Below are 72,089 nucleotides of genomic sequence, written 5' to 3'. Positions count from 1 at the left end.
ACCTCTAGTGTCTACCATTTCTTTAACCAGACCAGAGATCTCAAAATTTTGTCGCTTCAATTTCCTCCAACATTAATATTTGTAACCCTCTCAGCCATTGTTATTTGTAATCCCCAATATGTTGGGAAGGGAATCTGGCTGAGATAGATTTTCATCCAACCTTGTATTTGTTTTTGGAGGTTCTTCTATCATAAATCCTCCCCTTGTATAAAAGGAGGTATGCCTTCTTAAAGACCCTTATAAAGGGCATCTGTAATGTATATAGGACTCCAGTCCTGGGCTATACTAGGGGTTTTCTTTGCCCTGTTCTTTTTCCCTCGGTGCCTACAATTGAATAGGGAAAAACTTTTGTAAAATCTTCTAATAATATAATATAAAGTCTTGATTACTATTGCATATTAATGAATTTTATATCATATTAATTAATGTTATGTGATTGTATTGATTGAATGTTATAGTTCATAAATGGATGAATGAAATGAATGAAGTATGTAATTAGATGTTAATGGGGAATTTAGATTGATGTTAGGGGGAGGGAGGTGAGGCCAGATGAGTTTCCAACTTCATGTGGTTGGCCTTATTAAGTAGAGAATATTATAGTATTCTTGAAACCAAGTGAAGCTCAAACTAACATACCAAGGAGTCGCAAAACCCAAATCCATCTACCTCTCATCTTCTCATCCTAATAAGTCATCTTTTCTGCCACTTTTATTTGGAAAGGTCTAAAGCCTGATCAATTTATCATCTGCATATCCTAAAACCATAATGCTCCAAAGAAAAGAATGATGTTCTTGAATAATGCACGCTATTTCTTTCACCCACTTTATTTGGATGCCAATTTCTTGCATCACCAAGTTGAGGTAGTGTAACTTGTAAGCTACCCAAAATATGTGCTCATATCTCACCTCAACTGATGTAGATTCTATAGCCTTAATCCACCAAAATCTTCTTAAGTGCCTAGTAGCACCCAACCCACTACAAGATGCCAAGCAAGGTTACCAGCCTTTACCCAATGTTGACCTCTGTCTCTCCAAGTGGACTCCACTTCTCTAAGGTCTTACCCCCTTTCTAGGGCTCTTAGAAAACTTGGGTCAAATTAAGGCTTTAGGGACAATAGCCCTCAATTAGGCCAAATATGGAAAATTAGGCAAAATGCTTTCAAGGCTTCAAACAAAGACTAGTTTTGTCATTCCTAGTCCTATATACCTTAGTTTTTATTAAATACAAATACAAGAACTCCACCACTTAACCTTTGATTCAAATATGACCCCATTTTCCAACAAGATTATCTAATATGAATCCTAAAATCTCTTCCCATGATAGTGGTTGGCTTTGACATGATTTCTGCTAAGTTCATTTTTGTGTATACAGGTTGGAATGGAGCATTAGGCTCGTTGGGTTCACCAAAAATTCTGGCATGGTTCTCTCTGGAATATCCACGAGGTATGAAATTAATGCTATTGTAGTTTGAGCTAAAGTGGACTCGTATTTTGCTGTTATGTATGACACTAGTAAATAGAGTGGAAAGTGATAGTATCTTACAAGACAGATTGAAAATGTTAAAAAGGTTTGGTAGACTGTGGAGACCATAAGGAAACTTCTTTGTAACTTACTATACTTTTGTTTCCAATTTAAATCTATATGCAACGTAATATGATCTATGAAGCAACATCATTATTGTTGGATGTTTTGAAGCCTAATTTGCCAGAACATGTGCATCTTCAAACTAAGGCAAGTTGTTAATATGATCATGAATCAACTAGCTTTTAAACCTAGTTTAAAAGAACACTAATGTGCAAAGTCTAGAAAGAGTGAAAATGTAACTATTTATACATTCTTGATTGTAGAAATTACTGTGGTTTTGTCTTTTCTAATTTTATTCCTTGTAGGTTCTTGAGATTAATTTGGTCACTTTCCCTAATGTTGCTGATGCTATCTTGGAATATGGAATTTGAAGTCACTATAATCGTCCTCATATAGCACAGTTGTGTGAGAAAGTTAGTTTATATATGTGCAAACTTCAGGTAGGGGATTCATTGGGAGTACACTTGAGCTTTAATATAGATTGAATATTTTGTATGAAATATTGTCTATATGAATTTTTGTGGAAATCTTGTTTAGGTTTACTCCATTTTTCCTTATGTCAAATAGTTTCTTAGGAAATATTTATGCATCACTAATATTGTAAGTTTGGTTATAGCACTATACGGAGTTGTCTGATATCATACGTATCATTGTCAACACCCACACTATTGAGCTACAGGTCTGTGAAACATCTTGTGCTCTTGAAATTGAATAGAAACTATCAATTCCCTTACTGATTCCAGAACTTTTCAGGCCCTTGTCAAGTTCTTTGGGACCCTTTCTAGAGAGTGGGCATTGGAGTGCATGAAATATCTCCTCCTTGGTGAAGTGGTGGATAGTGGCCCCAATGACCACATTTTCATCTATTACCATGGAGGACTTGGAGTACTTGGTGAGTAACTATATTTTTTTAAAATTCTAATTATTGTCTTTAATTATCTCTAGTGGAATTTCCAAATTTACAATGAATACTCAAACTGAAGAGAATCTAAACGCTGAACATTTTTGCATTATTTTTCAGAATAGATTTCCTGACTGCTATAGGTTGTATAACCCTCCATATACTAAATTGGATTTTTATTTAAAGAAGTTTCGATTGACATTGCCCCATTTATGATAGAGACATATCCCATTGTTTCTAAAATTGTCACAGTAGTGAATTTTAACCTCACTTTTTACAGATTCTCTACTGGACTGATTAGATTTATTGGGCTTGTTTCTAGAAAAATAGTATTCCTACCCTAAAAGAATCTATGCATATTCTTGAATTTTAACTTAATATATGTAATCATTTAGGCTTTGATCTGTGGTCCATTAGACTGATTAGTCTCATGGATGTCATTAAAAATCTTCATTCATTTATCATTTTCTGTCTACAGTTGTAGCTTGGAGAATCACTAGATGAGGTAGCTTTTGTTGTGGCTGCTAAGATGCTAGGTTTTTTTCTTTACAAATGATCAGCATCTTCATTGTTTATTTGATTTTATCAATCAACTGGGAGGTACCATGAGTTTGAATATGCGGTGCTGAACACGATTGATTTTAGTAGTAAAAGGTAACACGGTTCGTTGATATAAATTACGTGTCATAGTTCATTTGTTTACAATATACATGTAATAGGTTTTGAGTGAAATCTACTCAAAAATTAATAGCATATACTTATTTTTCTCAATTGGGTTTCAGGAAGCGTATGTTTGTGATTGTTCGTGATCCACATGGTGAGATTTTACTTTTATGCAAAGGTGCTGATAATGTCATTTTCGAGAGACTTTCTTTAGAAGTAGAGGAGTGGAGATACAAAACACTGGAGCATTTGAAGGAGTATGGAGAAGCAGGCCTTAGAACGTTGGCTTTGGCATATTCAAAACATAATGAAGAATCCTACTTGGATTGGGAAGCAAGTGCATTTAGATGCAGGTCTTGTTGTATGTTGGCATATTCTTGCACACTGAATTCAAGTAATAGAGATGAAAACGTGAATTCATTCATTGAGATCTATTTCTATTTCATTTAATCATAATCATTTTTAACATGTACAAAAGAGATGGATCAAAGAAAAATAGGATATTATTAATTCTGATGAACAGAGTCAAAATTTGGAACAGTTAGCTAAAGAAATTGAAAGAAATTTGACTCTTAGTGGAGCCACTGCCATTGAGAACAAGCTACAGGTGCAAAACATTGAGAAATTTTGAGTTTTCAATTAATTAGAAACTTTTACAGATTACACTCAGGGAGTTTTCATTTACTCATTATAGTATGATTCCTTTGGATTATTGCTGCAAGTTTAACAAAGATAAGTAGGAATTATTGAGTCAATGAGTTTGACTTAAAAACTACACTATTGAATCCTGATAGCAATATCACAATTTAACTCAAAAACTACACTATTGAACCCTGATAGTAATATCACAATTTAGCAGAGATGTGCGTGTTTTATTCTGCTAAGATTTCCAACACCATAAGTCTCACAAATTCTTCTTAAATAGTGTTTTTCCTTGTATTCAAGTCTCAAATAATATCTTTAGAACACTTATATAAATGTTGCATGCATACAAATATATAGATGTATAGAACTTGGTATAAATCCCTTACTTGGTTTTAATGGGGATATTATCACGCATTTCTATGTATGCATCGCACATACAAAGCATTGGCTCCATAAAGTGAGGCTCACACCTTATTAAAATGTTATTTATCCATCTAAAAAGTAGTATTGTTTATGTGTACAAGTTTCTCTCGTATATATGCATATGTATGTAGTATGTACCATACATGTATATACATGTGTGTGCGCACACACATATGTATATTATTGCACATATATGTGCATCTATCACTCTCTTTTTTTATAGATATTTGTCTAGCCAAAATTTTACAACTCGTTAGCTACCGTATCTTTGTTCTCACCACTCCTATTTTTTTTGTCCCAAATAACAACATCAAACACCACCAAATTGCTATGCCACAAACTAGCCAATTGTCCATTCAAATTGCAGTTCCACTTAGGATTTAATGGCCTTCTAGCAAAGTTTTACACCACAAACCACAGGCCAAATTTTCATATATCTCATATTGAAAAATGCATTATAAGTTTGTAAAGAAGAAACATAAATTCTTTGCAAAAGCATGGCAAGAACTTCAATTCGCAGGTATATAATAGGTTTTCCTGGACCCAAAATTGACTACAGCTTTAAGTGTACTGCCAGTTATTGCAATCTCAGAAATAAAATCTAGTTACTCATGTGACAATTTTGAAGACTTAGACAAAATCTCAAATGGTGATTCATGTAGTGTTCAGCTTACTAAATAGCTCCTTGACATAAACTAGAACTCTCTTAGGTGGCTAGGCTGCTCCCAAAATTAGTCTCAAATCCTTAAGAATGTCCTCAACCCCCAACAATGTAAAGGAACTATCCAATGCAAGGTACTTAACTCTCCACAAACTGACTGCTAATTTATGGTTGCACAAATCTTCAAACAACTTGATCACCGATGTACATCACTAGGAACTTTGTGGGTTGTGGCTTAGAATATAAATTTCCATGCATTTCTTTTCTAGGTCCTTTTTGTTAAGTTTAGAACAAGAATAGCATAAAATGAACAACAAATATCTAAAAGAAAATGAACACTAGAGATGCCCTAGGAAAACCCTCCTCATGGGAAATATCCAACCAGACCAAGAAAAGTCACTTTACTGAATAATGGATGAATCTAAATACAAATCTCACAAATGCTAAGCCTACAAGCTTTAATGAACACTGTATTGATTTCCTTTTACAATAATGCGGACTTGGATATATCCTTTTCTCAAACATTACTTACAAAATGCATGCCAATACTCATCTACAGATGACTCTTAATAAAACAACACATACAGAAAACCAGTAGAATACTTCTCACAATTTATAACTAATAAAAATAGGAGACCTGCAATGATCACATCTCCAACATGATACACGGTAGATAGAATTAATAATGACATTGTCCTCAATCCTTCCCCCAACCTCAATGCTAGCAAAATAATCTCAAAACCATGACTAAAGAAATGTTCAACGATAAAGTGCAAATACCCAAACTAAGTAGAACACCCATCAGTTGCACAAATGCTAACATAAACGTGAATTTATGGTATTATTGTTCATTTGAATATTACATTGGAGATCTACAGTTGCTATTCTTGTCAAAGTTTTTAAGATGTCTTTAGTTATTGGCTATCAACTTACAGAGGTTCAAATGGTTATTTGAATGAGTTTTGGTTACTGGTGCTATAGTGTTCTTGAGTCTAGAGGATGTGTATTTGGTTTAGTATGAATTAGTTTTGATGATTTAGAGGTTGTGATGCAGGAATTACTCTCATATCTTATCTTTATGTTAGTAGTTATTCATGATTCAGAGTACTGCAATCTATCTTTTGATTTTTTTTAGTTCAATAGTTTTAGTATTCTTGTGTTTGGTGCTGAAGATGAGTCAACTTTTGTGTTGGAGATGTTCTAAAGGTTCTTGATAGTATTCATGCAACTTGGTAGTGTTATTTGATTGCGTGACGACTATGTTGGTGGTTCGCATTGATTAAGAAGGATCAGACTTGCTTGATTTCTAGTGTCCCTCTGGATACTCCAACTCAGCCTTAGCCAAAGCCATGCTAGGTGAAGGACTCCAATGAATCAATTTCCAACCTCTATAAATGTGGTTCTGAAAAAACATTTGCCCAAATACTTCAATCTGTGCAGCTTCATACTCTGGAGCAAGTGTCAGATAGGGATTGTCCCACTCTCCCCATATTCTATATCTCGTAAATGATTTTCTTTTAGCATATAACTTGTTGTGCATAGTTGCCGAGTTTGCTTATTATATCGGGTATATTAATGAAGAAGCATATTAGTTACTGTCAGTGTTTAAGACAGTTTGATTAGTTATTGTTGGTGTTTTTCAAGCATTCTATAAAACAGTTCACATGCCTTGCATATGATTTGACATTTTGCATGCATCCTGCACTCTCTCATTCGGTTTATGATGGATTACAGAGAGTGATTTGAAACGATGATGCCTAAAAACACACACAATCAAATCCAAAAAGAACTTGCATTACAAATGGATTGTGAAAATCTGATATTGTTAATTTTGCATGCATGTCTACCAAGACAATTACAACTTAATATATATAATTTTAAGTTGTGATTGTCCTGGTAGACATGCATGTAAAATTAACAATATCAGATTTCCACAATCCATTTGTAATGCAAGTTTGTTTTGGATTTGATTGTGTGTGTTTTTAGGCATCATCGTTTCAGATCACTCTCTGTAATCCATCATTAGCAAGATGAGAGAGTGCAGGATGCATGAAAAATGTCAAATCATACGCAAGGCATGTTAACTGTTTCATACAATGCTTGAAAAAAAAAAAAACACCCAAGCGTTGGTCAAAATTTTGACCAATGCCTAGAAGTTTTCGACAAAGCATTGGTCAAAATCTTGACCAATGACTGGAAGTTTTCAACCAAGCATTGGTCAAAATTTCAACCAATGCCTAAAAGTTTTCCACCAAGCATTGGTCAAAATTTTGACCAATACCTAATAGTTTTCGACCAATGCCTGATAGAAATTGCACCAGGGCTCTGGAAAGTTTTCGACGAACAGATTGGTCAAAATTTTGACCAACCAGTAAGTTGGTCAAAATTTTGATGAGAAAAACTTTGACCAATTGGTTGGTCCAAATTTTGACAAACCTAGGTCAAAATTTTGACCAATATTGGTCGAAAAATGAGGTCAAATGTACTAGTGTAGTCGAACTCTTTGCCCTTGATCAACCTCATATTGTGATCAGTCATGCGAGGTGTGTGCAGAAATAATGTTTGTGGGAGGTATGGTTCCAAATATGCTCAAGCTTGATAGGCATATGGAGGAACCTTACCACATGGATGATTGAAGCATGCAGGGTTCGAGTCCAAGACAAATAAATGGAGGAGTTTGTGGATCGGTTAGAACAAGGTGTATAAGTACCCTTCTTTGGCTTGAGACAATACTTGTGCCCATATTTTCAAGCATAATTCTACACTAGAGGTTATATCGGTGACACCCATGCCTGATGGAAAGTATTTGCAATGCAAAATACATCTAGTCTCAAGTGATATGTTATCCTCGTCAACAAACTTTGAGGTGCTATAGATAGGTGGAGACCAAGCCCTATTATGAATGTTAATGGGGTAGGATATTGTTGATCTTAGCATCAATTCGATTATCTGTGATAAACTCTTCCACTCATGAAATTGTGTCCAACTTTAGATCTCATGTATTACATAGACTAAAATAGATTATTTTGATCTTTCCCCTCACACTGTTGATTGTGAATGTTTGACCGAGAACCTTTGAGTTTTAGTTTGCATTTACTCATTTGTAAATTCTCTCATCTATCCCATACCTATGGATAGATGGTGGCTCACCTTGGTGCCTTCCAATCAAAGGCATATCATTAATCTCATTCCTTGAATATCATTCGAGGGAGTTGTATCTCTATAAAATTCAGAGGGAAGTCACCGATAAACACTTAAAACAACTATTGGTCGTAGATCTCGTCTTATGTTTTGGGCACTCTAGGGTCATTTGGTTGAATTTATGGAAAGATGAATCCATTCACTAACAAATAGATAATTGTGTTTCTTTTCAACCTCCAGAGATCTAAAAGCTAATAAAACTTAGAGCCCAAAGTTGAATGTTAAGTTGTATAAGATGTAAAACCAGGCTTTAAAAGCCAATCTGAGAAAGTATTGAGATTTGTTAATGTTATAATTCTGTCAAATAAATTATATTATATATATGAGATATATAGTATATGACCAATATTATATATAATTAACTTATATTAAGAGTGATATATATATATATATATTCATTCAATAGTAACTTGAAAAACACATAAAAATCTACAAATGCTATTACAAGTTACAAATCCTATTTCACTAACATGGTATCAAAGCAAGCGACTCCCAAGCCTGTTAGCAATAAAGGAAATGATTTGATATGAGAAATCTTTGAAGCTATGATCCTGCCCTCCATCCAGAGTTGCAATCGATAACCTCTACAAATATAGTTGCATGAATCGAGATTACTACATATTGTTTATACGAGATTCAAAGGAAAATTCAATTTCCCTCTCTTTGTGGATTCCCCTTAAGACATGCATCTAAAATGTACATCTAGTAAATATTTGTGGAGGCACTGCTCGATCCCAATAAATAAATAAAAGATGGAAGCAACCATCAGATGGATATATTCCTAGCAACATGTCTACAAATATTTGTTTACAAAGATGGTTTCTCCAGTATTAAAATGTTTCAGCGATTAGTTTACTTATTTCCCTAAATAAAATGAAAGAATCTAATTTGATTATTATAAGGAGATGAGGAAAATTACCTGAAAAGGAAAGCAAAGTGTCTATCAAAGAGTTTTTGATTAAGGAAAACAGGTTTTGAAGGGTGCCTGAAACCCTGTACAAAGCTTGAGATTTTCAATAAGCACTATAACAAAGAAACAACAGACTAAGAAGGATCTGATTACCCCCCAAGAAGAGAGGTAACCAAGGTGACAGAAGAGCCTATCACCAACAAAAACAAAACGTCCAACTAGGAGCCAAAGGACCCAACAGTGGGCTCCAACTCCAAAAACTAGGCACTATAGGGGGGCTCATGATTTGCCCTTTGATATAGAGCCTCCCAAGGCCAACCTGAGAATCATATCTATTGGATGAATAGAGGGCTTAGATTTCTTTCTTTTTACAGCAATCCATCCACCCTCCACCCTTGTTGCCTCACCAAGCCAAGCCCCAGAAGAGTCAGAGAGGAGGCCAGGAGCAGAAGCACCCAACAAATCATTCTCCCTAGGAGGAACCGAAGAAGATAGGCCCCCTCCAGAACTAGGAATAGAAGCCAAATCAGAGATAGAAGATGGGACAGGATCCAAACTCGAAGGCTAGATATCCTTAGTGACCAAAGGCCCCGAAGAAGCCCCAGCCGAGAGAGAGCCAGCCGTAGGGGGAGAGCCATCCACAGGATCCAGGGACACATCCAAGGATGGAACTCAAAGAGTTACCTCAAAAGAGATGGAACATTCATTGTTGATACAATCTATGTAGGTGACAACTATAAGTCCTCTGTTGTTCTGCACAAACCATTACCAATCTACAGTTTGACCTCATCTTTGGTGGAGGCTCGCAGGTGAGGCTCATGTGTGGTGTCCACTTCACTATGTGGGAGTCTTCTGAAGGAGTTGGACTATGACAACAATCATGCACTCCTGTGTGTCTATTTTGATCAAACACTACTTGTGTAGTGACATCGGCAAAATCATCTGCAACTTTGTAAGGATTTAGATGGCTTGAGGATTCATCAGAGTCATACCTTAAATCTGTGTTTTAGACATCTAGCCATTGCCATGGTTGAGGAATGAGGTTTTTGAGGTAACATATATATACTGGTGCCATGATTCCTTCCAAGCGTCCACACATATCTGAGAAGACTCACTACTTGGCAACGTGACTACTTTGTGGGATTGTGGTTATATCCAAAGGGGTAGACAATTGGAAGTAAAAAGCAGCGAATACCAAATGCTGATATGGCTTCTGGTGAAATATCAATGCCAAATCAAACGATGTGACCATTCAAGAAATGATGTTCCATAGTGACACCATAGAAAGTATAGGAGGAAATGTATTCGAAGTATAGGGCAACCCCTATGATTCGACCCATTGTGACATAGAGGACAATATATTGGCAAAGAAAAGAGGAAGCATCTGCACTTTATCTGTTTTACATCGCAATCATCTATTGTAATTTGCTCATCATTTTAGAAGGCAACATCTAGCATGAAGAGTAGTAACTAAAATTTGAGAGTTCGATCACCATTGATTGTGGATCTTGGGGCCACAGATTGAGTTATAAATATATGATGCAGATGGGATCCTTTTAGAGTACTGAGGAGTATTGGTTTGGCCTTCGTGAAGAAGCACATGGCAGATTGTATATTATCGAGAGACTAAGGAACATTCTGATTATCCTTGCAGAACTTTCTACCTCTTTATGTTTCATGTTGTAGGTACTGCAAGGTAAAGAGATAATGTATCACTACTACAACATCAATTAAAATGAAAGTTTTCAAAACAAATTGATGGCATGAAATAAAAGCAGTGACTACTATACAGATTGAATTATTCATGATGTTGGTTGACACATATGTGCAATCAAAAGTTTATGGAACATACACTTCAAGCCTTGGTAAATAGTGACTAGCAACAACTACTCTTCATATCAACAATGACAAGGGTAAATGAAATATAAAAGAAATTAAGTAGATGGTGATGATAACTATGTTCTTGGATGAGGTGATTATTGAACCATGGAAGTTTTTATTCAACATTTTCTGCTTAAGATCATTATAGAACAGTGGGTCTTCACATATAGCCAAGATTTTTCTCGTGTGTTGCATATAGGCTATGTAAGGAAACTTGGCAATAAAGAATATAACTGTTTCCACATAACCCATAATAGATCTGAAATAAACACGGAATTAAAATCCACATGCAAGAGAATAGACAACATACCCACAAAATTGTGACACAAGATATACCCTGGGAAACCCTCATTGAGGGAAAAACTCAGCCTCCAAAAGCATCCATCATCATGTATTATTTAGCAAAAAATACCATTGCAATACAACCATGGAATCCTTCATGGCCATAGCCACAACCGAGCAAACTATGTGAACAAGCATGAATCCACACATCACATGCCATGCTTTCAACCTTCACAAATGCTCCCTTGGCTAACCTGTCAAGTCTTGTCCCACTCGACTCTTGCCTTTTGTCTTCTCCTTGTCACTCTTTTTTTTTTTTCTCTATAACAACTACCCTTGTGGCTGCTTATATAGTAGCAAGTCCCACAAAACCACTAAGTGGTATTACATAAACCATGTGCTAAAACCATGTGCTACCTAACCCACTGACCCCACATTTAATATTGGGCATTTAATTCTTTTCCCCAATATTAAATAATTACATAAAATATTTTTACAATGTTACAATACAACTCATCAAGAATTTTCCATGAGAATCTTTACATGTTGCACGTCCATCTAGACACAACATTACATAATAAAACAAAATAATAAAATAACAATATTATGCAATGTGTGCAACACCCATTATCTCAACAGGCTACATGTATATCTTCATGTATAGACATGCTTTTCTCCTTTTTGAAATGGGTACTCCCCTTCTAGTTGTTAAAGGACAATGAGGAATTCTTTAAAAATACATTACAAAAGGGAAGGAAGAAAGATACAAATTGCATTAGGAAGGATGTTAATGAGCATCTTGAGGGATGATTCCTTGTAAACAAAACAAAAAAAAAACAGAAAGGAGCCTATTATATTTAATGTGAAAATAAAAAATAAAATTGTTCAATGGCATAAGAGTGATAATTTTACATTAGGGGGGAAATATAATAAACAATGTTTCATTCCCACTTGAACCATCCTTAGTGAGGAGCTAATTCAAAAGAGGATCTAAGAAGACATTTTCAAATATGGACCTTCGTGTATCAAGGATGCGTAGATATGTATTTATTATCCTTTAGTATTACACTTATCTACTCATTGTAGTCTCTCTCTTATTTGTACTTCTATATGTGCTATAGAGAGTCATTTTTCTTAATCTTTTCCTTTGTCTTTGAGGATGCCCTTCCAAGAAAGAAGATTGGAACATTAGGCATGCTACCAAATATTGTGCAAACTCAATCTTATGATATTAGCTCCAAAGAAGCTATGATTTAGGATTCACAAATCATCTGATGATTAGGTTGGACAAAGTGAGTTTCTTGAAGCAAATATCCTTGATGATTGAAATTATGAGAGGGAGTCTGACGGTTCATTAGAGGCAACCTTGGAGAAAGAGAGGGAGCAAAAAATAATAAATGCTTCAATCAAACTTTTGATGATCTTGGTTCAGAAGGAGTAGACCTTGTTGATGGATTCTCCACTAGTTAGAAACTATAACAACTAAAGGACTATGATTCACGAGATAAAGTCTCATGTATGTAGGCTGGAAGGCCTTATGCTATCAGGATAACCATTGAACTAAGGAAGCATGACATGACTTGCTACCAAGAGGTTAGAAGGATGATAATAGATTCAGAGGAAGTTTGATACTTCATCGGAGAGAACCTTGTGCTAAGAGGTCAGAAAAGTTGATATCAAACTAAGAGGGAGAAACCTTATATGTTTTATGGTGAATGTTGTGACAACACCACATGACAATATTCGTTGAGACCTCATGCAAACTTTTGATGTCATACATGTATGAGCCTGTCCCCTGTGTACATCATGAAGAAGTGACGACTTCTAAATGATTATCACTAGGAGAAGTTGTTGTAAAATGACGTCCTTACAATAACTTGTAGCATGATTCATTTTCCGAAATTGTTTCATGTAAAGGCTTTATCTTATAAATCAACAACTAGGTGTTTGATATCATTAATTTGATTATCTGCAAGTTGCTTGTATAGATATATTTTCGATACTTTGCTTGATTATTTGTGAATATCTTGCCCTAATATTCTGATAGGCCAATACCACACTGAGTACTTGGTGATCATCATTCAATTTATGTTTCTAATAGGCCATTACTCTTGAGAGCTTGGTGAATATCATATTGTTGATATTCTGATAGGCCAATGCTCATGTTACCTAATATGATATCAAATAGTCATTGGTGAATATCATATGTTGATATTCAAATAAGCCAATACTTATATGATATCATATACTAAAAATCTCCTGATGAAATATTTCCTATATGTATTATTAGTGAAATATTACCTATGGTGTAATATCTATGTGTTTTATTCTTCTTCATTAAGAGGGAGTGTTAATGTTATAATTCTGTTGGATAAATTATATTATATATATGAGATATATAGTGTATGACCAACATTATATATAATTAACTTATATTAAGAGTGATATATATATATATATATATATAGTGACGGTATATTAATTGTGTTATAACTATAACTAATGTAAGTTAATATATTAAAAAGCCATGTCTCTTCGAGACACATGCCTCTTTATATCATATATATATATATAAAACACACACACACACACATATATATATATATATATTCAATAGTAACTTGGAAAACACATAAAAATCCACAAGTGCTATTACAAGTTACAAATCCTATTTCACTAACAAGATCTAACATCAGCTAGGTATTTCATATTTAAAATATGATCAATGAGTTATGGCATTATTAATTTTAATTAATATGTATTCATGAAAACTTACTATGACCAAGCTGATGAAAGCTTGGGGTTTGGGCCCAATTTTGGACTCAATGGAAAATATGACCTTTACAATTCCATGAGATATGACATTGTTATTTGTTTTACATGTGTATTCATGAAGGCTTTTCATGACTGAGCTGAACACAATTTGGTGATCAGGCTCAAGTTGAAATTGGATTAATTTCAATTTGTGGTCACGAAGAGTTCAAATGTATATTAAGATTAAGCTATTCACAGAAGGGTTCAGAATTCCATTAAGATTAAGCTATTCATTGAACAGTTCAAAATTATTAACATTAAGCTAGATACCAGAAGCAAATATGCTGGTTGAAAAACATATTTGAATTGCCATTGCTGAAGTAGACTGTAGCAATACAGCTTGGAAATGTTCTTGTGGTGAATTATCCCCTAGGTGGTGGAAATCGTCGACTGGGTTGTTCTTTTAACTCTAAAGTTTTTTCATGCCAACAGATTGTATGTCATTGAGCTCAATCCTGCACATGAGACTCAGCAAGGCATGGGCATGGATAAGTGATTAATGGCAATACACCATTCAATGAAAAACCAGTCAAATCAGAAGAAATGAGAGAGCAAATTGCAACACAAGGGATCTTGTAAACTACTATTGTTCAACGTTCCAGTTTCAAAGTTCAAAGATTCCTCAATCTTTATTCATTACATCTTAAATGCTTAAATTATGTCTGCACTTGTTTGTAGTCTGAATAGCCAATACCATGGTACAAGAGAGGCATGCAGCATTCTTGTCCCTATATACAATTTCTTCCATTAGTTACTAATTTTCCATATCTTTTGCATTTAGTAAAATAAATCATCTACTTTGCAGCACTGAAAAGGCCATCACAAGCCACAAGCCCTCTAGATCGCCCACACATTGTATGTTACAGAGTTCAATCCTATACATCAGACTCAGCAAGGCATGGGCATGCATAAGTGATTGATGTCAATACATCATTCAATGAAAGACCAGTCAAATGAGAAGAAATGTGAAAGCAATTTGCAACATAAGGGATCTTGTAAACTACTATTGTTTAACATTCAATTACAAAGTTCAAAGATTCCTCAATCTTTATTCATTACATCCTAAATGCTTGAATTATGTCTGGCAATTGTTTGCACTCTGAATTGGTAATACCATGGTAAAAGAGAGGCATGCAGCATTCTTGTCCCTATATACAATTTATTCCATTAGTTACTAATTCTCCATATCTTTTGCAATTAGTAAAATATATAATCTACTTTGCAGCACTGAAAAGGCCATCACAGCCACAAGCCCTCTAGATCACCTACCCTATGTTCGATATCAAAATGAAAAAGTTTACTATTTATATTTATTATATATCATTTGCTATGATTGTGTTTTCTATTGAGACTTTTGCACACTGAACAGATCAATTCTACCATAGGATGGAGGCATACAATAATGTCCCCATGGATGCATTTCCTTCCATTATTTTGCGTTTCTTGCTTCTTTTTGTAAAACTATGCACTGTATTCGAAGTAAAGGAAAAAGGATGAACTAAGAATGGTCAAACTCAAGACGATGGAAGATAGCTATCAAAACTAAGTTTTGAAAATAGACATATCTTATACCATATTTATTCTCATTATTGTTTAGGAGCTCAATTTTATTATGTTGATTCAGACATTCAGCTGAAAAATGGCATCCATACTTGGACCAATAGAAGGTTACGATTTATTAACATTGCAGAAAAACTGGATAGATTTATATGTATTGGGTAGGATGTTGTTTCTCCTAATATAGAATTGTAGGAAGAATCAACCCTTCTTCAAGAGGTCAACAATGCATTCATCGCTTTAATTCTCAAGAAAGAAATTTCAATATTGCTGTATTGAGTTTGCTGGATGAATTTCAGCTAGTCTCTCTTTGCAACACGCTATATAAGATCATGGCTAAAGCAATGGCCAACTGGGTTCTGACATCCATTATTCCAGAGGAACAAACTAGATTTGTTCCCGACAAGCTAATCCTAGATGCAGTAAAATCATTGCTCAAGAGGCCATCTGTTAATCTTTTATAGCTGCAGGAAAAATCATTTCTACTGCAATGGACATGCTGTCTTTCATTAGTCTAATGCAGAGCCTAGCTTGCTCATCACTGGCAGCTCAATGCCTTCGTGATTCATCTCTTGGTCAATATGCGTAAGCCTTTGAATGTTGTGAAGATGAATCAACTTCGCCTCCTCAACCGTCACCACCCAGACTTAGTATGTAAGTAATATCAATGTACTCAGTTGTAATTGTTAATCCGTGTGGACCTCATGGCTTTGTGATCGTGTGCCACCATGACTGCATAGCATCGTGACCACATCGATGATTCATTGTGTCTGTCAGCCTAAACTGTCATCGGTTCATTAAGTAACTTTAGTTGCCTCCATGTATTCTTGGAAAAAGGCTATTAGTTCATTTTTGTCAGTATTCACATGCTGGTATTAAGACTCATGGGTATTGGAATTTGCAAGAATACGTGTTTGGTTATTCTGATGTGGTTAGTCAAAAAATTATTCTATTTCAAACACCGTATGACTCTTCATTTTGAGATGGAATTGAAAATGACAACGTTAACTGATGTCAATTTTGGTCATTCATCAGGCCTTTGTTTCAGCTAATGAAATATTCATGCAAGTTATGATGAAAGTAATTTTAGATATGTATCATGGGTCACGCAGCTGAACTTCTGAAGATATTCTGAGTGCATGTGCCTATTCTCCAATCATAGATGTGACCTGTATCATTATTCTTAAGATAATTTGGGTGTCTCTTCAGCTAAGGTGAAACATCGTAGATTCTGTGACTGTTAAAGTATAGCATGTCTACAATAACAAACTTATGTCTGCAACAGATTTATTCTGCATGTGATCTGTGTATGATCATTTCAGTGTGAGGATAATTTTATGTTCGATCAATGAATTATTGATTTTTGTTTGTAGGACATTATCTCTACTAAAAATATCTGTGAGATTCTTGTAGTTTACATATCCTGCAATTGCATACAAAAAGTGATCAAGGCTTATTGATTGATTTGTAAAAGTTAACAATCTTAAGCATCAGAATATTGTGTACGATTTGAGCACTCAATAAAGGATCTATTTTCGTAAGGCTGGGTTTTTTTCACCCTCAGATCGAGGGTTTCCAGGGTAATCTCTGGTATATTTGTGTTCTTAATTTATCTGTGATCTGCTATGTTATTCTGGTTCTTTAAATTTAGCATGATATCAGAGCGGGCCTAAGGAAATGATCCAAAACCAAATTTTTGAGCTTTGATTTATTCTTTGCTCTAATTTCAGTTGTTTGCTTTCAGGTTCCAAGAATGGTGAATGGACTCAAAGCCAGGCTGGATGGTGCATCCAATTTTACTTCATGGCAATTTAGGGTCTTTGTTGCTCTTGAAGAAAATGACTTTCTGTATTATATGTCTACTAATGTACCTAAGCCAACAGATGACAGTAAAAAAGCTCAATGGAGGAAGAACAACATCATGGCAATAAAGTTTTGATTGCTTCTATTAAGAATCATCTGGTATCTATCATATCAAAGTTAAATTCTACTAAAGAAATGTTTGAGACTGAAGAACTTGTATGAATTCAACAACACTAGCAGAGCTCTAGCTTTGAGACGTCAACTTCTACATGCTAAGATGGCTAAAGGAGAACCTGGTGTATCTTACTATATGAAGAATATAGAATTGAAGGATCGGCTAAATGCAATTGAAGAATCAATTGAGGACAAAGACCGGTGAAAATCATCTACGCGTTGTTGTTGCCATTGATCAGATAAAAAGCATTTCTGAAAGTTCTCGAGAAACATCTCTAGTCTCCATGCTAAGCTCATGGTTTTTGCTCCTCAATTTTCCACCAAGTAGCTGCAAAACTTTCAAGGTGCATAATGGCACACCTCGCCTTTATGTCAGCATCAAACTACTACATAGCATAACATCGATTCAATGCAGTGAGCCATGTCACTGCCTCGAAACCAATACCAAGATCATCAAAAGGAGTGGGTTGTGTCCTGATGAGGCCTCTAATCTGATTTTCCATAGAGGTTCTTGGATGTGCTGCAATGTCCATCCTTTTGGTACCACTGTCCCTTTGTTTCTCCTAACTATCAAAATAATGGGTCTTATTTTGTCCACCCCTATTACTCTTAGGTAAACTGTCTAGAAGGGCCTGGATTACTTGTTTAGTACAAGGCTATTCTAACTCAGCTTCCTGCTCCACACCACGCTCTTCCTTGCTTTCCACATGCGCACTCTTATTCATATGACCCGCAGAAGGGCTGGGTTGCCTAACCAATCCACATCTTCTACCACGACCTACATCTAGTCTCAGAAGGCATTCCTCCTACAAGAAGAAAATGATGCAAAACAATATATCAAAACCAGTCAGAAATATTAAAAAAACTTCATGCATAGTCATTAAACAATGTCTGAAATACAGAAGTTTTGAATGTCTAAGTTGTGTTTTCAGGTTTAACTGTTTAGACATCTAGTGGGCGTACGATACTCCCAAAGTACCTAGTGTAGAGCCAGTGCTCTGACATCAAGTGTAACGCCCTTCTAGGGAACCCAAGAGAAATTAACCTAAAACACGCTACCAAGCTTACAAAAAAAAAATTTCCTTATGAATTTCTAAACAATAATATATCGACAATACTGAAGCAATGTAACATAAGATAACACATGCACATGTATAAACCTTCAAACATAGATTTCAATTCACAAGGGCTCTATAAGTAGAAACACGTACAATAATAAATCCACTAAGTGCAACCATAATACAAAACTCCACATAATGTAAATGAATGATCAAGAATATCATCACATATGAGGAACCAAATACAACTGAAACAATATCCAAATATTTAAAGGCTCGACATCCACTGCACAAGTCGTCGTGTATTAGATAATAATCAAAGTACATAAACAACATCTCATAGAGACATCGTAACCAACACACTGATACAAGATATCACACAATATCCAATGACTCGTGATATATATCAAATCACAATGTAATGTCATACATCAATTTCCTCAAACATCACTGAAATTACAAACGCACACCAGAAAAGCGGCCTAAAAGTGTTTGGCAATATGAATTAGAAAGCAAATTGTGGAAAGGCACTACAACTGAGCTGATGAAAAATAGGGGTTCAGGTCCAATTTTGGACAAAACTGAAAATATGATCATCGAAATTCTATTAGCTACATTATTTTTAATACATGAAATTTCATGAAGGCTTTCCATGACTGAGTTGAACACATTTGGGCTTCAGGCCCAAATTGTAATTGGATTCATTTTAAACTGTGGTCGTGAAGAGTTTAATATACATTAAGATTAAGCTATTCACAGAAGGGTTCAAATTTCTATAAAGATTAAGCTATTCATTGAAGAGTTCAAAATTCTATTAACATTAATTAAGATACACACAAGTAGCAAATATCCTCATAGTAAAGCATATTTGAGTTGCCATTGGTGAGGTAGCAATAAAACTTAGCAATGTTCTTATGGTAGATCATCCCCTAGGCCATGGAAATCATTGATCAAATTGTTCCTATAAATCTAAAGCTTTTTCATGCCAACAGATTGTATTCTACTGTGCTCAACCCTATACACGAGACTCAGCAAGGCATAGACATGGATAAGTGATCAATGGCAATATACCATTCAATGAAAGACCGGTCAAATGAGACGAAACGTGAGAGCAATTTGCAACACAATGGGTTTTGTAAACTACTATTGTTCAACATTCAATTCCAAATTTCAAAGATTCCTTAGTCTTTATTCATTACATCTTAAATGCTTAAATTATGTCTGAACTTGTTTGCAGTCTTAACACAGCAATCTATGGTAATCTCTGGTGTATTTGTGTTCTTAATCTATCTGTGATCTGCTATGTTATTCTGGTTCTTTAAGTTTAGCATGATATCAGAGCGGGTCTAAGGAAATGATCCGGAACCAAAATTTTGAGCTTTGAATTATTCTTTGCTCTAATTTCAGTTGTTTGCTTTCACCTTCCAAGAATGGTGAATGGACTCGAAGCCAGGCTGGATGGTGCATCCAATTTTACTTCATGGCAATTTAGGGTCCTTGTTGCTCTTGAAGAAAATGACTTTGTGTATGTGTCTACTAATGTAGCTAAGCCAACAGATGACATTAAAAAAGCTCAATGGAGGAAGAACAACATCATGGCAAGAAAGTTTTGATTGCTTCTGTTAAGAATCATTTGGTATCTATCATATCAAAGTTGAATTCTACAAAAGAAATGTTTGAGACTGAAGAACTTGTATGAATTCAACAACACTAGCAGAGCTCTAGCTTTGAGACGTCAACTTCTACATACTAAGATGGCTAAAGGAGAACCTGGTGTATCTTTCTTTATGAAGAATATAGAATTGACGGATCGGCTAAATGCAATTGAGGACAAAGACCAGTGAAAATCATCTACACATTGTTGTTGCCATTGATCAGATAAAAAGCATTTCTGAAAGTTTTCGAGAAACATCTCTAGTCTCCATGCTAAGCTCATGTTTTTTGCTCAATTTTCCACCAAGTAGCTGCAAAACTTTCAAGATGCATAATTGCACACCTCGCCTTGATGTCGGCATCAAACTACTACATATCATAACATTGATCCAATGCAGTGAGCCACGTCTCTGCCTCAAAACCAATACCAAGATCATCAAAAGGAGTCGGATGTGTCCTGATGAGGCCTCTAATCTGATTTGCCATAGAGGTTCTTGGATGTGCTGCAATGTCCATCCTTTTGGTACCACTGCCCCTTTGTCTCTCCTAACTATCAAAATAATGGGTCTAATCTTGTCCACCCCTATTACACTTAGGTAAACCGTCTAGAAGGGCCTGTATTACTTGTCTAGTACAAGGCTCTTCTAACTCAGCTTCCTGCTCTGCACCACGCTCTTCCTTGTTTTCCACATGCACACTCTTATTCATATGACCCGCAGAAGGGCTGGGTTGCCTATCCCTTCCACATCTTCTACCACGACCTACATCTAGTCTAAGAAGGCATTCTTCCTACAAGAAGAAAACGATGCAAAACAATATATCAAAACCAGTCAGAAATTTTTTTTAAACATCATGCATAGTCATAAAACAATGTCTGAAATACATAAGTTTTAAATGTCTAAGTTGTGTTTTCACATTTAACTGTTTAGACATCTAGTGGGCATACAATACTCCCAAAGAACCTAGTGTAGAGCCAGTGCTCTGACATCAAGTGTAACATCCTACTAGGGAACTCAAGAGAAATTAACCTAAAACATGCTACCAAGCTTACAAGATATTATTTTTCTTATGAATTTCTAAACAATAATGTTTCGACACTGAAGCAATGTAACATAAGATAACACACGCACATGTATAAACCTCCAAACATAGATTTCAACTCACAAGGGCTCCATAACGTTAAAGCACGTACAATAATAAATCCACTAAGTACAACCATAATACAAAACTCCACAATGTAAATGAATGATCAAGAATATCATCACATTTGAGGAACCAAATACAACTGAAACAATATCCAAATATTTAAAGACTCCACGTCCACTGCACAAGTCGTGTGTGAGATAATAATCAAAGTACATAAACAGTATCTCATCGAGACATCATAACCAATACACTGATACAAGATATCACACACTATCTAATGACTCATGATATATATTAAATCACAATGTAATGTCATACATCAATATCCTCAAACATCACTTAAATTACCAACGCACGCATGAAGAGCAGCCTAAAAGTGTTTGGCAATATGAATTAACAAGCAAATTGTGGATAAGCACTACAACTGAGCTGATGAAAAGTAGGGGTTCAGGTCCAATTTTGGACTCAACTGAAAATATGATCATCGAAATTCTATGAGCTACATTATTTTTAATACATGCAATTTCATGAAGGCGTTCCATGACCGAGTTGAACACATTTGGGCTTCAGGCCCAAATTGTAATTGGATTCATTGTAAACTGTGGTCATGAAAAGTTTAACATACGTTAAGATTAAGCTATTCACAGAAGGGTTCAAATTTCTATAAAGATTAATACCACAGGTTATATATAAAAAATTTGTACGTATTGTTCTCCTCTAATACCACAGGTTATATATAAAAAATTTGTACGTATTGTTCTCATTTTTTAGTTATTATTATTTTAATTTTCACTTTTAACTCTTGTTTTGATATTTATTAGTTGTTATTTCCATTTTAACTTCTTTGTTTCCTTTTTCTATTTATTAGTTGTGATCTCCACATTAACTTCATGTTGTGATCTATTCAATTAACTTCTAATTTTTAAAATTGATTTAGATTTTAATTTTTAAATTATTTTAATTTATTTTTTATATTAATTTAATTTTTAATTTAAATATTTTTTTAGTTTCTATAATTTATTTAGTCAATAGAACATTGTTAGACATATATATATATTTTTTCTCTTATTAATTTTTCATAAGAAATTTTTTGATAGGTTTTTTAAATGATTTTTTTTTCATATTTGATAAATTTAATTTAAATAAATAATATTTATTAATCTATTTTTTAAAAATTAGTAAATATTGTGTTAATTAGATTAAAAATTATTATTAATCTAATTTGTTCACATAAGATTATATTTTAAATATCCACTTTTAACTTCTTCTTTTTTTAATTTAAAAAATAATTACTCGTGATCTCCATATTAGATTATGTTGTGATCTCTATTTATTAAACTTTTTATTTTTTTAATTGATTTAGGTTTTAGTGTTTAAATTACTTTAAATTATTATTTTATATTAATTTAGTATTTTTTCTTTAAATATTGTTTTTCAATTTCTATAATTTATTTAGTCAATAGAATATTTGTTAGAGCTGACGCTATTTTTCATATTATTTTTTTGTATTTCTCTTATTGATTTTTCATAATAAATTTTTTGATTTTTTTTTTTAAATGATTATTTTTTTCATATTTGATAAATTGAATTTAATTGTAAAATCTTGAAATTATTGAACACATTTCTTAAGCAATATACAAATTTCTTAAATATTATAAATATTATATCTATGTTTTAATCTTCAATTTTTTTTATTTTTGTATTTTCATTTTTTTTAAAAATGTATATTTACTTTATTTAATGTTCATTCTAAATTTTTCTCTTAAATCTCATTTCCTATGGCGCACTCGTTGCATGTACAAAAGCATTCGACTGCTAGTTATATTTATATTTATATTTGATAGTCGAAATGACTTCATTTTGCAGGATTTTTGTTCTCCGCCTTCTTCTCAATTTTTTATTTCTTACAATTAATTTTTTTAATAAAGAAATACTAAGTGTCTTCTTGTCACTCTTTTTTCTTCATCTTATTGGAATTTAACACACTTTTAAAACACTTAAAAATACCAATTGTAAGCTTTGTGGTTCCAACCATGGGTAGATAGTGTTGAAAAATGTTTTTTAAAACTAATAATTTGATGTGCATAAATGAAACTTAATTTTTAATTTAAATAAAATAAAATTTAATTTTTTAATAAAATAAAAAATAAGAAAATAACATTTTTTAAAATAGCATTAAAAAATAAAGAGCAAAAAAAAACTAAAATAGAGCTAAGAGCCTACAACACAATGGTAAATTGTGAGCCTCTTATCTAAAAGGTCTTTGATTGGATTCTACATGAGCTTAATAAATCACATCACATAATAATAATAATGAATCTTGGCTTTGGCAAAAAACAAATTTAAAAACTAAGAACTAAACTAATTTAAAGTTTATCGACTTAAATATATGAATAAAATTAAATAAAAATTAAATCTTCATTGAAAATCCTATTATGAAAAATTATATTAAAAAAATTAATTTGAGAAATATATTTTAAAAAATGTAACTCCTCATATAAAAAAAAAATGGCTCTACTTAAAAGATTCGATATTGTGAACAAGCAGAAAATTAATCATCTGCCCTACAAACCCCAATTTTCAATTCACACTACAAATCATTTTGATGTATTATGAAACACCCAAATCATTGATCAGCAGCTAGAAATAGAACCATTAAAACCAGTCTCGGTAGTAACACCAGCAGATTCTCCACATTTCTTAAACTGCATGAGGAAAGGAGCAAGGAAATTTTAAGGCAAAATTCTAGAGAATCCACTGCCAATACAACTAGAGAATAGAAGACTAGACGGAAAATAATGAAAAAGAAGAAGTCTAGGCCAAATAGGAGTTGAAACTCGAAGATCCCAGATAGAGAAAATTTCCAACAGAAGCATTGGAATGGAGCTTGTAGAAATAGGACACAAATACAGCTAGGGAAAAGCAGATTTGATCCAAAGAATCCAGCCCAAGTTAATCAAGGTAATAAGAACCAAGTACAAACTAGGTTTTCCTCATTCTTATCCAAAGATTAGGCAAATTATCTAAGAAATAGATCTGATAGGAAGCCCAATTCGGAACACTTAAAACCAATAGTTATTTTAGTTGCCAATAACACACCCATAGGAAACCCTAAACTACCTCTTCCATATCAGAGGTCTTCTACAAGGATAGCACTACCTAATTTTCACCAAAACACCAATTTTTATCAGAAACCCAATAGCGTGATAACCTCATGCCAGCTTAAACCCCCACATACATCCCCTAATCTATATTTTCCCCCACATAGAAAAATTCTTCTAATAACCCACCTTAACCCAAGCCATCAAACTTATAGCACAAACAAACTAGAATTGAAATCCATGATTACTATTAGTAATGAAACCCTAGAAGTAAAATGGCATGAAAGCAAATTGAAAGGGTTGTATGCATTTTGGGATGCCCTAGGAGACATAGGAGAAAGTTTGGTGGACTAGTTTCAATCATTCAATCTAGAACAAGTAAGTATATTTCCTCTTTCTCATAGATTAATTTACATCCATTGTAACTATGAAGTAATTAGAAGAGAAATTTTGTCTGTTGCACCATGCTTTTTAAAGGCTTTTTGGTTAATATTATCAAATGGTTACCTAATATTACTAAGGAATCAATTCAACAATTCAAATTTTCAAAATGGTTAATCATTAAAAACATTCGAATGGAAATATTATATTCTCAAACTCTGGGTAGAATGGGATCGAACCTAGGAAATCTGATAGGAATAGAGGTGGACAAAAAAAACTATAGTAGAAGCAAACTAGTAGTTAAGTTATATTCAAAAAATGAAGTAAATGGAAGCATTAAAATTATAACAAATAGATCTATTTATAACTTAAAATATGAAGAATACGAAGGACCACTCAGAGACATATTGCTGGTCAATAATTCATCATCAACATATCCATCAAATCTTGAATTGAAATCCACAAAGAGAACTACAAATCTTATAAAATTAATCAACAAACAGAGTGCAGAAAATGCTGAGAAAGTTCTCAAAGCTATCACAAAGGAAGGTGATCATTCAGGCTAATGCATTAGAAAGGAATCCAGAATACAAAGTATGATCATTCAAGATTTAGATAGTGAGCACATGGAAGAAGGAGAAAATCAAGATAATGAAAAAATCAAGAAATTAGAGCTTTCCATAGACACTCCTAACATAAAGAACCAAGGAAAAGGAATTAAAGACAATGTTGATAGCAGAGCTAAAGTTATGGATCCAAATTTGGAGAAGAGTTTAAGGTTTATAGGCCATAAGCACAAGGGGGATTTCAAAAAGATTCATATTTGTGATAAGTGTGTAGAACAAAACATATCAATTAATGACATAAGAGAGAACCTAAGAACATACAGTCAGCTTATAAATGAGTTCATCCTGATTCACAATGATATTGTGGACTAGATAGAAGTCTGGGAACAAGCGCACACACTTTATCAAGAAGTTAATAGGGAAGATCTAGAAAAAGGAAAAAAAATTAAAGGGGATAAAACAGAGGAAAGAGTAAATTGTAACAACCATTTATCTTAAAATAATTAGTACACTTTGTGCATACTCCAAGAAAGAACAACGAACAAGAACAAGGAGAAACAAACAAGCAATGAAATTATCATGAAAACTAACAAAGATCAGTCAGTACACATAAAGAAGAATGAGGCATTCAAAATTCCAATCATCAGAGCCCCTACTTTGGTGATAAATAAGAAACTAGATACTATGGAAGGAAATATATCCATAGATTAGAAAATCGGTAGTGAACACAATATCAAAGAATTAGAAAGGATAAACACATTGTAGACAAGCAAAAAATATAGACAAGAGAAACCCAGTAATCACAACAAGTAAAAATTAAAATTTTGGCAAACTCTGAAGAATGGAAGGAACATATTTTCAACGGCAGGGGAGAATCTTCTAACCATATTAGTTGCATCAAGCTCTAAGTTCTCTTTGCCGCTAGACACAATAACTATTGAGTCAAAAAGTGTTTTAGTAAATGTTCAACAAAAGAGACTTAATAAGATACCTAGGGAAGTAGCAACCTTGCTGAATGAGACGTGGATAGACAACTTTGGGAATACAAATAATTCAAATAAATGCACAAATGAATTCTGGGAAGAAGTCGGAGTATTGGATCAATTAAAAGGACAAAATTTTGAAATAGAAAATGGGAATAGGAAAATAATTGAAAAAAAATTAACAATGGAAGAAGAGGTGAGATTTATTCAGGAAGGATTATTGGAAGAAGTTAGAATGGGAGAGCTGGAAAACAAGGAAGAAATAGGTGAACATGCAATTTTACAAGCAAAAATAAATAAATGAAAACTAGGGATAGCCCTGACTATAGATGGGGTCTCTGAACCAAGATGTGGAGAGCTGAAAAAAAAAAGAGAGGTAGAAAATCACTAGGAGAGTTAAGGGCAAAAATTGGGAAAGCAAAAAATTAGAGAAAAATACAGGACACATTAAAAGGTGGAAAGGGGAAGACCCTTCCCTATGAACAATGAAGATAACAACATGGAATGTTAGGGGACTAAACACCCCTAACAATAAGTGCTTACTAAAGCACAATCTCACCTTATTTAATTCAGAACTAATATTGATACAGGAAATCAAACTAAACAAACAAGGAGGTGAAAAACTAAATAAAAAACTTGGCTCCTAGAAGACTCTACTCAAAGAATCAGAGGGAGCCTCAAGGGGAATAGGTTTGATCTGGGATCTGCAGAAGATAGAAGTGGAAGAAATGTCAATAAACAAAAATTGGATTGGGGGAAGAGTCAAAAGCCATAAAGCAGACATTTAATTCATAATCATAAATGTTTATGGGTCAATGCAAAAGACTGAGAAGAAATTGCTATGGAATGAAAACAGCAACTTCATCAACCACAATCAAGAAGAGAATATATGGGTAGGAGGAGATTTCAATGCCATTTTAGACTTAAAAGAAAAAAAAGGAGGCTCATAATCAATAAAACAAACTATGGTGGTTTTCAAAGAATGGATTTAGCAAGATAATCTCATAGACATCCCCTCTACAAGCAATCAATTCACTTGGTTTAATAGGAGAAAAGACTTTTGTTGGATAGCTAAAAGATTGGATAGATTTATGTTTAAAGGAAACATTCAAACCTTTAACTTTGTAATTCAATCTTCGATTCTGCCCTATTCCAACTCTAATCACTTCCCTGTCAGTCTTGAAATCTTTGAACCCATTAAACCAAGTAGAAATCCATTCAAATGTGAAAAAATGTGTTTCAAAGATGAAAGTTTCATGAAAAACATTAACAAATGGTGGTTGGAAATAGAAGTGGAAGGATCTAAAATGTTTTTTTTTGTCTCCAAACTTAAAATTCTTAAACAATATATCCTAAAATGGAATAGTAAACACTTCAAAAAAAAAATTTAAAGAAAAAATAGAAATAGAAGAAGAAATAGAAAATCTAAATAAAGATGTCATCCAACAAGGAATGGATAATGATAAATTTGAAAAAGAAAAAGTACTTACACATAAACATGAAGACATTCTTAATAAAGAAGAAGTATTTTGGAGACAAAAATCTTGAGAAACATGGCTTCAAGAAGGAGATCGTAACACCAAATTCTTCCATAACAGTACATTAAGTAATATTATTGTTAGCATATTATTGAAATGCAAGAATAATATAGGAACTATAATTGAAGAATCATCACAAACAGCAAAAAACTTTGTATATTACTACACTGACGTTTTAAACAACTATGAGCACTCAAATCTCACAGCTCAAAAGCTATTGTTAGAATTGATACCAAAACTACTACTGAAGAGGACAATAAGATGTTAAACAAAGAATTTTCAAAAGAAGTAATAAAAAATGCATTATGTAGTATGAATCCTGATAAGTGCCCCGGACCTGATGACTTTCAACCATTCTTTTTTTAGAAATGTTGGCATATATTAGGAGAGGACTTATGTGCTACCATGGAAGCAACTAGAAACTCAGGCTCACTATTGTCAAAGATTAATAACACTTTTATTACACTTATTTCTAAGAAATCTAAACATTTGGAGCCTGGAGACTTTTTCCCTATCACTTTATGTAAGATTATATCCAAAACTTTCAAAAATAGGATTAAGCTAGTACTCCCAAAATTAATTAGTGAGGAGCAAACTGGCTTTATGTCTGATAGGTCCATTTTAGATAGAATTATTATCATTCAAGAATTAATACACTCAGTTCAAACTCGTAAATTGACTTGCATGCTCATGAAGCTAGACATACAAAAAGCCTATGATAAAGTAGACTGGAGATGCCTATGCAAAACATTAGAAGCCTTTGGTTTCTCTCGGTAATGGATTAATCTAATGTATAACTACATATCAACACTAAAATTTTCTATTTTAATCAATGGAACCCTGGAGAGATTCTTTAGTTCATCTAGAGGAATCAAACAAGGGGACTCCATTTCACCTTTTCTATTCATCATTATGGCAGAATCCTTTGGAAGGGCCATAAAAAAGGTCCAAACAAAAAATGAGATTCGAGGAATATTTGTTACTGAAGAAGATAGTGATGTCACACACTAATAATTCACTGATGACACAATAACAAAAGCGGTGAGTACCCTAGATGAAGCTAGAAATTCTAAGGAAAACATAATTACATATATGATAGCATCACGAAAAAAGGTAAATAAGGACAAATCTGAAATTTTCTTCTTAGATACCAAAACAAGTATAGAAAATAGCATTTGTTATATTATGGGATATAAGAACTTCCCTTGCAAATATTTAGGAATACAAATAGATAAAGGATCCAGGAATGGGAAAACCTCAAAGTCCATTTTAGAAAAAAAATGATAAGAAAACTAATAACTGGAAAAGTAAATGGCTCACTAAGGTTGGATGGGTAACCAAGATCAAATATGTATTATCAACAATTTCTTCATACCAAATTTCATGTCTCCCACCTTCGAATGGTGTTAAGAATAAAATAGACAACAATTTTATGGATTTCTTCTAGAAAGGGACAAAAGAAAAGAAAAAACATGCATTAATCAAATGGGACAATATATGTAAACCTAAGAATCTAGAAGGCTTAGGAATTAAAAATCTCAATTGGTAGTATGAAGCTTTCAAAGCTAAATTAGAATGGAGAATGTACACAAATAAGGATGATAAATGGGCAAAAAAATTATCTAATAAATATCTCAAAACCAACAACCCTACATCTCATTTTCCTACAATCAATCCATCGCAAGGATTGAACACCTAGAACTTCATGTTATGATGTAGACCTCTTATCGATGATTTCTTAACATGGGATATTGGTAGAGGGGAAGAAGCATTATTTTGGGAAGATTCTTGGGAAGGACATCCCAAGCTAAACTCTAACACCCTCCTTGAGACCATTAAACTTAAATTGATTAATCACTAGGGAAAGTTTGTTAAAGACTACAGATACAGAGAAATTATTAATCAAATATAAATATGGAAGTGGAAGATGATGGAAAATATTGAACTTACAAATCAAGGAAAAATATAGTTTAAACGGTATATTGATGAAAGACTTCTCAAACACATAGATTGTTGCGATAAGTTAATATGGGGGGCCTCAAAGGAAGGAACATATAGAGTTAAGCTAAGTTATGAGCTGATTATAAATTCACAAAGATGGGAACAAATAGAAATCCATCTTGCTCTTTGTTGGGATCCTACATACCTTCCCAAAGCAAGGATATTCTTATGGGTAGCATCCCAAAATAGAATCCTCACAGCAAATTGGTTCACCAAAATGGGTTTTGAAGGACCCTCGAGATGCCCCATCTATAAAAAGGCTTAAAAGATGATAGATCATCTTATCTATCAATGTAACTTTGTTGACTCATGTTGGAACTGGCTTGTGAGAAACTTAATTGGTCCTTAGCTCTCCAGTCCAACCTCTGGGAACACTTGATAGGCTAGCCAAAAGATGGACAATCTAAAATATATAACAACTTCTAGAAAGTCTCACCATCTATTCTCTTATGGGAGATCTTGAAGGAAAGAAATAGGAGAACCTTCAATAATGAGGATATACAACTTAACTCTTTCCTAAATAAAGTAGAATCTAGTATCACGAAAGTTATGAATAATTACCTAAGAAATCACGTCAAGGAAGGAGTGTTCTCAAAATGGGATGCACTCCTAAAAAGGAACTGGAAAAATCTAATCAACCCCCCTAAGGTTTATACCACAACTAGAAAACTAGCCTGAGAGAATTGTAAATGGCTTCCTCTACCAACAGGTTGGGCTAAGGTAAATTTTGATGGTGCATCTAGGAGCAATCTAGGGATTGCCAGCCTGGGTTGCTAAATTACTATCTCAAACAAGTGGATCCTTAAACAGGCTAAACCACTAGGGAGATTAACTAATAACCTGGCTAAATTGGAAGCACTCTTAGAAGTGCTTCGACTTAGCTTAGAATTGGGAATTACCAAACTAATAATAGAAGGATATTCACCAATCATTATTAATGCTCTATGAAAAAGAGGCACTCCAAATTGGTGTCTAAACTCAAAACTCAAAATAGTCTTAAACACAATAGACAAATTTGAAGAGACTAAATTTCAACATATGTATATGGAAGGCAACAATATAGCAGATCATTTAGCAAAATCGGGTGCTGATGGGAAAAATTACATGATTTATAATTTTAGAGATTCACCACTCGTACCTTAACTGAACTTGTGTAATCTCACCCAGTTCTTAAAATCTATTAGATAGGATTAATACAGATCAATTGACTAGTTGGGATAACCATTATTAATATATTATAGTCACCAATTTAGACTTCTTGGCATTTAAGTTAGGAAGCACTTAATCATGAAAACATGTGGCTCCCTCTTCATAATTTGTCTTTATCCTTTCACACACTTAATCATGAAAACATGTGGCTCCCTCTTCATAATTTGTCTTTATCCTTTCACACACTCCTTAGATTTCTACTTTTTTAGATTTTTGTACCCCATCTTTTGTAAGCTCTTAGATGATGGAAAATGCATCTGGTAAAGGTCGCTTCGATGTAGGGATTAATTAAGGAAATCTTGTGTCAAGATTTTTTGAACTTCGGGCACGAACTCCCCAAGAGCAGGTATCATTTCATGATGGGGCTTTGCCTATTTAAGTAATATATAGGGTGCTCTATGAACTCATTAGTTAAATTTTAGTGTGTTGTTAGGTAGTGTTCATGGTCTTTGTGCATTTTTATGCTTTAGTTTTAGGGTGGACACGTCAATCAAGATGAAACCTAGTATCAAAAAAATGACGTTTTGGAGGGATGTATCCATCCTTAGGATTAGCAAGACAGTCAAATCTAAGGACCCTTTGGTCCATCATGCCATCAAGATTATTCTAGGTGACGAATTTTCTACTCTTGCTGATAGGCCTAATTCTAACATTGTAGCTATGTTCATAGCTACCATCTTGCACATAGATAGAGACCTTATGGCTCTCAAGGACTTTTGTAAGTCTGTGTTTAAGGCTCCTTTTCTCTGTGAACTATATGATGTCTTAGAGAATATTAACAATGATCTCTACATCCCCAAAAGGAGTGAGTTCAATATTTGTGACAATCTAGTTGAGGTCTTTCCTATTCTGATTTTTCATGCAAAAAGTGCATTCATGCAACATATGGACCTAATTACTTGCAACTGGATGTTCCTCCTTGTTTCCTCCAACATGCATATCTGCATCGACTGGAGGGGTTTGGAATGGTACTTTAGGATGGAAGACATTTTGGAAGGTTAACTTCATTGATCTCTCTTGCTTAATTTTGTGTCAAGGTGGTGCCTTGTCTCACTACTCTTGGCGCTTAGTTTTATTAGACCTAGTTCCTCTAGGTCTTTCCATTGTGGTTTTCTTCTCCTTGGCTATCATTTGTTGTTGTTTTTTAGTTTCTCAACTATTTTCTCATGTCCGTTTTCACTTTTCCCCTCTCAACATTATAAATATCGACTTAAATAGTTCCAATGGATATATTTTTTTGGTATCTTAGTTCATAAGAGGTTTTTCTCAAGGTATATTTTGTCTTCAGATTGTTGGAAATATAAGAGGAGTAATTGAGAGGGGAGGGGTGAATCAATTACCACTAAAAACTCTATGTAAACTATATTATGTTGTTACTCAGCTAATACACAGGCACTCGATTTACACTATCAAATATTGTAACTCAATAAACACTGAAATGACTTGGCAAATGCTTATCATGAAAATCTTAAGATATTATTTGTGATTAATCTTTCTTTAACTTAGTTGCATACATAGAAAAGAAATAGCATGAACATAAGTGACACCAAGATTTAACATGGAAACCCAATTTGGAAAAAACCACCAATTGCAACTAGTTACTCATTTTCACTCTTTTGAAGTGGGCCTTGTTAGGAGCCAACCCTATTAAAGGTTAAAAAACACACTATCAGGTGTGACCCTGTAAGAATATTTAATCACCCTATTAGGAGTGGCCTTGTTAGAGGTCTTTAGACAATTTAATCTAGAAACGCCACCTTGTTCTAGGATTTACAAATAGTTGTTAAACCAACTCTATTAATAGATTTAGATCACTGCTACAATGGTTAGAGGGTAACAATGAGATGGCCTAATTTTTTATGCAACTAAATTGCTGATTATAGTTCTCAATTATGGTTTGTATACTTGATCCTTCTTTGATCAAATGTATCTTTGTAGCTCAACAAGGATATTCTACTTATCCTTCTAATTCACATCCTCTAAGCATCATCAAATCTTCTATTATGTTCAACACATTCAATCCTGAACTTGACCTTATATTTATATCTTACACATCATCAAGTTGACTTGAATAGAACTTAGAATAATTAACATTCATATTCTCAGTTGGCTAGAACCAACAAACAAATTACTTGAACTTAATATACCAAAACAAGAAAATCCTTCAGTTCGACCCTGCTCGGTAGATACTAACTCAAAGTGATTTTCTTGTCTTAACCAAGTGAACTTAGTTAACAATGCATATTCATGAAGTTCCTTTGGTAACCGAGTGAGCTTGGTTAACACTAGTTCCATCCAAAATTTTCTTTATTAATCGAGTGAACTTGATTAACACTCAACTTCTACAAACTTTCCTTTTTCGCCCAAGTGAACTTGGTAGATACTATCATCTAAAATAAGAAAACTCTAAAATGCTTGGTAGACACAAGAAACTGTCTTCAATGCCCAAGTGAGCTTGACATACATTAATTGGAAATGATATGACATTTTGTGTGACATCAAAGACAATACACAATTAATAATTTTTTTCCAATAATCTCCATCTTTGGCATTGATGGCAACACAACATATCATAATGTAATGAAATTTTAGAGCAAGAATAAAATAAGGAACATATCCTTAGTTTCATTCTGATTCTCATCCATGAGAACTCCCTCTATCAGTGTGAACTCCCTCTGCCTTTAGTTTCTTCCTCTATCAAGAAAACTTTGTCTTTGATATCTTCTTCTGATAGCAAACTCTATCTTTGATATCAAACCAAGTTCATTCTCCCTCTTTGACATCTCTTTCTATGATGTATGGTTGAAATTTCCCTCTTTAAAAAAATTATGTGATATGACAATAAATTTCTCCCTCTTTGACATCTCATGCGAAAGACAATATTTAGTGAATATCAATATACCTCGGGTACTGATTCATTTGCAATGTGCCCTTGTCAACACTGCATCAACTAATTGATCTTCAATATGCTCTGGTTGATGCATCACTAAACTTCATTTAGTGAGCTTCAGATAGGGGAATGACCCCTAACTTACCTCTTAGATACCAAAATGCATCCTTAGGTAATGGCTTAGTGAATATATCTGCAATTTTCTCTTTAGTATTCACATATTCCAATCTTACCTCTTTATCTTGTACCAATTCTCTCAAAAATTGATATTTTAAAGCAATGTGCTTGGTTTTGGTATGCATCACAAGATTCTTTGATATATTAATTTCACTAGTGTTATCACAAAAGATAACCACTAGATCCTCGATTTCTATCTTCATACCTGCCAACAGTTGCTTGAACCAAACAACATTTGAACAATTAACTACTGTTGTCACATATTGTGCCTTTGCTATAGACTGAGAAATATAATTTTATTTCTTGTTTGTCCAAGGTGCTAGTCTTTTACCAAGAAAGAATGCTCCACCACTGGTGCTCTTTTTGTCATCAACACTTCCTATCCAATCAACATCTATGAATGCTTTCAAATCCAAATTGCCTCTTTTTTTTGTACCATAAACCATATTCTTCAGTACCTTTCAGATACCTCATGATTATCTTGATTGTCATCATGTGATTTTCTTTGGGATTTTTTGAGAATCTTGCTACCATACCAACTGCTAATGCAATATCAGGCCTTGTGTACACTACATATTGTAATTATCCAATCATTGATCTGCACGTGGTCTAATCTACCTCTTTGGAATCATCATTTTTGGAAAGCTTATGTCTAGTAGAAATAGGTGTTCCAACTGGTCTTGAATATTCCATTCAAAACTTTTTTAGTATCTCCTTGATATATTTTGATTGAGTAATCAACAATTCAGTTGCATCAAAAATCAAGTCATCTCATTGTTACTCTCTAACCATTTCTGTTGGATCTGAAATCCAACAAAGAATTTTATCTCTCCAAACATAAACATCTCAAATTCTTTACTCATTTCTACTAAAATTCTTTGCATAAGTCATCATTTCCTATAAATAAAGTGTCATCCAGAAATATTTCTGCCAACACAATCTTCTTGTCTGGTCCTTCTTTGATATATAGACTATTGTTATCATTTGTTCTTTGAAAACCAATCTTTATCAAGTAGTTATGAAGTCTTTCATACCAAGCTCTGGGGGATTTCTTGAGACCATACAATGCTTTGTGTAATTTGTAGACTATATCTCTTTTGCCAAGATCTAGAAAACCTTTAGGTTGTTCTATGTACACTTCCTCATCAAGAATTCCATTCAAGAATGCAAATTTTACATCCATTTGATAAACTTTAAATCCTCTGTGAGTTGCATATGCTAGTAAAGTTCTAGCACCTTCTAATCTTGCAATGGGAGCAAAATTTTCACCATAATCAATACCTTCTTCTTGAGAATAACCTTTACACACTAACCTTGTTTTTTTTCTAGAAACTTCTCCATCTTCATTTAGCTTATTTCTGGATGCCCATTTTATGCTAATTACATTTTTATCCTTGGGTCTTGGAACAAGAGTCCAAGTCTTATTCTTCTCTATCTATTCTATTTCTTCATTCATAACTTCAATCCAACTTTCATTATCCAAAGCATCTTTAACATTTCTAGATTCAAATTTAGCAAGCAAACAAGTACCTTTCAATTTGTTTCTTGTCATTGTTCCATCTAATTTGTCTCTAGTGATCTAATTAGGTGCATGGTACCTTCTAACATATCTTGCTAACATAGGTACTTTGGATTTAGAATTTTTTCCACTAACCTCTTCATGATCTTATATATTAAGCTTGGGTCCCACTGTTTGTGACTCGGGTCCATCAAACTCAGTTTGCTCTAGCAATAGCTTGGTAGCTTCTGACTAGGACTCGAATCTTTTAGATTGTAACTCGGGTTGCACTGGATGCAACTCGGTAGCTTTTGGAGATATTGGAGACTCGAGAGGTGAGGCCCCCTAACTTTCAAGTAGATCTGGCAAAGTATCAGGTTCATAATAAACAAATCTTCTATAATCCTCAAGTTCTTTGTTGCTCTCTTCTTCACTCTTTTCTGCAAACTCATCAATTCTCACATGTGCACTTTCTATGATTTTATGAGTTGAAAAATTCAAAAATTTGTATGCTTTACTTCTGTAGGAGTATCCTAGGAATACGGCTTCATCACCTTTAACATCAAATTTACCTTTCCTAGATTCCTTCAAGATATAACATTTTCTACCAAATACTTTCAATTAAATTACATTAGGTTTGTAGTCATACCATAGTTCATTTGGAGTTTGATTTGAGTATTTTTTTCAACTATACTATGTTCAAGGTATGCACTGTAGTACTGATTGCTTCCTTCCAGTATTTGATTGCAACATTCTTTTCTATCATCAATGTTCTTGCACAATCCATAATGGATTTGTTCCTTCTTTCAGCTATACCATTCTGTTGAGGTGTACCAGGGGCTGATACTTGTCTCTTAATCCCTTTTTCAATGCAAAATTCATTGAATTCATTGGAAATGAATTCACCACCTCTTTTTGATCTCAAACATTTTAGTTTCTTTCTAGCTTCCTTCTCTACTCTTGCCAGATACCACTTAAATTTTTTAGAAACTTCAATTTTTTCTTTTAGATACATTATAGTCATCATTTTAGAATAATCATTTTAAAAAAATACTTATCTCCACTATAACTCTTGATTCAAATAGGTCCATATATGTTTGTATGAACTAGCTTCAAGACTTCTTCCGAATGATAGTCCTTGCTTCTGAAACTTGTCTTTCCCATTTTACCAATTTGACAATTTTTGCATAGACCCATATTAGGTTTCCTCAAACTAGGAATACCACTTAATCTTTTCTTCTTACTTATCTTGATTATATTATCAAATTTTTCATGACATAATCTTTTGTGCCATAACCAACTTTCTTCTACTTGAGCAATAAAACATGAACTTTCACTGAGATCTAGATAGAATAGATTACTTTTTGTTTGTTTGCCAGACCCAACCAAATTTCCTTTTCCATCCAGTAGTTTGGCCTTCCCATTCATGAATTATAAATCCCTTCAACCTAGTAAGCATTGTCACATCTAAGTTCTTTGGTTAGTGAGATACAACCTTTTCCCTTTATGCAACAAGGTTCATTGTTTCCAAATCTCACACTACCACCGTCATAATGTTCCATGTGTTCAAAATTTGTTTTATCACTAGTCATATGATGTGAGTAGCCACTATCAATAATCCATGTATGATTTTTGCTAGCATGAGAGATAAGTGTCATTTTATCTCCTTCTTCATCAGATTCATCTTTTACAACAATATGTACCATTTCATCATCTTCACTACTATATGAATCTTTAGCTATGAAAAAATACTTCTTCTCTTTATCCTTGTAGTCTTTGTAGTTTTTGAAATCTTTGAAATCCTTCTTGCCTTTGAACTTTTTGTGCTTCTTTTTATCTTTGTCTTCTTTGTTTGGCCACCTTGCAACATTGTGTCCAACTTCTTCACAAGAGAAACAAATTAAAGGAATTTTACCTTTATATTTTCCTTTGCCTTTGGGATACCTTCTTGCAAGTAATGCTTTAATGGCTTCAAGAACACTCTTATAATTGTCTTCCTCTTCACTTTCAAATTGTTTGCTTTTAGAATTTTTGGCTTTCTTCTTATGTGATACTTTGGCTTCAAATGTAGACTCAAGATTGCTAGAACTAGGAATATAATTAACATATTTATCTAGTTCAAATGATGTCAACATTCCAACTAGTGCATCCAAGGTTATCTTGTTATTTGGATCACACTTCATCTCTTGAATAACAGACACTCTGATTTGTATAAATAGGAAGAACGGTCCTGAGTACCTTGCTTACCATTGTTACATCATCAATTGTTCCTCCAGAGACTTTTATAGCACTGGCACTAGCTTTGATTCTATCAACATATTTTGCAATGTTTTCATCTTCTCTCATTTTCATCTGATCAAACTAACCTCTCAAGCTTTCTGCCTTGGCTCTTTTTACATTATCATCAACTCCATAGATATCCTTCTATTTGGTCCTCATTTCATGAGCAGTAGCACATCCTTTGATTTCATCAAATTCAGCATAATTAAGAGTTGATGCTATGTCAATCATCATGATATTATGATTTTTCTTTTCAGTAATTTCTTCAACAAACATTGTACCAATAGGAGTTGTGTAAGCAGTGTTTAAGAATTTCAAACTTGAATCACTGTTAGTTGCCAGATGTAACTGCAAAAGTTCCTCTCATGCTGCAAAATTGTCTCTGTTCAACTTGGGAATCTCTCTTCTGTAAGACATCCTGATCTTTATCTTAGGTCCTTCAAATCTTTTTTGCAAGCATCAAAATCTTTGATACCAATTTTTGGAAATATAAGAGGAGTAATTTAGAGGGGAGGGGTGAATCAATTACCACTAAAATAAATCTCAAATCCCTTAGATGTCAATACAAATCAAAAACTCTGTGTACACTGTATTTTGTTGTTACTTGGCAAACACTCAGTTTACACTATCAAATTTTGTAACTCGGTAAACACTAAAATAATTTAGCAAATTCTTATCATGATAATCTTAAGATATTATCTATGATTAATCTTGCTTTAACTTAGTTGCATACACAAAAGAAATAACATGAACACAATTGACACCAAGATTTAATCTAGAAACCCAATTTGGAAAAAACCACCAATTGCAACTACTTACTAATTTTCACTCTTTTGAAGTGAGCCCTATTAGGAGCCAACCTTGTTAAAGGTTATAAAACACATTGTTAAGTGTGACCCTTTTAGAGAATTTAATCACCCTATTAGGAGTGGCCTTGTTAGATATCTTTGGACAATTCAATATACAAATGCCACCTTGATAGAGGATTTACAAATAGCTATTAAGCCAACTCTGTTAAGAGATTTAGATCACTACTACAATGGTTAGAGAGTAACAGTGAGATGACCTAATTTTTGATGCAACTGAATTGCTGATTACAAGTCTCAATTTTGGCTTGTACACTTGATCCTTTCTGATCGAATGTATCTTTGCACCTCAACAAGGATATTTTTCTTATCCTTCTAATTCGCTTCATCTAAACATCATCAAATCTTCTATTATGTTTCACACATTCAGTCCTCAACTTGACCTTGTATTTATATCTTACACATCATCAAGTTGGCTTGAATACAACTTAGAATAATTAATATTCATCTTCTCAGTCAGCTACAACTAACAAACAAATTACTTGAACTTAATATGCCAAAACAAGAAAATCCTTTGTTAGTCAACCCTGCTCAATGGATACTAACTCAAAGTGATTTTCATGTGTTAACCAAGTGAACTAGGTTAACACTGCATATTCATGAAGTTCCTTTGGTAACCGAGTGAGCTTGGTTAACATTGGTTCCATCCAACATTTCCTTCATTAATCAAGTGAGCTTGGTTAACACTCAACTTCTACAAACTTTCCTTTGTCACCCAAGTGAACTCGGTAGACACTCTCATCTAAACTAGGCAAACTCTAGAATGCTCGAAAAATGCAATAAAGTGTCTTCAATGCCCGAGTGAGCTTGACATACACTGACTGGCAATGATATGACATTTTTTGTAACATCAAATACAATACACAATTAATCAATCAATTATTTCCAATAGGGGTTTCATGTTTGATCATTAGTTTGGTCCCTATGTTCTCTTGTTCTCACTTTTGATCATTCACTACTTCATTGTCATATTTGGAAACTGTATTTGCAGATTTCAACTATATTAGTAGCATTATTTATGTATGTTTAGACTCTAAATTTGTAATAACAACTATAGTATTAAACAACTTTAATCACCCCAAAACTACAATATGGAAATGTTTAAGAACTTATCATAGCATAAACATAAATGCAGTTAATGATCTATTGACAATTATTTCACACAAATTCTCTATCTTTTGGTTTATTACTCTTCGCTTCAATCCATACATATCTCTTTGGTTTCATTTTCCCTTTGTGAAGTTGCATCCATTGATAACTTTCAGTTTTAACTGGGATTAACCTTTTGATGTTATCGCTAAGCTATAATATGGTGCCTTCATTCCCATTTAATCTTTGAACTATTATTGGTTTGTCCTCTTTCCTTTCTTCTTCCTCTTGTTATCCTCCCCATTTCAGTATTGTGTTTAGCTTCAATTTTTTGAGATATTGAAATCTTTTAATTAAAATTTTAATGTTCTAGAGATAGACAAGAATGTTGGCTTTAACCTTCCAAATATTTCAATGAGCTTGAAGGTTTTCACAGAAAATAGGAGGAAGATAAGATAGACAATGATGTGACAATCTTAAATTGTCATCTCTAAAGCTACAAGCTATAATTTATCACTTATGTTTCTTTGTTAATCCATGTAAACTGGGGCATGCCTCTTTTAAAATGTAATCATGTATCAGACGAATGTCCTAGACTAGACTAGAGGTTTTCTTCTCCGTTCTTTCCTACCAGTGCTCGTTTGAACATAGCAAAATGCATTGTATTATTTTTTTGCTATATATATAATCCATGGCTTTGGCCTTTTACAGATAAAAAAATAGTAACTCCTCCCATTCGCTAAATTAAAAATCATTATTTAAAGTGAAAAACTAAACCAATTTAAAAAATAAATTAAACTTAGTTAAAAATTAAAACTTCGTTCAATTTTAAAAATTAAAAGTTAAATAGATAAGAAGAAAAACATGAGTTAAAGTGAAGATAACAACTAATTATTTTTCGAAATAAATAGGAAAAAAATTAAAAGTAGAGATAAATTAAATAAAAACTTATGTGAATAAATATAATTATAAATAATTTCTAATTAAAATAAAATAATATTTTTAAAAAAATTAATTAACTAATTAATTAAAATTAAACAAATTAAAAACAAGAGGTAGATAGAAATATTTAAATAATTTATGGCATATCTTATTATTTTATAGTTATTTAATTTAAGTTAAATAAATAAAATAATAGTCAAAATTAGTAAAAAATAATTAAGAGAAGGGTTGACAAATCTTTCGGATAAAAAATGTAATTTTAGGGAATCTCACATATAGCCTATTGAATATCAAAGTGATTGTAAACATGTTTAAAAAAAATAAAAATTGACTACATTAATCTCGCTTTAAAACCCCTCAAATTTGATATAACAATTAAATCAACTAAGCGATGCTTACAATTTAGTGTGATACCGTTGTGAACAAGAGGCGCAAGTGCCAAAGTTCCTGCCTTCATGTTTTACTAAACTAGTTGCATGAAGACGAAATTGAAGAGGGTTTCTTCTTTGCTAGAAGTTCGATATAAGTCAAATACATGAACAATACAAGTTGTAATAAACAGAATGCATTAAATTAAATAGAATGCAATATTTAGATTGAACCCAATTATGGAAATCATTTATGAAAACTTATTTATATATATATATATATATATATGTATGTATGTATGTATGTATGTATGTATGTATGTATGTATGTATGTATGTATGTATGCTGAACTTATTCATGATTTACATAAATATTTGTTTCACAGCTGATATTCTTGATAAGAAGTACAATTCAATAACATTAAGTTCATGTTCCAACTTGGACTGAACTTTCTAAGAAGCATGCTAATTTTATTATCATTTATTTTAAGCCAGCGAAAGCTATGGAAAATACTTTCTTTTCAGCTCAATAACATTAAGCAAATACATGAACTTGGAGGAAAGGTCAAAGCTTTGGAGGAGGGGTTTTTCACCTTCTCCAAGTTTGGACTTAAAGTTACTCATGCTGCTGCAACTACCCTCCAATTGCTGGCATAAGAGAAGGGGGAAGTTGGCTTGGACATGGAGGACAAAAAATTACTCTTCAAGTTTCTTGCCGATGATTGGGCCTAGATTCTACTTCATGCAAGGGGAAAAGGGAAAAAAGAAATCTAAGTCTTTTTTAGTTCTGTTCAGTTATGGGGATCTAAGGATCCAAAGACTATATATACCTTTTTGGCAGTTATGGTTTTGCTGGTAATTAGCTGTATTTAAGTTTTTATTAGGCTAGGGTTCCTTTATGGACTATGTGGTTAGTAGCTAGGTTGTTTCCTTTTTGGTTCTAGCTTTCTGATCTATGGTATATGTCTCTGCCTGCTGGTACTTGTTAGGATAAAACCACGGATAGAAATAAAAACTACATGCAAATATAACCAATAACAAAAAATAATAGATGACACAAAAAATGAACACAAGGCACCAAGATTTAACGTGGTTCACCCAATCCCTGGGCTACGTCCACCAAACAGCAAGTCCAATCTTATTACAATCCAGTGATTACAACCTTATTACAATCCGTAATCCTTTACAGCTCAATACCACCACAAGAACCAATTTTGCATCACAACATAATGAAAAAATACCCAACCCTAAACCCTTTTATACAAGTATTAAACCGCTTTAGGGTTATAACATGTCGGCCATATGTCGGCCATAATATGTCAACTACCATGTCGGCGACGGCCCAAAAAAATTTTCTATTGATGAAGTATGTACAGTACTTTCCTGATCAGTCACCATAATCTAACAATCTCCCACTTGGGGAATGATCAGGCTCCACACTAAACAACAATCTCCCACTTGGAGACTGATCATGTACCAATACCACTACCACATGGGACTCCCACTGGATCAAACCACCCTGGATTCTGTTGTTCTTTTATTCATGTGCAGTCTAAAAGACCAACCGAAGCTGAAGAGGAGTTCAGCTTCTCCCGTGTTACAACCTTTGTCAACATATCTGTTGGATTGTCATTGGTATGTATCTTCTCCAGCTTTAACTGTCCATCCTCCAAAATTGATTGAATGAAATGGTACCGCAACTGTATGTGTTTGGTCTTAGAATGCAGAGCTGAATTCTTTGCAAGATGAATGGTATTCTGACTATCGGTGAACAAATAATTATCCTTCTAAGGATGTCCCAATTCTTCCAAGAAGAACTGAAGCCATATCATCTCCTTGGATGCCTCTGTAGCAGCAACATACTCTTCCTCTGTAGTGGATAGAGCATTAATCTTTTGTAACCTAGAAACCCAGCTCACGGCTCCCCCACCAACAGTAAAGACATAACCTGTAGTACTCTGTCTGGTATCAATATCCCTAGCCAAATCTGAGTCAACATAGCCCTATAAATCAGTAGTAGAGCCCCCAAAGTGTAAACACTTATTGGATGTGCCTCTCAAATATCTGAGAATCCACTTGATAGCATTCCAATGCTCAAATCCTGGATGACTCATATACCTGCTAACGACTCCCACTGCATGTGCAATATCTGGCCTAGTGCATACCATAGCATACATCAAGCTTCCTAAAGCTGAAGCATAGCATACCTTGGACATCTTATCCTCCTCTTCCTGTCTCTTGGGACACATCTCCTTAGTCAATTTCAAATGACTAGGTAAAGGTGTGCTGACAGCTTTAGCATTCTCCATAGAGAAATGTTGCAACACCTTCTCAACATAATCAGCTTGAGATAGTGTCAAAGTTCTATTCTTCCTATCTCTGCAAATCTTCATACCAAGGATTTGTTTTGCTACCCCCAAATCCTTCATAGAAAATGCATGTGCTAACTAGCGTTTCAACCCCTTAATATGATCCATGTCAGACCCAGCTACAAGCATATCATCAACATATAGACATAAAATAATGTAGCTATCATCATCCAACCTCTTAAAATAAACACAATAATCTGAATGACACCTGTTATAGCCATGCTCATGCATAAACCTGTCAAATTTTAGATACCATTGCCGAGGTGCTTGCTTTAAGCCATATAAACTTTTCTTCAATTTGCACACTAAGTTCTCCTTACCTTTGACCTCAAAACCCTGTGGTTGAGCCATATATATTTCTTCATCCAAATCACCATGAAGAAAGGTTGTTTTAATATCTAGCTGCTCTAAATGCAAATCTTCAGTAGCCACAAGATTTAAAATAGTATGAATAGAAGTCATTTTGACAACAGGAGAAAATATCTCATCAAAATCAATTCCCTTTTTCTGTGCAAATCCTTTTACAACTAACCTAGCCTTAAATCTTTTCTTACCTCCCTCTTCTTTTAACCTGTAAACCCACTTATTCTATAAAGATTTTTTACCTGCAGGCAACTTGCACAAATCCCATATCTTATTTTTCAGTAAAGAGTCCATTTCATCTTTCATTGCAGACTCCCACTGAATCTTAGTATCCACCTGCACAACTTCATCATAACTTTCAAGTTCACCAGCATCGGTAAGTAAAATAGAATACAAAGAGGGAGAAAATCTTTGTGGAGGTCTAATTTGCCTCGTTGACTGTCTAACATTTGATGGTGTGTGTGGTATTTGTTGTTGCAGTTGTTGCACATCATGAGGAATGGCTGGAACATCAGCTTTTGGAGTATCATCCAGCACTACATAATCATCTTCTTTCTTCTCATGTTGCTACAACAAATCTTTGTACAACACTTTCTCATTGAATATGACATCTCGACTTCTAACAATTTTAAGATTTTCAAAATCCCAAACCCTATAACCAAATTCATTAATGCCATATCCAACAAAGACACATTTCTTTGATTTAGCGTCTAGCTTGGTTCTATTTTCAGAGTCTATATGAGCAAAAGCTTCACAACCGAAGGTCTTGAGAAAAGAATAACTCACCTTCCTACCAGTCCATGCTTCCTCTGGAATACCACAGCCCAAAGGAGTAGAGGGACCTCTATTAATCAAATATACTGCAGTATTGATAGCCTCCACCCACATGTGTAAGGGCAACCTAGCATGCAACCTCATGCTCCTTGCGTGCTCCATTATAGTCCTATTCGTGCATTCAGCCACTCCATTTTCCTATGGAGTCCTTGGAACAATTTTTTGTCTACGAATACCATTAGTGGAGCAATAATCTTCAAATTCATGACTGCAATACTCACCACCATTATCAGATCTGAGACATTTTAATTTCTTACTAGTCTCATTTTCAACCAAGCATTTCCATTTCTTAAAATTTTAAAATACATCAAATTTTTGTCTAAGGAAATAAACCCATACCTTTTTAGTTGTGTCATCAATAAATGTAACATAATAATGAGAGCCACCAAGGGAAGATACCTGAGCTGGTCCCCATACATCTGTATGCACAAGCTCTAATTTCTCCTTTTTGTTTTCCTTCCCAGTCTTACAAAACTCACTCTCTTTTGTTTTCCATACACACAACCTTCACAAAAATCCATATTCACACATTTTAGACCTGGTAAAACTTTCTTTGAATGAATTACTTTCATACCTTTCTCACTCATGTGCCCAAGTCTATTGTGCCACAGCGCTGTATCAGAATCTACAGCAGCTATTTGTTCTCCCTGCTCAACTGCAGCAATTGTTCCTGAACATTCATTTTTCTCTGAAACAATCAAAGTAGTAGGAACAATATGACCTGTACAAAGATATAAGGTTCCCACTTTCACACCTTTTGCTACTACAAGGGAACCTTTTGAAACCTTCCAATTTTTATCATTAAAAGTAACTACACAACCCTCATCACCGAGTTGCCCTGCTGAAATTAAATTCCTACTCAGCCTTGGAACATGTCTTACCTCATGTAGTAGCCAATGATTCCCATTCTACAACTTAATCTTTATTTTTCCCTTTCCAACAATCTGACAGGGTTCACTATCCCCCAAATAAACAAGCCCAAAATCCCCTTGGACATAATCAATGAAATAACCTCTATGAGGTGTAGCATGAAATGAAGCACCAAAATCTAAAACCAATGAATCATCAACACTTTCTAAAGACAGAAGCAAAGCATCCTCTTCGGATTTGTTACTTACCACATTTGCCTCCTTGTCTCCATCTAATTTATCTCCTCCATTTTTCTTTCGATTCCAGAAATCTTTCTTTTTGTACCCTAGTTTCCCACAGTACCAGCAATCATTTGGTCCTCTCAATTGAGACCTCCTCCCATTTGACTTTCCTCTTGATTTCCCATGATTTCCAGAGTTACTTCCTCTTTCAGTCGTTCTACCCCTGCTTTGTGCATTCAAAGAACTTCTTGATGTAGATCCACTTGAGGATTTCCTGCGAGTTTCCTTACTCAAAACGACATCGATCACATCATCATATTTTAGGATACTAGATCTAGGAACAAAATTACTCACCGCCATTACCAAACCATTCCAGCTTTCAAGCAAAGAACACAAAATCAAGAGAGCCTTAATTTCTTCATCAAAATTAATACCCATAGAAGATAACTGACTAGTAATAGTATTAAACTCATTTAAATGATCTACAACAGATCCACCTTCTGCCATTTTCATATTAAATAAACGCTTCATGAGAAATACCTTGTTTGAAGCGGAGGGCTTTTCATACAATGTTGCTAGGGTTTTCATCAAATCTTCTGTCATCTTTGCTTTTGTAGTATTAAATGCCATCGATGGTTCCAAGCATAACCGAATTCTTCTGAGTGTCTTTCTATCCAAAAGATCCCATTCAGCCTCTGACATAGTTCCCTGATTCTTGGCTTTGCCTTCCAACGGCTTCTATAAATCCTTTTGATATAGATAGTCTTCCATTTGCATCTTCCATAACTGGAAGTTCTGCCCATTAAACCTGACAACCCTCAGCTTACCCTCATTTTCCATCGCTTCCACTCAACCGTGAGACTCCCACTTAACCGTGAGACTTTTCTGCAGAGGATAATTGAAAGACAACCTCACTCTGATACCACTTGTTAAGATAAAACCACGGACAGAAATAAAAACTACATGCAAATATAACCAATAACAGAAAATAATAGATCACACAAAAAATGAACACAAGGCACCAAGATTTAACGTGGTTCACCCAATCTCTGGGCTACGTCCACCAAACAGCAAGTCCGATCTTATTACAATCCAGTGATTACAACCTGTAATCCCTTACAACTCAATACCGCCGCAAGAACCAATTTTGCATCACAACATAATGGAAGAAACCCAACCCTAAACCCTTTTATACAAGTATTAAACTGCTTTAGGGTTATAACATGTCAGCCATATGTCAGCCATAATATGTCGGCTACCATGTCGGCCACATCCCAAAAAAATTTCTATTGATGAAGTATGTACAGTAATTTCCTGATCAGTCACCATAATCTAACAGTACTCCTGTTCTATTTGTCTATTTTTGTTACTGGCAAGTAATGTGCTGGTTACCAACCTTTTGACTGTTAAGGGCCGACCCCCTTGTTTTTGGTCGCTTTTAATTTCAAAAACATTAAGCAAATAGCAAAGATGTTGATGCCTGTGCTAGTTGGAAAAAGTGTCGCTATTTGTGAACAATAGGGGTGTTGTTGTTGTGTTGCCGAGGTGTTGTTGATCAGTACATATTTTTATATAAGAACCTACAACCATAACCAATGATAAGTAAAATCATAAGTTGATTGCTCAAAGTTGATTGCATAAGGCTAATTTGGATTGAAGAGTAAGCTAAATGTTGTAGCATATGCTAGCTCCTGTAACGATACTAGATAAAAGTATGACTGATACTATCAAAATGTTAGCATAAACATTCAAAAACTTGTTAAAATCTAAAAACTAGTGAAGATAGGTAAACCTTGATAAGCTATAGAAAGGTTCAGGAAGATCAAAGTCATTACTTTCCTCAAAAAAATATTGGGCATATTTTGTTCACTCTTAAGATTTCTGGGCCAAGTAAGGTAAGCTTAGCATGAAGATTATGATATGTATACCAAGCTTCCTATTTACCTTACACTGATCTTTCTTGTAATTTCATTTTCCAAAAAAAAGACATATGCAAAGTGGAAAGAGTAAAATAAGCAAGGAAAGGGTCATCTAAAGCTGAAAATATTAATAATGTAGAGCCCAAATATATGACTGCAATACTACAATAAGAACACTAATAGTGCAATATTCATATTAGAAAATAAGTAAATAAAACAATCAAACAGAGAATACAATAGTTATAATTTTTCAGCACAACAGCTCCAGAATATTGTCCCGACATGCAAAGACAGACAACAAGCTTTGCCATATAACTCCAAACACAAACACTCAAGAAAAAGAAAACAAGGTTGCTATGTATAAGCCTCTCAGAAAAAAAGTCAAAAATTATACACACCTTGTAGGATGCTCCAAATTCAAGATCCTCCAACAAATGGGGCATTTCTTGCTTCTTTGTGACCTGTTCAAAACATCTAGACATTAATATCTAATATCTAAAAATATATAACTATTTCTGATGTTTCAAAGAAATGTGCTAAACAAAGATTTTAAAAGAAAATATCATTGAAGTATACAATGCAAATGGTACTCACGTTTGCAATTGGTAACTTGGAAAACTTCACCAATGGCACTGGGATATGATGTCCTTGATTCATCCTATACATGACTAACAAATGGACTATGGAAGTGAAGAAATGTGGAAGATGCATTGGATTTGTTTAATATGATGATGTAGATTCAGAGAATACTCATGAGGACTATTGTTGTTAAAAACTTATAGAATGCAAGAAGTTGATTTATTAGCAATGAATATGACTAAACCACATTAAGCGGACACCAAACGCATACCAAATTACAATAACAGAGGAATGCTTAAATTCCATAGATGTCTAATTGTTAAAATTAATGTACAAATGAGCCATATTTGAACCACAATAATGAGTAAATCTCTAGTATGGAATCAATAGCATCTGATGAAAAACACATATCAAAAATCAAAATACATGTTTTGAGCAATTAGAACATAGCATTAAGCTTGATCAAATAATTGTTTTGTTATTAAATTTCAATTTGGCAACTATTGCTTCAACTATCAAAGACATTCCAAAAAAGTCAACAGAGCTTCTATGGAAATAGGTTGAAATAACCTATTAACTTACATGTTAGTTAAAGATCAAGCTAAAATAATTAACACAATTGTGGCTAAAATCATCATAAAAGTTATAAAAAACTGTAAACTGAACACTGCTTGCTATATATTACATTTGTTTTTTTTGCATGAAAACATGAAATTAATATCTAAATTATGTATGAGATAATTTTTACATATAACTTAAGAAGTATGTATGGGAAACATCTAATATGCGTTGAAATTTTTTTGCTTGAATGTTACTAGCGTTGTTCAAAATAGCATAGATAGCATGTATGTTTTATAGTAGATTTGATCGAGAACTATGATCGGTATCTGAAACCAAAATTTTGCAATAGTTGCAGTATAACAAAAGTATTTGATGTAGTCAAAGCCCTGTATAGTCCTGTGATTGTATAAGTCAAGTTAGTACTACATAGAAAAAATGGTTTAATATGAAATTAGAAGAAACAAAAAGCATTGTGAATGTGTATACCTTAATGGAGATGCTGTGTGGCCTAATCTTCAAGTGCAAAAACCAAAATTTTGCAATAGTTGCAATATAACAAAAGTATTTGATGTAGTCAGAGCCCTATATAGCCATGTAATTGTATGAGTCAAGTTAGTACTACATAGAAAAATGATTTAATATCAAATCAAAAGAAATGAAAAGCATTGTGAATGTGTATACCTTAATGGAGACACTATATGGCCTAATCTTCAAGTGCAAGAACATGAGTTATCTGACTGCTTTGATTGAGACTAAATTTTCCTTTGAGCTGGAAGTCTCAAAACATAAATATAGTTGCTGAGCGACATATGCTTCATATGTCATGTTTTGCAAAGAAGGCCAGATTTGCTGAGCGATATTCTTTTCTGAAAAGCAGTGAATAGTTTGATTGTTGTTGTTGGTGATGACTGCTTTAACATGAAGGGAATATATGTAGTTGACTTCCTCTTTACATTTGGCACAATACGCTTTGTTTTCATTCAGTGTGGTGTAACTGTCAAATCTGTAGTTGCAATTAGGATAAAAGTCACGGAATGGATTTGAAAATGCATTTGCAGGTGTCAAGAGCCCAACATCTTGTAAAAAGAATATTAGCAAAATGTTGAATCTTATTGTAAGAAGTGATAAGTGCAAGGTATTTGAAATGGCTACCTCAAATGTGGTGTGTAGAAGTGTATGGAGTTTTTCTAATGTTCTTTTGTCATTGAGACTGCAAATATATGTTGATGGAGTTGTACGAAGAGCGTGCTTTTGATCCTGCTTTTTTGCAATGTTTCTTAAAAGGAAGATTGGAATTTCACCTTTCTATAATTGTTGTTCCATTTGATAGAAGAGTCCAAAGAAACTTGAATGCATGTAAAGTTGTGTTGGAAAAGTAGTAGTGATTATTTTGCAAAAGGAATCAAAACTATTTTTAAAAAGCACAAAAGAAAATTGAAGCAAATTGAAGAAACTTACTGGTGCTTTATCCATATTTGTATGGTCATCTTTGATATCAAGAATATGTTGTGTCCCTTTTGTGTTTTCTGCTACAGCGAGGGCACCCACTATTCCATAAACATATTCTTTTGTACTAGATGTAAGGTGTTTTATGGTTGTGTCTAGGATGAAGTTGTATTCATTTTCAAGTGGTGGAATAGTTTCAATCTGACTAGAATCATTTAAAAGTAAGATGTAATCAGAACATCCACAGTCAAAATCTATTTTTGGTGCAAGTTTAAATTCTTTTATTGGTATTGCAGCTCCTGGTATTATCTTATCCTCAAACTTGTGTAGTAGATGGCTACCAACAATTAATGTTATTGTCATTTTGCCCTTACAATCTATCAAATCAACTCGTAAGACTTCACACATTCCTATGCCTTTGCCAAGAACAACTTTGTAGGTGACAAGTACAGTGCCATGAAAAGTGCTGCCAACTTTTTTAGCATTTAGATCTTCAATTGTTACTAGTCTTTCAGAAGTTAATTTTGGCCTATTAGAAAACAAGAAAGATGATGTTTAGTTGCATGATTTGGAGGGCTTTAAAAGATGCAAAGAACAATTCATGTTAATACCTTTTTGGTTTTTTTTGCTTGTTTGTATCTGCTTCAGTCATTGGGGTTGTTGTCTCCATTATGATTGATCTATTATAAAGAAAAGAACACAATGTTAAGGTTGGTCATTTTGTAGATAACAAAATATATTGAAGCAGTTGATGCCATTACCTTTTTTATTTGTTTCTCTCATTTGTAGCTGCTTGATCTGTTACTTTGGTTCTGTCCATCATGTCTAGTGAAAAAAAAATTAAATTGAATGTATTTACAATGAGAAGATTGACCCATGTTGAAAGATTACAAGTGCTAGGTTTTTATGTTATTCTCTTAGAATGAATCTTTATGAAAGTTGAGGGGTGATTTGTCCAATATGCTTCTGTTGTATAGGTGGAACATATATTTTCGATTGAGTTAGTCCATATATGATCAATTAATGGTCTATTTGGAGTATGTGTTTTGTTGAGAGAAAATTGTGTGTTGTGTTGTTTCATATGTTGTATTAGTCTTTTTGTTGTTTTGTTGTCCTTAGACATGTCTAAATTGAAATCTCCTATAATGAAAAGAGTTGTTTATTGGATTAGATAGGTAAAGATGTTAGTCATTATGGCCAAGATGTCATTAATGGGAGTATTGGGTCGTATGTCAACATTAGTCACATTGTATTCGATGGTATGATGGCGTAGTGTTAGTGTTATGGCTTCACTATTTTGTGTTTTATGCTCTTTTCTATTCAACACTTGTAGATTGTTTATTACAAAAGTTGTTATGCCGTGTATATGATACAGTGTATGGCTATTGTATTTTTGGAGTATATTTCTATGGAATGGAGGCAAGTGGACCTCTTGGAGGCACAAAATATCGGAGGCCATGATGTCATAGTCACTAATAATGTCATCTATGTGTGCTCTCAAGCTACGAGTATTTAGTGTGCATAGAAGCATATGTGAATCTTGCATCAAGCATGTTAGCTGATTTTCAAGTTTTCATTGTGCATTTGTTTGGAGGTGAGACATCTCACAATGAATAGTTTGTTAGACTTTTAAATATTTTGATTGTAAAGGTTTAATTAAATATAGTGATTGGATTTCTTTTTTTCTTGAAAGTGTTGTATATGTTAAGCCATGTTGTGTAATACCAACTGGGCCTTCTAATGTTAGCCCTTTAGATCGGTGTATTGTTCGAGCACATGCAAATTGTATTGGAAACTATTTTATGATTTTTACTTGTCGACCAGTCAACATTTTTGGAATTGGTCTTGCTATTCAATGTATTAGGACCCAATTTCTTTGAATCTCTGTTGTATAGTATTGAGCTAATTTATTTCTTTGGCGCTAACCTATTTTGGGATCATTAAATTGAATCCAAATTATGTCAATGTCTTGTTGTGTTGTGTATGCTTTCAGGATTCCATCTGATCCATTAACAAGACCATCTTATGTGTTATAGTTTCCTCCAATAATTTCAACGAGGATATTTGGTTTTAAGATTATTTGACTTGGCAAGGTTGTTGCATGGTTGTAGATTCGTGTTGCAATATAGTTTTGGTCTAAGATGTCAATTGCATCTAATATAATGTTACCAGGAATTATTGATAGCATATTCTTGTTATGTGTGTCAACATCTTGTCTTCTGAAAAAGAGGTATGGAAATGTTGGGTCAAGTGGCGCTAGGCATAAGCAAGCACGATTGAGGTATTGTATGTCATCATTTTTATGTTTTCCCAAACGTATCCTATTCAAAGTAGCAATGAATTGATTATCATTTTTTTGTACTATTGTGGTTAGAGAATAGCACTTTACCTTGTCTCTCCAAAAATTGTAGGGCATTAATTCTATTGGAGATGGGTTATTGTTAAATACATCTGAGTCTAGCACTGGGAGAGCTTGGTAGAGATCACCACAAAAAATTGTGTCAATGTTTCCAAAGTATTTAGTTGGCAATTGCATAATATCACGTAATCATTTATCAAGGTATCATAAAAATGTGGACCCTACCAAAGAGATCTCATCTATAAGAAGCACATGCAATTGACTGTAGGTCTTTGACATTGTATCTAATGTCTTTGTGCTAAGCGGGACAAATTTTGATTTGTTGAAAGGTATGTGAAAGGCCGAATGCAGTGTTGATCCACCAATGTTGTATGTTGCTTTTTTTGTATATGCAGTCATTAGGCCTTTTGGTTTATCAGGATCACTATCAATTGCATTGTTATACAATCGAATGAGTGCTTTGTAAATAGTTGTTGCAGTAAATGTTTTTTCAGTTCCTGCTCCTCCTGTTAAGAAGAAATGTATTGGAGTGCTAGGATCCTTTAACTTTTTCATGATAATGTCTTTAATGATTGTTTGTTGCTCTCAATTTAGGGATCATCTTAATCAATATTATTCATTGTTGTCCATGATTTGTGGATGTCTTGCAATTTCAAATGGTCTTGAGCACAGATTACTGATGCTCTTATTGAATGTAGTTTGAATATCTTGTTGCACATCATATTTTTCTTCTTCTATGAGATTTTTTCCTATGAATCTTGTGTTTTTGATATTGTCATCAATGTCATTGACTTCAAAGATAGCTTTGTAAATGTCACCCCATGCAGAGGTTGTGGTGTAACAAAATTTTGCACGGTTTATTTGGATAATCAATTGATTTTGCAAGTATGCATTTTCCCAAGTCTCAGAGTTTTCTTTGAGGGTATCTTCACTTATTATGAATGGCTTGTATAATATTAGTTGCTCTCTACAATGGCTCTCTATGTCAATATGTTTGTTAAAGTTTATGAAACGAATTACTTTTGGCTTGGTTTTATGATCAAGCTTAGTGCCATCTTTTTTATGTTGAAAGACAAATTCTGCAAGGCAAATGTTTGAAATAATATGAGGATGTTGTAAATAGTAATCGATCATTGATTTGCACATTACATTCTCTGATTCATCATCTTCTTGGTTTAACTCTTTCACTGATTTTAATATAAATGTTCGATCATTTTGAGCTCTTATATCAATGAAGATGCATTTTCTAGAACTGCGATTTAGGGGTAGTGAAAGTGCAACATGTGCTGCTTGTTGAGACAACATTTGATGGAGGTTTAGTAAAGCATTTACTAAGTTCAATATCATTTTTAGGGCATCTATATTTTGTTTTTGGTGGTCTTTACGGATTCTTTTGAATGCATTTGTCATCGATCTGTCCACTTTTTCCATATAGGAGTTGCAATACATTGCTGGAGCATATGCATTGAGGACATATTGTGCATCTGTATTTTCTCTCCAAAGCCCTGGTATTTTTTTGGAGAAGCTATTGTTCCATATCTGTGAAAGTGTTCTTTGGAGATAAATGGTAGACCTATTGACTGTAGACCTCAAGGCCATTATGTAGTCATTTTCATTGACACCTATTTCTTGTAAAAAAGATTTGAATGTAAATGTATTGGGGTAAATTGCTTTTTCAATCTTGGTACGAATTTGTGTAGCAATTGAATGTAATTTTTTGTTTGTATCTTCTAATGGTTCAAGTATTGTTGTGTTCTTCATTGGTGGAAATGGAAAATTATATCTACAATGTGCATTTTTGGATTTTTTGCATCATTTGTATGGTGGTGCACATGCAATATTGCTATATTTGGTTCTAAATCTTTTGTATCACATGTAATATATTTGTCTACAAATTATGTTATGCTTGTATTGTTATGTCTTCCATACATGGGAGCATTACGAACCCATATAAGAAAATGGTCATGTTCATTTCCACAATTTTAAAATTTGGTTACTGAGAAATAGTCTAATACAGTTCCAAAAAAAGACTGGTTTGTCAAGATTAATCTTCTGAGTGCATTTATTATATGTCTATAGTATTGAGCACAAGTTACTGGATCTCTTTTGATTAATTCTTCTACATTCATTTCATTTTTTGCAGTAAAGTTTTGTCTACTTGTTGAATAGTGGGAGTTGTGTAGTTCTTTCAATGTTGTTTACAATGCTGACTAGTTCTATTCAGCACTGATAAATGTGAGAAAGAAAGTAGGTGGTCCTAATTGTTGTATCATTACAAAAAAAAAATTCTTTAGGTGTTGTGTGTAGTTAGGAGATATTCGTATTTTTTTTAAGTCAACATAACCTATATCTGACTTTAGTATTTTCTCTAGATTTGGTTTATGCTTGACTTCTTTTGCCAATAGCTTTCTTTCTTTTAGTTGGCCCTTTTGAATTCTTATCCACATTGTTGACATTACTTGATGTATCAATATCTTAATTTTTTTGAAGAAAAGGTTGGTTATATGGTATGCAAATTTCCTTTGTGAATGTGACAATTCCCGTAGCACTATTTTTTGGTAGCTGAAATTTGTACTTATATCATTATCACGTGGGCTACCGAAAAACAAAGTTGGAAAATTCATTTCTTTTGCATGTTCGTCTTGGAATATTCCAATAGGGCATTGGTCTTGGGCAGGTGCAACTTCAATCAACTTGTCTTGCATTTTGTGTATGCTAGTGGATTCTGTGAACCCATGCACTAGAGTTTGACATGGTGCTTGGTCATCGTCACTCTTTGACTCAAAGTCAATCATGGATGGTTCATTTTGGCTGGTAATATTAGTATTTATTTTGATAGCTTGTTCCCAGTTGTCATTTAGTTTTACATTGTGCATTTTGAATAATGTTGTTTGGGTCAATTGTTGAAGAGCTTGCATGATAACTATTGGATGTACCATGCCTTTTTGGAAAGCATTTTTATATTCCAGACATCTTTTTAGGGAAACAACAATTGTTGTTGTATTGGTAGTTGATATAGGTAAAGCTCTTTGAACAATGTTTGTGTCAACAGGGACATTAAAGATTGAACTAGTTAGGCCTAACTGAGATCTTTTGTATCCTAGCTCCCATATTTGTGCAAAAGCAATTCACAACGAAACAAGACACTCTTCCAATTGTGTTAACATTTCAACATGCTCAATTGCATTATTAATTCTAATATTATGTGATTTAGCATACTTAGGAAGAGTTGAATGTTTTAATGCAGTATTGCATTTTTGACAAATGTAATTTGTCAATGGATTGATAGGTGGTTTGACTAGTTTTTGATAGGCTAGTTTTTGTTGATTTTGAAATGCTCTAATGTTTTTTTTGAAACACAACATTTGGAAAATAGTGCATGTGTATTTTGGTGTGTCTTGGATTTTTGCTTCAAATATTTGTATTGGTGATAATGTTTTTTTCCTTCGTTGTGGTGGATTTTTCTTTTTTCTACATTTTTTGGCAGCTTTTGTTGGATTTTGGAAAGGAGTGAACAATTTTTTTATGTTAGTTTGATTATTGTCTCTAATTAAATTTTTTATAGTATGAAGTGATATTCTTTGATTGGTATTTTTCTTTTCAATCAATGGTAATTGTAGCTGGCAAAGATTTTTGTGTTGTCCATGTGTTGATGCATTGTTGAATTGTTTTTGTAATTGGTCATTGGTAAAATTGAATTTCAAGCACACAAGAGGCTCAAAATGTCCACATAGTGGATTATTGTCATGAAAAAGCAACGAATATGATTCTGCATGTGATGCGCTATTAAAGTGCAAGTACTTCTTGCCTCTTGTCAGTGACCAAACACACACTTGTATGTTCAACCACTTTGATAACCAGTGAATGCAGAATACATCTCCCCATAGTCCAATTTCACTATTGCCTATGGTTGGGTTTGCAGACAATTGCATTCTATGCAAGTATGATGCAACATTTGTAACTTTGTGGAGGTCATATAATGTTTGAGAGTTCAATTCAAGGTTGTTTGAGTCAATAGTGTCTCTTTCACCTCTTTGGAGACAAGTCATGAAATATTGAATGGTTTCTTTGCGTAGTTGAATTGATGTATACTTGCTTTGGAGAAAATATTGGAAGGAGTCGAATAAACAATCTCCAACTATGTATGTAAATGGATTTAATCTCTACAATCCTTCTTTCTCTAGTATAGTGTCAATGTTAAATTGCAGAAGTTGTATTTGAGTTTCATAGTTTTCTACATCAACAATTTTTGAAATGTTTTGTTTTGGTTGGCTTCTTTGGTTATAGTTTGTAAGATGTTTGTAATTTGTCATTTTGTCCATAGATGAAACAAATTGGTGGATATTTTGACTTTGTTTGCAAAAATTGTTGTTAGAATAAGCAATTCAAACCTCTTATATAAAATGTGGTATGCTACAGTATTGCAAGGAAATAGGAGATAGTTTTGCGTACTTGTTGCACAGTATTGGTCCTAGTATTTCTTTAAAATAGTATTTCTTAAGCTGCATAAGTATAAATAAAATAATTATTACTCAAAGTAGTTAACCATATTATGCATCATAAGGAAACTTGAAAATTGTGCAATGCTAAATTGCAAAGTTAATGTATTTTTTTAATGAAAAATACAATGCATTGATACTTGTAAATGTGTCCTTCAGTAATGTATCTTATCTCTTGGATAGGTGGAATAATAGCTCTATTGGGAGCTACTATGGCCCTCACTCAAAAAGATCTTAAGAAAGACTTGGCTTATTCTACTATGTCTCAATTAGGTTACATGATGTTAGCTCTAGGGATAGATTCCCATTGAATCACCCTGTTCCATTTGATTACACATATTTATTCCAAGGCATTATTGTTCTTAGGACCCGAATCAGTCATCCATTCCATGAAACCTATTGTTGGGTATTGCGCTAGTAAAAGTCAGAATATGGCTCTTATGGGTGGTTTGAGGAAATATATGCCAATTACAGGAATCACTTTTCTTTTAGGAACACTTTCTCTTTCTACCCTAGATCTCCCATTGCTTATCGAGGTGTACTTATACTCATCTCAAAAGCTTTGTTCACCCGTTATCAACTAGACTATAGATAGTTACCTTCATCAATTTTGAAGCTCATTCCATGAACTAACTATAGTAACCCCCAATTATGGGAATCACTTTTCTTTTAGGAACACTTTCTCTTTCTACCCTAGATCTCCCATAGCTCATTCCAAGAACTAACCTATTACATTTTGTATCTAGTATTTTATATTGAATTGCTCTTATCACACTTTTTGCCATTATTAGACCTACAAGGTGTTTTTGATAATAAAAGAAGAAGAAAAAGGGTGTTGTCCCTATACAAAGACAACCATTTAGGCCATTTAAATATGATTGACAACAAACGATAACACAAACTCTTTACACCACATTAAAAGAACAACTAGAGACCCACATTAAAGTGGGTAGAAATTTTGTTTACAACTTGGGGAAGAGGAGGAAGAATGATCTTTCCTTTGTGGATGAACAATAATCCAAATGATACTATCATTTGGAACATCGTTACAAGGGGGGTGAGTGAGGAAATATCCTTAGAATTGATACTATCAACACAGGGATTAGATTGTTCATAAGGTGACACATCATTTTCCATTTCTTGGAGTAAGAAAGGAGCAATGAAAATGGAATATATAGAAATATAGTATTATAACCTTGAATCAAAACATGAAAACAATACATATGAATATAGAACACATATTCTAATAATTCTTTAAACTTATCATTAAAAAATATCCATCATTAGTCAATGATTAGAAGAACAAAACAATATGAATTCCATATTATAGTTTCAATAACCTAGTACAAACAACACTCATAGCAGTATTGTTGCATTCTATATTGATAACAATATCAAGAAAGTGTTTATGTTCTTTAACAATCCACAAAATTAAAAGAATACTTGAAATAAAATAGCATCACAAACAAACTCTAATAAAAGTGTTTTAAAGTTGTTTAATAAATAATGATAAATATGTTTATTTTATAATATTAGAAAGAGCTTGTTTGGATGCTATGCAACTTAATCTTGTAAGTTGGGAAAATATTAGCTGAACTATGTAACGAGGTTTGGCAAACCACCCTCTCCACTCCTTGATCCCAGAATACTGAGGGGTGCCACTCGTTGACCTCATTGTGTTTTCCACGCCCAAGGAGGTCTCTACTAGTTACCATCCCTAAATCTAGGCCTTTGGTTGGCCTATCCAGCCCCTTGTGAGACTTTGTGGAATGTAGCTTATTTATTTTGAATGCAGCTTATTTATGACTGTGATACAATTTTTTGTATAATGAATAGCAGCGTGTAAAAGAGTGAGTTTAGAATAAATAAAATAGTATAATTTCGCTATCTGTGACACAAAACTCATGTTTATGTTTTAAAATATGTTTAGGCATAATAAGTTTTATTGAATACAAGAATTGTAGAAATCAAAACTAATGAAATTTATATTCTCTTATATCTTCATATTAATTGAATATTCTAACTCGAGAAAAAGGAATCTTAACATTAATATCTACCAAAAATAAAAGCCAACTACCATTCAATTCTTGAAAATCATGCTCACAAAAAAAAATCCCCAAATTCAGAGTTTGGGTCTATCTAGCTTTGAAAATTTAAAATTTAGTAAACTAAATTTTGAAACTTAAATCTTTCCTTGATTAAATTCAGCTTTTTAATGTCTGAATAAACACTTATGCTAGGCAGAGAGCAGTTTACGAGATTGAAAAACATGGAAGTCATAGCTAAATTTTTAATTCTCATTAGAGCTTGCACCAATAAAAACATATAAAAAAATTTAAAAGTTACAAATAATTTACTAATCTAGTATAAAATCCTTACCTTTGGATGGAGATTCTTGAAAAAAATCCTGCAATTCCTCTTCTGGCAATGCAAATCTACTTGCAAGGTAGAAACATGAATAGAATAAAAAACCAAGATATACCAAAATAAAATCTGAGCTGATTTTTTTTATATCAAAATACTACAAGATGACAAATATCAAAAACATATGCTTACAGTTTATAGTTTACAGTATGGACCTTAAACGCTACTTATGCTGGTAGCCACACTATGTGTCGGTCCATAGACTGCAATAAAAAAAATTTAAAAAAAAAGGGTTAAATCATGGAATTTTCAAGTCCAAAACTTCATTCACTGTGAATTAAATATTATTTATCATTAAGTAAATGTGAGGAAAAAAGAGCATGTAATGAAAATTGATTTTTTTTTTAAATCTTTATGTCTAAGGTTTTCAAACCACTTACCAAGCCACTGGTGACCAATTTAAGAAATATTATGCAAGTATGAGCTCAGTCTTACTGCAGAGGTGGAGGGATTGAAGCCATTTTTATAAGGGAATAGATAAGTGTTAACGTCCACGCTCTGAGACTACAACTAAAACATGGTAGACTAGGGTTTTGAAGCTATGTAGCAGAGGACAATTAATTCGAATAAGTATTTGTTGTCATTAATGGTACCGGATCTTACTTCATCTCCGCGGCCCTCAAATCAGCTTTCAAATCTATTTGCAAACTGTTATCATAAAACCACGTCAAAACCAACAAATGATTTCTAATTCCTTCAAACCCAATGTCACAAAACAATATAAGCTTAATTTTCACAACATACATTCAAACAACTAGCATAATCGAGCTTAAAAATCAGGGAAATAAAAAAAATAAAGAAGCTTTTGGATAAAACAAAAATCAAATAAGCTTTTAGATGAAAGTGCACACAGCTTGCTCATGTGTAGCACTACAAAACAAACAAACAACCCAGAAATGTAAACAAAAACTCTTCCATGACATATGTATTCAATAGCATACATTTAAAAAATAATAATGCATGAATACCTATTGTCAATGGTACAAGTGTTCTGCAAACAACCAACAGAGACAATCCACAAAAGCTCCAAGGCAAGCAAGAGATGAATAAAATTGGATGTGAAAAATACCAAGCATTCCAAAAAGCTCACAGAAAACAAAAAGCCGAGTAAATGAAAATGAAACAAGTCTGGGTGTAAAAAACACAAAACCAACCGACCTAAGAAGCCTGTCAGACATTAATGGAACTTGACAGAAGTACATGGAATTTATTTCTCATTGAATGATCAACTTTATTGCTTATTTCTTATCGAATGATTGTGAAGAATTGTGAAGGGGCGCATGCACCAAAGTTCCTGCCTTCATGTTTTATGGTTGACTAATGCAGTATTGCATGAAGGGGAAATTGAACTAGTTACAATTTTTAGCAATATAAAATGAAATGCACAAGCATAGAAGAATGTTGGCTATTGAACAGAAAGGGCGTATAGGTATCTCTACACTTAAACGTTTCTCATGATTTCATTTTATTCTTAGCTGGCATATTACTATGAATCTAGATTATTTGGTTTGTAGTACTTGGTGAGCCAACAAACAATTATTCGATCCGCGTGATATATGAGATTTCTTGCATCTTCAACTAAAAGCTTTAAATAGCTGGTCCTAAGAGACCTTCACAGCCTAAAAAATTCTCAACTATAGTATTTGTTGTTAATATAAAATCCATTAAAACCTGTATAAAATAAAAACTATGTTTTAATTTAGTAGGAAGAATAAAAATTAATATGATAATAGTTAATTTTTTGTGGTAAAACTTTTTTTTTTTAAGTATGACTTCAACATTAAGAATATTTTTTTTACTTTTCTTATTTTTAATTGTTAATTAATATTACTAACGTTCAATATAATTTAATATGTAAAAAATTCAATAAAGTATAATGATATTAGTTCCTAGTTCTTGTGATTGAGCCATTCAATTTGTATGCATATATTAGCATGTCACTAAAATGGAGAATAAAATAAAATACTTACTATTACAATGTTGGCGAATCAATAAAATATATATTTAGATCTTTATTCAATATATCGTGTACTAAAATTTACTGTCGATACAATTAACTAACGCTAACAATCACTTGAACCTTTTAAGCAAGCATTTTGAAAAAGAGAAAAAACTATTGACAGTACAACAGAAGATCTTTCTCAATATAAATTCATAGGCAAAAATATAAAATAGAAAAAATAAATATATTAAAAATGTCTAACTTGTCTGTAAGCTGAAAATTGAATCTAACAAAAGTATTCTCTTATGAGAACGAATTGCACTGTAAATAAAACTTTCCCTCATATTTGAATAGTGGAAGAACCAAAGTATTAATAAATACTTCTATCTTAAACTGATTAAAGTGGTCTTTTCCACACACTTCTCCAGTATGCTATAGAACAAAAGCCCTAAATGCCGACTGTGCCTGTAAAGATGTTGGTAAAACAAAAAGCCCAGTAACCCTACACATCATTTTTTATGCCCAGACATTGAGAGTTGTGATTTCTTGTGTTGGTCATTTGCAAAGCCAATCAGACGTAGGTAAAATAATTTAGATCAAATCTACTTTTTCACCACCCATACTGCGATCTCGCTTCAAGTGCGTTCTCAGGTCTTGATATTTTAAAGGCCCATGATATTCTGGCACCAATTTTAGCCCATTCAAGTCACGGAAAAATATTTTTGATGGATTTCTAGTTTAACAAATTTGCATCTTTCTCTGGATGAATATAGTATTACAATAGAAATAAATAATATATGGTTTTATTGGAACACCTACACGGTCCCACAGTCAAATTCAAGTGCTTCTAAATTGGAAGTCACAACAAAAAGGCATGTTTGGTGCCTAAGGATTACCGATTGGCAACTCTTGAAGAATTTAGAAACAATTTAGACATCTTTAGGCAATAGGGAGTGCCTATTAAGACAACTAGACATGTTATTAAACACAAGCCTCGCACCACGAGTCTCTTGCACGGATATGTAGAACTTGAAAACTTTGAATTAAAATTTGTGGGTAGTTTCATGAGCAGAGATGACGCCCAAGGTAGAGTCTAAGTGCATAAAAGGTGGACATCGAAAAAAGCCCATCCAAGGCACATGAGGTGATGTCACAGGCAATATGGGGGCAGGAAAAAGAGCTCGGATTTTTTATAATGATGGAAACAAATTCACAAAAACAACACCTTCAAACTATGCAAACAGAGGTGATGAGCCCACATGAGGAGGCTAACGGATTGGGAATGCATTTCAAGCTTAATAATACTTAGCAATGCATCAGTGAAGAACAGAAAAGGCAAGACCCTGAAAAATGATGCAGGAGCATCTTGCAAAACTTTATTATTAAAATTTTAAAAAGAGAGAGAGAGAGAGAGAAAAAAAAATTGTGGAGGAGAGGGAAAGTGACGAAAATAGGAAGAAAAATAATTAAAATGAGAAAAAGAGAAATTCCTATTTTCAATGTGCATAGGTGGCGTAAATAGAAAAATAAGAAAAATAGTTGTCATTCCATTAATCGAGGTGTGTAGGTGGAAATTCTAGAAAGTTTTGGATAAATCATGTATTTAATATTTGTTGGGTGCTTAGTTGTATTTGGGTGGGAATTTAATATTTATTTAAAGGTAGTTGTATTTACCTTTTATCCCACATTGATTGTGTTTGTAATGTCTTGGGTTAGAAGTGCCTATTTAAGCAAGGCTTATTATCATTTGTAATCAAGTTGGAGAAATAGAAGCTCTTCAAGACAAGCTCTTCAAGTAGAAGCTCTTTGTATGTAATTTCTTGTAAGGAAGTTTGGAAATAGAAGCTCTTAAAATGTAATCTCTTCTAATGAATTTTCAAGTATTAATGGATGCTTTATGAAGCATTTTTTCATCTCTCTATCTCCATCTTGTTGTGATTTTGGTTGTGAGTTGGTACGGGTGGTGTGGCCCGTCATCAGTGGTATCAGAGCGAGAGTTCTTGAGCATGTGGATAGATCGCCGAACGTGAGGCAGTTTGCACTAGGACCTTGAGTTGGTTGAAGTTTGTCAAAAGATTTTTTATTGTGTAGACAGATCGTCAACTATGAGGTAGTTTGCACAAGGTTCTTGTGTTGCATGAGATTTGTCTTCTAAAGACTTGATTATGGAGAAGAGAAAGAAGAAGATGACTTTTGTGATTGGATGGATTCTGAGGATTCCTCGACTTGAGAAATTTAGATCAAGAAATCAACAATCATTGCTAGTTGATTTGCAGAAGCAAGTGAATGAATTAGAAGCTGAGTTGCGGAAACGAAGAGCATGTCACCAGAAAAGAGATGTTGATAATTCCTTGGATGTGGAAAAGAAAGATGATCCAGTGGAAGAGCAAGCGGATGAAGAGGAAATCATTTTCAAACCTAAAGTTAAAGAAGATGAAAGAGAAGAGGAAGAGCATGAAGATGGAAAGATTTATGAACCTAAAATAGATCAAGATGATTTGAAGATTGCAGCAATGGAGGAAAAGTATAGTGCCTTCATTGGAGATCAAGCAAGTGGAGTAGTTACGTACATTGTTGATGACATAAAAGAGGCAAGCAAAGATGAGGATGTCAAAGAGGTAAATTCTTATGAATCATGGGATGTTGTCTTTGAGGTGAGTTTGACAGATATTGATGATGGTTTGCATGAGAATCTTATTAGTTATGTGTGGTATGCAAAGAAATATTGGTATGGTGTTGTTGGGTTTATTACAGGTGTGATTAATTCAACAAGATTGGATGAGGATGAGATTTATACTTGGATAGAGTTCATTGCAAAGGAAAAATTTCAGCATCGGATACTTGTTCCAGCTATGTGTTGGAGGAAGAGGAAAAAATAATGTCAACAGTGGCTACTTCATTTTGTGAATCCATATTCACAAAAATTTTCCTACCATGGGAGTCGAATGCAGGAGCATCATGCATCAGCAAAAAAAAATGTGAAAGATTTGCATGTTGGTTTTCTTGTCCCTATTGAGGTGGAAGCTTGTGGTGAAGATGAAGATGATTGTATATCTTTCTTTTGGCGTTAAAGTGTGGGACACACTTTTCTATCTACCAAGGGAGTTTGATGCAGGAGCATCTTGCAAAACTTTATTATTAAAATAAAATTATAAAAAAAAGAGAGAGAGAGAAAAAAAAAATTGTGGAGGAGAGAGAAAGTGACAAAAATAGGAAGAAAAATAATTAAAATGAGAAAAAGAGAAATTCTTATTTTCAATGTGCATAGGTGGCGTAAATAGAAAAATAAGAAAAATAGTTGTCATTCCATTAATCGAGGTGTGTAGGTGGAAATTCTAGAAAGTTTTGGATAAATCATGTATTTAATATTTGTTGGGTGCTTAGTTGTATTTGGGTGGGAATTTAATATTTATTTAAAGGTAGTTGTATTTACCTCTTATGCCACATTGGTTGTGTTTGTAATGTCTTGGGTTAGAAGTGCCTATTTAAGCAAGGCTTATTATCATTTGTAATCAAGTTGGAGAAATAGAAGCTCTTCAAGACAAGCTCTTCAAGTAGAAGCTCTTTGTATGTAATCTCTTGTAAGGAAGTTCAAAAATAGAAGCTCTTCAAATGTAATCTCTTCTAATGAATTTTCAAGTATTAATGGATGCTTTATGAAGCATTTTGTCATCTCTCTATCTCCATCTTGTTGCATTTTTGGTTGTGAGTTGGTAAGGGTGGTGTTGGCCCTTCATCAGTGGTATTAGAGCATACCTTTGTTAGTGGTAGCAGAGCGCCCATTATCAGAAATGCAACAAGATGGAGACAAGAGAGATGACAAAAATGCTTCATAAAGCATCATCCATTAACACTTGAAATTCATTATAATATCCTCCAAATGAAAGGACTCCAAATTCTTACAATATAAGAGATATTTTCTCTCTAAGAGCTTCTACAAGAAATTACATCCGAAGAGCTTCTACTTGAAGAATAATACTTAGCAATGCATCAGTGAAGAACAGAAAAGGCAAGGCCCTAAAACAACGCTCCAAGCTACCAATTTTATGAAAGGATATAGTTATGTTGTTACATCCGAATTTGGAAAACTTCATGAAATAAATTTAGAGAGAAAAATCACAGTGACAAAATCAAGCAAGGAAGTTGTACCCACAAAGCAAGTGCCTCATCCTATAGCTCCTGTATACTTTCCCAAATGCGTTCAAACAAACAAACAAAACTTTGCAAGCTCATAGAAAATAGAATAAGCAAATGGAAACCAGTTCACAGGAAAAATAAATAAAAAATAAACCGACTCTAATGAGCATTAAATTTAAATAAAGAGTCTATCAGACACATTAATGTAAACTTGACAATGACAGTACATAAACTTTATTGCTTGTCCAAGGATCCGTAAAAGGTGGTCTCTAATTTTACTAATTTTTTTAACACTGAAATTAATTGTTTCATTGCCTTTTTTGTTCAAGTCCAATTAAATTTTAAATAAATATTAATATTATAATTTCTTAAATGCAATAAAATTAATAGACTTTGTAAGTATGACAAAGATTTAAACTAATTTAAAATTTGATTGGCGCAAGCTAATAGTGGAATGCATTGAATGAAAACAATAGTTACCTGCCAAAGGCAGGAACTAATAATTTAACGTTATTAGCTAATTTTTAAGTTTATGATTATATTTGAAAAAAACTATAATTAATTTTTAAGGCAAGGTTTGTGTATTTACAAGACATCGGGTTGGACAACTCTTGACTTGTTTTTATGTATAATTGATTAAATCATTTGAAACATGTTTACAAGCATGGGGAATTCAAGTCTAAACTTTTTAAAAGGTTTTACACTTGTTATAATTTTTCTTTTCTTTTCTAAATATATTTATTGTGATTTGAATTTTAATTGTATGTTTTTTTGTTTTTTATTAATTATAGAAATTTAAAAAAAGGAATTTATAATGAAAAGGAGAGACCAAGCTCATATCGAAAGAATATAAGTAAACAATTACATTAAGAATAACAAAGTAAAATAGTAAAAAAAAAGATACTATGAAAGCTGAGGTATGAAAGTTGTCCATCTGATTGTTTGAATTATAAATTTTGAATTACATTCTTGTTTTTTATGATTTATTTAACTTTTTTATAATATTGAAATCTAACTAGTATAAGATATTTTAAATAAATCTACCTAAAGAAATGCCGATAAATATCAATTATAAAATGCTTAAAATTTAATTTATTGCTCTCAAGAATATTTTTATTTCATTGTATTTATATTTGTTTTGGGACTGAGTTAACTTTTTTATTTTAATTTCTAAAAAAATTGATTATATGTCTTCAAAACTTATAATTTAAATAGCAAATCATATTATTTTATATAGTGTTTATAAAATTATTTTTATGTGACGTTTATTAAAAAAATTTATGTGGTGTTTATTAAATTATTTTTTCATATTCATAATCGAGAGTTCAAAACAGGACACCAAAAAGAAGGGAAGCGAGGCCTCGACCTACCAATTAGAGAGTATCAGTAAACTATCCACATAAAACTAATACATAATAATAAGGTATACACAAGTATGAAGCAACAAGAGGAGACTACTCATGCAGAATATCATCAAATTGATCAATCCATGTTGTCCATCCAAGCGGTCCCTTTTTTCTGACCTAATACATTATGTTTATAATAATATTACAATTTTGACCTACATATGATTGTCAAATTTAAACTAAAAGATAATTGTTAACATTAACACGCTCACAACATCAAAATCCACATATTTTGTCATTGCAGAATGCCTATCAACATTAATTAAATTCAATATATTGTTAAATAATTAGGTTTATTTTATAATTAAATATGACATGATCATAGTAAAATGAAACTCTATTTTATTTTTTTAGTATTTAATTTAGATTTTATAATTTAATTAAAATCTAATTAAATTTAATATATTATAAATAGTATTAATTTTTTTAATAATGCATGAGAAGTTTGCCAATTTACACATTTATCAAAAAAAAAATTATTAAAATCTTGAGTTTAGTATTGTTAAATAAAAAGATTTAATTTTAATAATTGAAGTATGACTTAATTATATTAAATTGAAAGTAGTCATTTTTTTTTAGGGGGCTTGAATGCTTGTTTTTGTGCAGGAAGGAGGGTCATCGACGTAGGGATTGTCTCATCCTTAATAAGCCTTCTACTAAGTCTTCCAATAGCAATAATCCTCCTCCCAAGTCCCCTTTGCTAGTTAACCCCCCTGTTGCTTCTAAATCTGATGGTCAACTGGCTATGAAGGCTGCTATGAAGGATCCTATTTCCTCATATTTTAACCAGGCTATTTCTGCTCTTAACTTGAATTTATCTCCCCCTCCTAAGACTATATCAGGGCTTGAATTTGATGATGGATTTACTCCTATTAGAAATAGGAAAAAGAGGAGAGGGATTACTTCGGTTAACCCTAATTCCAATTTTTTAAATTCTGATTCTCATCCCATATTAAATCCCTCGCTAAGTGTTGTCCCATTTGAGCATCCTACTTCTTCCATTGAAGCGGTCAAGCTTGCTTTGAATCCACTAAAGGTGTTTAATTAAATTGAGGATGGTTATATTTTTGAAGTCATTCCTACTTCTGGGTTTGTTCTCTTTGATCTCAATATGGACATGGAGTCGTCAATCCTTGATGAGTCTCCTAAATTAGACACCATTTCTGCCAGTAGGGGTGGAAGGCCACCAAGGTCCAAAAACAATTCTACTAATAAGAACCCTAGGGATGCTCCTAGTTGTCCTAGCATGATTGTTGAAGATGTGTTCCATACCCCTTGCAATGTGTCTCAGTGAATTGCCTATCCTAGAATGTTAGTGGGCTTGAGTCTCCAGATAGAAAATATGTTGTTAAGCGTTTTTAAAATTCTTTTAACTCTTTTGATTTGTTTATGATGCAAGAAATTAAAGCTATTGGTTTCATGCTTGATATCAACCTTAATTTTATTTGGAAGGATGCCATTAAGTTTTACTCTAGCCATATCAGGGGTAAAGGTGGAATTGTTGTCCTTGTTAATCCCAAGTGGGGGAAGCTCATAACTAATAATGGTGTTTCCCCCTCTCAAAGGGCTATTTGGTTTACTTTGAATATTAATAATAAACAAATTGGTTTTTTCTCTATTTATGCTCCTAATGATACTAAGGATAGAATCTCCCTCTAGAATTGGCTATCCGCTCTACCTAATATTCCTTGGTTTTTTGGAGGAGACTTCAATATGGTTGAGTCCTAGAAGGATAAAATTGGTGGCAACTCATTCAGATGGAAGGATTATGAGTATCTGCATTGGTCTAAGTTTATTAACTCAAAAAATTTGTTTGACCCCCTACCTAACATTAAAGACTCTCATCCTGGAATCTGGCACACTTGGTGCAATTTCCAACAAGGTCGATCCAGGATCTATTCCAGATTAGACCACTTTTATGGCAATAAAGACTTTCTTTTCTTTTCTTCTTGATAGTAATGGTAACATTGTTTTTGTTTCTGCCACCACCCTGTCTGATCATCATCCTATTTTCACCCATATCAGCATTAATTCTTATCCTATTCGTCATAAACCTATCTCTTCCAAATTCTTGTTGAATACTAAGTTGTTGCATGATGATGATGTTCTATGTGCCTTGCATCTTATCAGGAACATCAACTTCTTTAACATGAAGGACTCTCTCATGATTGACAAGTGGAAGGAAAATCTCTCGGCTTTGAAAGCTTTCTTGCAAACCATTGGCCAAAAGTGTGCCAAGGATTATAGATTCACTAAAAAGTTGCTTTGCTCTAACCTTCAAACTACTAAGTTTAATGTTCAAGCTAACCCTTCTAATGCGGATCTTTTGAACCAAGCTATTGCTACTAAGGATGCCCTTAGTAAGCATCAAAAGACTAAAATTCATGGAGCTAGAATCCATTCTAGGATTAATTGGAACCAACATGGTGATCACGGGTCTAAATTTTTCTTTAATTTTCTTAAGCAAAAATAGATTAAAGAATCTATTGACAAGCTTGTTATTAATAATCAAGAAGTCTCTTGTCCTGTTTGTATTTCTTTGGCTTTTGCTAATTACTATAGTAAGCTTTTCTCATCATAAGATTCCTTGGAGGCCGAGGAAATTAGATCCAAATGTAGACCCCTTATTCCTTCTAAATTAGATGCTAAAGATGTTATGCTTCTTTCGACCCCTATATCTATTGAAGAGATCAAGGGGGCTATTAAAGCTCTCAAGGATGACAAGGCCCCTGGGCCGAATGAGCTTTTTGTTGAATTTTATAAGGCTAACCTTAGTTGGATCGGCAAGGACTTATTTGATCTTTATAATGAGGCCATTAGTGTGGGTTCTCTTAGCCCTGAGATCAACAGAGGTATCATTAAACTCCTTCCCAAGGAAGGGGACAAATCTCTTATCAAAAATTGGAAGTCTATTTTGCTCCTTAATGTTTCTTATAAAATTTTAGCAGAATTTTTAGCCCTTAGATTGGTTCACGTTCTCCCTAAGTTTGTTAGTAGTTTCCAAACTGGTTTCATTAAAGGTAGATATGTCTTGGAAAATCTTATTACTACTTGGGAAGCTATGGATTGGGCTAAATGTTCTCATCAGAACTCTGCTTTGCTCCTGCTTGACTTTGAGAAAGCTTATGATAGAGTTGAATGGAAGTTCATTATCATGATGTTGCAGTCTTTTGGTTTTCCTCTATTCTTCTATATGGCTGTTCAAACTCTGCTCACTGATGCTTGTGCCCAAATTGAGATTAATGGTTCTATTTCTGACCCTTTTCCTCTTAGTCAGTCTATCAGGCAAGGCTTCCCTTTAGTTCCTGCTCTTTTTGTTATTGTTGCTAAAGCTTTATACTATATCCTTAGAGATGATACTCTATCCCTGAAGGTTAGAGGGCTTTACCTACCTAATAATGAAGAGCTGATAAATAGTCACTTTGCTGATGACACTGTTGTCTTCTTTGAGCTTATTGACATCAACCTTAAAAATTTGCAAATTAAGTTGGACTTATTTTGTACCATCTCGGGTGCTAAAATCTCCCAGGCTAAGTCTATTTTCTTGGGTTGGATTGACCAGCCTCCTGATTGGTTCTTCTAGCACAAGTTTCAATGGGGAGGCCCCAAAAATATAGTCAAATATCTTGGTATCCCCTATTTTTTTGGTCCTTCTCTCAAGGACATGTGGGCTTGGGTTAAGGCCAAGATTGAGAATAGACTTAATAAATGGTATAACAAATCTTTATCTCTGGCTGGGAGATTTCAAGTTTGTCAAAAGCTTTTATCTTCTTATAGTATTTATTACTCCTCTACCTCGATGTTCAATAGCTACCAAATTCTTGAGATTCAGAAGGCCATCAGGCATTTTCTATGGTCTGATGGCAAGGGCAATAGAAAGTACCATGCTATTAAATGGGATTGGTGCCATATTGATAAGTCCCTGGGGGAACCGGGGTTAAAAGATCTCAAATTGCAAGGTATAGCTCTTTCCGCCAAATGGATTTTTCAATCTATGGAGGGTGATAGTCCTTGGAAAGTTCTTGTTAGACAAAACATTGAGAGAGGTTTTCCCAAGTAAGCTAGATCTTGGAAAAATCTCCCTTTATGTGACCTTATTGTCGGTAAGTTCTTGTTTTTTGTCCAAGGGTCACCTATTTTCATATCCATTTGGCAAGCTTGGGAGCATGTTCGAAAATTTATCACCAATAGGGATTTTTATCATGATTGTCACCTTCATGGAGAGAGATCCATCTGGTGGAATCTGAGCCTGAATAACAAGCCCCTAGTCCTCTACCAGGGGTGTTCTGCCAAGTCTTGGGCTAAAGTTGGTATTTCTCAATTTGATGATATCTTCAAACATGATTCTCTTATCCCTTGGGAAGATCTCAAGATTAGATTTAATTTACCTTTGTCTCAGAAGAAAACCTATAATTTAATTTCTCTAGCTTCCAAGGATATTCCTTCTCTTTGCCATGTGGACTCTTATAGATACATTAAATGTAAGTGGCATGACGAAGTTGTTTTAGATAAGCTTAAAGCTAAGAATATTTATAAAGTTATTGCTCATAATGTGGATATTCTTGCCCATGTCAATAAATTCTGGTATTGTTCTTTTGATATTAAAGTTTGGAATAAGTTGTTGAATTCTATTTGGAAAGGTCCTTGTGAGCCTAAAATTCAATGTTTTAAATGGTTGTTGTTAATTGATAGACTTTTTATTAGAAGAGATAATCAACATTCTGATATTTGTAATATTTGCAGGTTACCTGAAACAGGTAGACATATCTTATATGATTCCCTTTTTGGTAAAGAAATTTGGAATTTATTTTATATTTACTATCATATTAGTGTGAGCATCATTGAAATTGCTACTGGTCATATTAATGGGATTAGTAAGGATGCTAATTTCTTCTAGAATATGTTGTCCTCTAAC

General features: G+C 33.5%; 2 long non-coding RNA genes across 2 annotated transcripts; both read right to left on the bottom strand.

Moving 5' to 3' along the window:
• Positions 1 to 20,153: 20,153 nt before the first annotated feature.
• On the bottom strand, positions 20,154 to 59,696 carry LOC149532546 (uncharacterized). The gene is made up of 3 exons (XR_016357748.1): positions 59,645 to 59,696; positions 48,220 to 48,282; positions 20,154 to 20,999 (listed from the first exon to the last, which is right to left on the bottom strand). It is a non-coding gene; the product is annotated as an uncharacterized LOC149532546 (long non-coding RNA).
• On the bottom strand, positions 49,057 to 49,761 carry LOC149532547 (uncharacterized). The gene is made up of 3 exons (XR_016357749.1): positions 49,643 to 49,761; positions 49,448 to 49,543; positions 49,057 to 49,357 (listed from the first exon to the last, which is right to left on the bottom strand). It is a non-coding gene; the product is annotated as an uncharacterized LOC149532547 (long non-coding RNA).
• Positions 59,697 to 72,089: the final 12,393 nt, after the last annotated feature.

Source organism: Cupressus sempervirens, chromosome 10 (assembly GCF_028749045.1).
Source record: "Cupressus sempervirens isolate cs-2001-9-10 chromosome 10, ASM2874904v1, whole genome shotgun sequence".
NCBI lineage: Eukaryota > Viridiplantae > Streptophyta > Pinopsida > Cupressales > Cupressaceae > Cupressus > Cupressus sempervirens.
Note: the sequence above shows the minus strand (reverse complement) of the source record. Positions and strands in the feature narration are given on the sequence as shown.